Source organism: Perca fluviatilis, chromosome 10 (genome assembly GCF_010015445.1).
Source record: "Perca fluviatilis chromosome 10, GENO_Pfluv_1.0, whole genome shotgun sequence".
NCBI lineage: Eukaryota > Metazoa > Chordata > Actinopteri > Perciformes > Percidae > Perca > Perca fluviatilis.
The window spans coordinates 11,638,389-11,710,477 of record NC_053121.1 but is presented as its reverse complement, the minus strand read 5'-3'; the positions used below and the strand labels follow the sequence as shown (position 1 = coordinate 11,710,477).

The 72,089-nt window shown below is 41.3% G+C and overlaps 1 protein-coding gene and 1 long non-coding RNA gene across 3 annotated transcripts in view; both read right to left on the bottom strand.

Moving 5' to 3' along the window:
* Positions 1 to 12,601, bottom strand: part of LOC120567332 — a 13,043-nt gene extending 442 nt beyond the window's left edge. The window contains exons 1-3 of the long non-coding RNA XR_005640544.1: positions 12,154 to 12,601; positions 10,173 to 10,249; positions 1 to 3,204 (exon numbers count right to left, since the gene is read on the bottom strand). The exon at positions 1 to 3,204 is cut by the window's left edge and continues 442 nt beyond it. This is a non-coding gene — a long non-coding RNA (uncharacterized LOC120567332). The remainder of the gene's footprint in view (positions 3,205 to 10,172; positions 10,250 to 12,153) is intronic.
* An 11,499-nt stretch (positions 12,602 to 24,100) lies between these two features.
* fbxo38 (F-box protein 38) lies at positions 24,101 to 59,961 on the bottom strand. 2 transcript variants are annotated; one of them, XM_039813557.1, is made up of 21 exons: positions 59,830 to 59,961; positions 57,606 to 57,832; positions 56,277 to 56,410; positions 54,357 to 54,520; positions 50,578 to 50,743; positions 50,064 to 50,339; positions 47,643 to 47,736; positions 46,808 to 46,938; positions 45,353 to 45,523; positions 45,001 to 45,143; positions 42,805 to 43,021; positions 42,116 to 42,316; positions 41,869 to 42,024; positions 40,844 to 41,557; positions 37,973 to 38,073; positions 36,330 to 36,432; positions 34,732 to 34,898; positions 33,211 to 33,356; positions 32,934 to 33,037; positions 27,977 to 28,090; positions 24,101 to 26,821 (listed from the first exon to the last, which is right to left on the bottom strand). In XM_039813557.1, the coding sequence occupies exons 2-21, from the start codon at positions 57,740 to 57,742 to the stop codon at positions 26,643 to 26,645; spliced, it is 3,618 nt and encodes a 1,205-aa protein (XP_039669491.1). In that variant the 5' UTR covers positions 57,743 to 57,832; positions 59,830 to 59,961; the 3' UTR covers positions 24,101 to 26,642. The 2 variants fall into 2 exon arrangements, with proteins under 2 accessions (XP_039669491.1, XP_039669492.1); XM_039813558.1 differs by lacking the exon at positions 57,606 to 57,832 and having other exon boundaries at positions 59,830 to 59,950.
* Between the last annotated feature and the right edge of the window lie 12,128 nt (positions 59,962 to 72,089).

Here is a 72,089-nt window from a genome sequence, read left to right as displayed (position 1 = left end):
TTATTTTTTTTCTGCCGATGGTGCCATCATGGAATTTGGTGGACACACGTCAAATAATTTACAACATGTGGTCAACTTCATTAATCTCACATTTTTAATGTTACATTTGATACTAGATCTTAATAGAAATGAGTGAGACCTTCTTACATTAAGTCATTTATAAAATTAGTTAGAAATACAATAACAAAATATTTTATTATCAAGCAAAGGTGTGACATTTTCAAACTTTTTTTTTTTTTATGTCCCCTAGATAAAATTGATGTTAACAGAAACAACTTCCCTATAAACTTCAAAAATGAGCAAACTTTGGGGGATGGTCCAGTCTCCTCTAAACTCCTGACCGTGAACCACAAGGTGTTTGTGATTGCAGTGATGCATCCTGGGTCATATCATCCTCCCTGTCTGAAGCAAACCAGAGCCGCGGAGACCTGCTGCTGCTGGGTGCTGTTACCTGGCTGTGGACATATGCTCCCACTGGTATTTCTGTCCTCCGTCCCGAGCTACAGTGCTTCATCTCAGACTACCAACTGACCAGAGATGCAGCACTGCACCATGGGCCACAGGGATGAATAACTCAACTGGAGAAAAACACAGGGATGAGGCAAACAGAGCACAGTCAGTCAGTTTAGAAACCATCTTATAGGTTGTGGTTTTTCTTTACTAACGTTAACACATTTCTCTCTGTAATGAGTTCACACAGTTCTCTTTACCAACATGCAGTTAATCTAACATCCAAAATGCACTAATGCAACCATAACACTTTGTACACATCTCAGGATCAACTCTTGTCCCAGAACGCTGACAACATTTGACTCGTAACAGTAACAGAGTGTCGAACGATGATCTGAAACAACACTAACAGCTGGTAGCATTAAAATACGAATCGCTATTGTCTTTGAAGTATCTCTTGTTTATGCATCTATTTGGCACAAACGGTGTTTCCATGTAAACAAAAAGAAGGGCACTTCTTTATTGAATGGATTGTACATTTAACAGTTTTTACAACAGAATGTAAACATGTGCAAAATGTGCAGTAAATAAAGGTTTGGAGGTGTTTGACTTTGAGTGAGAAAACCTCATGAATATTAAAAGACGTGGTCAGAGGCTGCATTTTGCAAGTTCTTTTGTGCTGTCTGTGTGAAGAGTTGTAAAAAATAAATAAATAAAATGAACTCAGTATTGAGAAATTAGTTTTTACCAAACCTGTTATTGCATCTTCTGCATAGATTTCTATTCTGATTAAACGTTACATCATACAAACTTTACAATCTTTACAGTTGACAAAGAAATATTATACAAAAGGAAACCACACACACTGAGCCAACACTAGCTGATAGGAATCAGAATGAGCTCCATTCCCTGTTAAAGCTAGCATCAGAGTGATGCAAGTGATATTTGCCGCATGATGATGAGACATGATGACATCAGAATAAACACATTTCTCTCAGCATCATGGCGGACAGGGGTCTATTCTAAAGACAGAGGAGGAAACGTGGAAAGAATTCATGAAAGCTGAATAAAACATGCACAATGCTGTTCAAAGTATGGGGAGAATGACTTGTTCGCTAAATCTACGGATTAATAGATACTGGCAATACTGGTGAAAATGGATTGGGTTTATGAACCCATGACATAATTAGTAATCGCTTACTGTATGAACTGGCATGTGTCTCCATCAGTATAATGTTTGTATGAGCGCATAGGTAAAATCAGGTTTGTTGTATTTCTGTTTCTTTAAAAAAAAAAAAAAAAAGCATGCACAATGACCAAATGAAGAAAGACTTCAGTCTTCAATTACAGCTAAGACACAGTTTAACAACGTCTTTCTACTCACATGTCTGAAACATCAGTGAAAGCAGCGCGAGAGAAAAATAGCATGTGAATAAGTGTGTGTGCGTGTGTGTGTGTGAGAGAGAGAGAGAGAGAGAGAGAGAGAGGGATGGAGTGCACAGCACAAACATTTTTGTTGGGGAGGGGTAAACAGGAAATGGTTTTAACCCCCAGTAGACCTACATAATACCAACTTCCTGTCATACTGCTGCTCCCTCTCACATTCCGAACGTGTGTGTGTGTGCGTGTGTGTGTGTGTGTGTGTGTGTGCGTGTGCGCGTGTGCGTGTATGTGTTACTCACCTCTGTACTTGCTCATCTCTGACATCTGAAATACAACACACATACTTGGTTGAAAGAAAGACATTGCAACATCAGACATCTGATTACCTGCATGTGCACGCACACACACACACACACACACACACACACACACACACACACACACACACACACACACACACACACACACACACACACACACACACACACGCACACACACGTTTTTACCTTAACAGACAGAGCACTTTACAATTGACCTCATTCACACACTCTTCATACTGATGGTGGCGTGGAGGGATTTGTTTCACTGCTTTCACTGATTCATTTAAATACTAACCCACAGATATACCAAATATTAGCAAATATTTCATTTCATTGTAATTGCAGACGTGAAGACAAGAGACATTTAAAGGAAACCCTGAACAAAATTGTGACGAAACCTAATGAATCCAGTTGCTTCCATTCAGTTTCTCAAGGGCTCAATGAATGGTTTGATTATGAAAATAATATGTTAGACAGCACTCTCCACCACCATAAAACCACTAAATGATGGCATTTCTTTTTCTTCCCTGCAGTAGAGTTCCAGAGACCCGGAAAGTCTCTGACAAGGAGCACTGAATCTGTAATGGAGGTAATGTGTTTTTTGCACTTAACACAGTTAGGACTCATACATTGCATCAATACAGCGAGGTAAACGTAATGCACTTGACTGCATCGAAAAACAACCTATTTTATGTAGTTATCAATTTGATGTTAGTTTGTCAGTTCATGTGGAGCCCCTGTATTTCCTTATTGTGTTATCTGTAACTATATTGCCCAGAGTTATGGTCAACGTCTAAAGCTAAAGCTCTGGACTTCAAAGAGGGAGGCAGTGGTGGAAATAGTTTCCTGTAATCTCAGCAGAAACCATGTTGTTCTGAAAGATACCAAGCCTGTCTGGGAACTTTTCTAGATTCATATCAAATGTGTTTTTCTGAAACCCGAATAAAAAGGGTTGTAAAACGCTCTGCAGAGTCTTGAAGTTGTTGTCTCTTACCCCAAGTGCAATCTGTTGGAGCTCCATCTTTGATCTCCATTATCTCAACCGCAACACCTGATAGAAGATACACATGTTTAAATAAACTGTATGGTTACAATGTTTGCAGTGACTTTTAATGTTATTTGAGCACCATCACTGACACTATATCACTGAGTAGATCAAGGAGAGAGAGGAGACAGACAGAGAGAGAGAGAGAGAGACAGAGGGAGAGAAAGAGAAGCCGGGTGTTTTCCAAGAATGCTCTGACTCTGCTCGGCTAGAAACTCCCAGTCTGCCCATATAAGGCCTGAGCCAGCCTTTTATTTTGGGGATCATGGAAAATGGGATAGCTGCTTTGGATAAACATTCCCTCTTCCAGTCTGTGATCGCTCCCACTGATAGCCGCCCCCTGCCCCCCCCCCCCCCCCCCCCCCTCCTTCTTCCAGCTGGCTACATTCATTCCCTTTTCTAGTCACAGTGGGGAGAGACTCACTTAAAAGGCAGCAGATGGAGAGGAGGCCTTTATCTCGCTCTGTCCTTCTCACCGTGCTCTGGGCCCAACAAGTCCATATTAAGAAGAAAGGCCAGTGTGCTCTCTCTCTCTCTCTCTCTCTCTCTCTCTGTCTCTTACACAGGCACAAAGAGAGAAAGCCACAGTCCCACAGTAGGTCATGTCTCGAGGTCTGTCTTGAGGGAGTGTTGCCCTCACTAAACCAAACCAACAAACAAATCTGCCCTCTCCCAGCCGGACTGTGTGTGTGTGTGTGTGTGTGTGTGTGTGTGTGTGTGTGTGTGTGTGTGTGTGTGTGTGTGTGTGTGTGTGTGTGTGTGTGTGTGTAGTGTGTGTGTGTGTGTGTGTGTGTGTGTGTGTGCGTGCGTGCGTTCATCATGTGATGGTACATCACTTCAAGCTTTAAGCCTGAACCCTGTTCTAGAGTTTCAGACCACAGGCAGCACCCTCATTTCTTCTTCATTACAATCATCATCATCATCATCATCACCATCATCATCATCACTACCGGCCTTGATTCAAATACACTTTGTTGAGTGAAAAGTTTTATGATGCATTCTTGTCCGCTGTGTTAGCTTAAACTTTTTTTTTTAAAGGATTTGCAATGTACTCTGGGTAAATGTTTTAAATGCAAAGATGTTGGTTGGCATGGCTTTGGTTTGATGAAAAAATACGTTATGTGTGGAATGGGTATAAAATATGATTGTGAAGAAGTTCAGCCCATACCTCCATCAGTGAATTACAGTCCAACACAAAGTGCCACTGTGTTCAAGACTGAATAAAAAGTGCGTTGAGACCAAGGCAGAATAAAGTTCAGTCTAAAGTCTTAAAGTAATAGTTCAACATTTTGGAAAAATACGCTAAGTCTCTTTCTTTCTGGGAGTGAGATAGAATAGAACAATTTTGTATTGTCCACCAGGGTGGAAATGGGTCTTCAGCTCACCAAACACAGGAATCAACAGTATAAAAGGCAGACAAGCAGTTATTAAAACAAATAGACAAGGTCATATTACACATTAAAGCTATAGTGTGTCCTTTCTGTATTCCTGATGAGGAATTCTAAGTAATGACAACAAAACTGTCGGCGCGTCTACATGATACAAGCCTTCCGTGATCGATTTAATGTAACAGACGTTCATTATTATAAGAAAGTTACGCACTAAAGCTTTAAGAACAGTTCATGTCAACGTCTGTGGCTTAAAGTCCTCAGAGATAAGAAGATTGATATCATTTTCATGTCTCTGTGTTAAGTATGTGGAGTCAGTGTGCAGTTGGGGTTGCTACATCTGTTTAGCCTTTCTGGCTAAAGCTAATGTTGTCAGACAGATCCTCTCATCTCACTCTCGGAAAGTAAGCAAAAAAACTGTATCTCCCAAAATGTTCAATTAGTCTTTTAAATCATTATTTGAGAGGGCGCTCCGCTATTTGTTCCTATTCACTCAAAACAATCCATTGGATTTAAACATGTTCCAATAATGAGCTACGGTAGGCTATATGCTTTTCTGAAGTGGTGGACAATGAAAATCTACTGACAAATTCTGGGGATTTTTGTTTAAATCCAGGTGAGCTTTGAGATTGGACATTACATCATGTCAAAACTAGAAATCACTTCCTGCTTTCATTGCGTCACCTTGCACAGACTGAGGCTCCACAATAATCTACAACTGGGCCAAAAAACCAAACCGCAGACTGACCTGGAATTCTACAGCCAGACTATATCAGAGATAAAGAGAGTTGAAATCAGTCCAGACACACTGCACTTGGTCAGGACGAGCCAGTACAGCCATAGTACAACAATCATTTATAAATCTGTTTAGATTTCCGGATTTCTCAATCGGGGAAACTTTCACATAAAATCCCTTTTTGCTGGTAACCAGTGACAAAAGCCTGGTTCATTGAGGGGCTCCAGAGCTGAGAGGGGCCCTGGAATCTCTCTTCCAGGAAGTTACCATGTCAGAGGAGCTGGTGTTCTGCTGTAAGGGGTCCGAAAGATCAAGCAGCTGTATGACCTATTTTAAATTGCCATCAGGTTCTGATACAATCAAAGATCCTCTATACTGTACTAAAGATAACGCATTTCAAGCATCGCCAATGGTATGAAACTGTACATACTTCCTGTCTCCTAAAGGGGCGTGGCCTTGTTTGAAAGTGTGGTGAACATCGTGTGGATGGATGAAAAGTTATATTTGTATAATTTATTAATAATTAGTTTTTTTTGCTAACGTTAGATATTTACACAGCTAAAAGACATATTTAGCATCACCGAGATTAGTTTTGTTAGGGCGTTCACGAACGTTAGCTGACGTTAGCGTCTCCGTGGCCAGATCTCGCGAGAGTTCGGTCCTGAGACAGAAAGAGGTCTCAAGCAAAGTTAATTTTCTCCTGATGTTTCCGTCTGAATAATGCCATTTTAGTGTCAGAATGTTCTGGAGTTATGTGGCTTGTGAGGAACGGGTCCAATATTAACTTTGGTGACTATGGGGCGAAAGGATCGCTCATAATCTGTGATCACGTTCACTTCTCCCGTTGGAATCAACACACTCAGGACCTGCCGCTGGTCTCCTAAAGAGACGTGGCCGTGGAGAAACCAACATGACAAGGATACAGGAAACTACTCTGAGTTGAGGAGTTGGGGCGTCTCGGTTCTAAACCGTCTCTGATACAATTTAAGTTTAGGTTAAAAAAAGACGTAGAAACTGGATTTTGTAACGAGAAAAAAGCATATGGAATGACACTAATATCTATAATAATCGGATAAAGCTGACACTAACGAATGATATCATGTCAGTTGAATGTTATCACCAAAAACTGCAGAATACTGTTATTAAAGTTGAATATGGGGAACATAACACATACATTACCTCCAATCTCAAATCATCGGACCCTCATTATATAGGCTTACCGATTTCTCAGGTTCCATCCTAGTGTTGAGATCCTTAATTTAAATGTATGAATTTATCTGTGTATCTACCAAAGCTATGCAGAGTTCCCTGACAGGGTCTGCTGTGCAGTGTGTGTGCAGAGTGCAGGCAGGCCCTGCAGCAGACTAGCTGTGTGTACATGCTGTGGACAGGAAGCCACAATGGTTCCCCCCTATGTGGTACTGACTTTGGCAATTCCTAGCGGTAGGCCTAGTATCAAAAAGCTATTTGGGCAAACAGCTGTTTTGCTGTGGACTAAAAGGTGTTGACAATATTTTAATCGCGATGCCCACAATACATAATCTGGATTGGACAAAATGTTAGATAGCGAAAAGTAATACAATTCAGTACAGCAACAAACTAAATCAACAAGTGTTCTAAGTTTTTGATTCATGAAGTACCACAAATGAAATCCCCTCCATCCCCATTGCACATTGTTCTATAGGGGCAATCAAAACCTAGAATTCAAGTGAGTATGGATACTTTGAAAAGGGGGACAACTAAACGGAATTCTGCTTCTCCTTTCTGTTGTTACAGTAAACAAAAAAAAGTCCTGCAACATGTGGTTTTCCTTCAGTCCAGTTCTGGCTCAGCCTCAGTCGTACTTTAGTTTCCTTTCACAGCTAAATAATGACTTCACTACCAACTGTATACAGATAGCACAGGAGGCACATAATGCAGGGTGATGGGAGTCAGCACAGCCACTGTATAAATACTATAAATACTGCCTGATTGATTTAATACAAACTCCCTTTAAAAATTTACATAAACTTAAAACCCAAACATTTCAACACTTTTCAATTGCATGCCAATAAAGCAGATTTGTATCATTTTAATCAGAATATAAACCCTCTGCAATGGAAGGCAGTGTCACAGTGCAGACTACCAGCCCTGAGTGGGAACGTGTTAGTGTGTGTGTGTGTGTGTGTGTGTTTGTGTGTGTGTGTGCGTGTGTGTGTGCGTGCGTGCGTGTGTGTGTGTGTGTGTGTGCGTGCATGCGTGTGCGTGTGTGAGTGTTTAGGCCGGCTGTGATAACAGTCAAAACCAATCTGTCCTGTTAAGCCAAACATTGCCTAATATGGTCTTCTTTCTCTTTCCTCTAGGCTCTGTAAATCACACACAGGAAACCCGCTCTCCATTTTACTCTGTCTGTCTGTCACACTAAATGTATTGCGCGCGCACACACACACACACACACACACATGCACATGCACACACACGTACACACACACACACACACACACACACACACACACACACACACACACGCACAGCTAAACGACGCCTGTGTAATGTGAAATTAATTAAAAAAAAAGAATTAAAAGCTTAAAGAGTCACCAAAAAAGTTAAATAAGAGTCAGATGTACTACTCCCCAGACTGAAGTGCTAAACACTGTGTTAGAGTGTATCTCAACAGAAACAGACCACCTACAACACAACCTAAACGTGACTGTAAAAGTGGATCCTAAAATCAATTACCAAATATGGCAATGCTGAACTGTGCACTAAGTCTAACACTGGAGCCTGATCAGGGACACGTTGGTGGTGCAGTGAAGGGCTGTAATACGGGTTTAAGGGGGAGCCCGGGTGCAAAAAGGTACCTTAGAGTGTTGTAAACAGCTTAGGGCCCCTTTAAGGGGTCTTACAGTAAGACAAATCAGAGGAGTCACAGGAAGATTAAGGAAAAATCTATGGTAGAAATTGAAAAAAACATTCATTGGTTTACAATAACTGCTCCCTACTCATACCTACAGGGTGATGGACCTGCTGTCTATGGCTGATGTTGACAATAGAAAACCTCAAACGTATAAGCTACTGAAGTGCAAGACAATACATACGGTTTAAATGTCTTAAAAAACATTTGCTAGAGAAATCGTTGTTGGTTATCTAAAGCAGGAGACATGCCAACACAGCTACCTTCTACACTGTTCTCATCAAGTCACTTTGGTCTTTTGAGATTTTTAGAGTGTAGAAATCCAGTCCAAAAGCAAATGAAAGGCTAGGTAGGCCTTTCAACATAATCAATGTCAGCTGTATGTCAGCGGGAAAAAAGGGCACAGATCTTTTTCTTATCTTCAAGAAATGCATGAGGCCTAACATTAGCTGACAGATCACAAAGGTCGGTAAGGTAGTTTACTTTCACGTTGTGTGACCAGTCCAGACGTGATGTTCACTGTGATGGCTTACCTAACTCCAAAAGAAAACTCAAACTTGTTTTTATAGAATTTAAATTATAAAAACGTAGGGAGGAGGTCGGGCTGGATAGAAGGGTCAAACTAACACAGGACCTTCACCCAGGAGACTGCTGGTCACTTTATTTTAACTTATTTTAACTCAGGTAAGTTACGTAACTAACAAACATAATTATTTTAACCCAAACCATGATCTTTTCCTAAACCTAACCGAGAAGTTTTGTTGCTGGCTGTGCAGGCGCACTGACCGCTCGTGTTGCTGGACATTTCGTAGTATAACACACAAAGAATTGTGCATTACTTCACGTAAGATGCCATACGAACCGTTGTGTGACACTAAAGGCATTTCAACTTAAAGTAAGCCCTGTGTGCAGTTCATTTTTCAAAAAAAAAGAGCAGAAAGCAGGTGAAATGTCAGTTGAACCGCAAATGGTGAAGCAGTTGAAATTTCAGATGAAATTAAATCATTGGAGATAGCTGAAGTGTGTGCACTGTAAATCCAAAAATGTCAGTTAAACCAGACAGCTTATAGTGTCACTGGATCAAAAAAGCTTTGAATGAAGAAAAAAAAAAAAAAAGACTCAAAGCCTAAAAAAGTGAAAAACTCATGCATGTCTTAGAGTAGGTGTGGATTGACTCATATGATAAAATAGAAGTGTAGCTGCTCCGCGAGGTGGGCGAGTGATCAATGCTCATATAACACTTCTCCCTCTTTTCCTGCATTCTTCTCCTTCCACCCATTCCTTTCACCTTCCATATGCCTCTCCCCCTCTTCCTACCCCCTTTCCCTCTCCCTCTCCCCCTCCTTCTCCTTCTCCGATGGGAAATTGACCCTGGGAATCACGGTCTCTTGGTCCCAGAGGGGGGGGGGGGCTGGTGTGAGTGTGTGTGCGTGCAAGGGGTTATGTGAAAGTCCTCCTAACCCAGTGCCCCCAAGACTTCTGACCGCTCAGTAAATAAATACAGCATTTCCTCCTCTCCTCCCTCCATACACTTTCTCATGTCCATCCCAGTCCTCAGCAGGACAGCAGTTCCTGTCTGCCAGGGCTTTAACACGTATTTCATTAGCTGGATCTGGGAACAGGGACCTCGATATGACGCTCTGTTACATTTTAACCTGCTCAACTCTGTCCGACTCACCAGCCACCTTCTCAATGCAAGCAGCCAAGAAGAAACGTTAATGCTACTTAAGGGAACATTGACTGAGGGGGAAATTAGGATTCAAGAGCATAACAAGTGACAGCCACATTGTGCCATCAGCTACTAACAGAAACATGTTGCTATTGAAAGTATGTAACAGTGGTTGATCTCAGCTGGTTTACAGAACACTTAAGTCAGAGGAAAAACTACAAAAATTAGATATGTGTGTGTGTGTGTGTGTGTGTGTGTGTGTGTGTGTGTGTGTTTTGGTGCTCCTACCTGGTCTGTTTCTTGCACACCTCGAGATTGTCCTTCTCCTTCATCTGTCTCGGAGCGTGAATACACACAGCAGTGTTCTGGGGGAACAGACATGAGTTATGCGTACATGTATAACATATATGTTTATGTGTGTGTGTGTGTGTGTGTGTGTGTGTGTGTGTGTGTGTGTGTGTGTGTGTGTGTGTGTTCATGACTAGCAGTAGTTTCCTCAGTACATGTTATTCATGGTGTAAATTTGGTCCCAGTCATTGATGCTGGCCTCCTGTGTGACATGAGACGCTGCGTGAGATTGATGTCAGCCATACTGTGGGAGGGTTTCAACATCAGATCCTTGATCTGTTTTTCCCATTTAAGGACAGCACCGCAGACTGCCCAACACTCCCCCAGGATTGGATTTCTTTCTTTTTTTTTTTTTTTTACACATGACCCTCGTCCCTCCAAGTGAGCTGAATTTAAAAAAATCTTAAACAGTGGCCAACCTTTTTGACCTGTGACACCTTAAAACAAAGCATGACTTGCATGTATCTAGTCTTTGTGGTCAGTTCAACCGCAGAATGATTTTTGCTTCTCGGATAATAATTTCAGTTGTGAAATTTAGATTATTCACACAAAAATGAAAAATAAACATTTTGTATAGCAGACATCTGTTTTTTTCCCCCACTTCCCCTTCCTGTTAATCATCTAATGACCCCTAAGATTTATCTTGCAACCTTTTATTGAGTCCCAATCCCCAGGCTGGAAACTACTACGCTGATATCATGCATGCAGGTCTATGTGTGTCAGCCCTGCAAATGGATGGGTGAAGACAATGAATTCATGTTATTACCATGTAGACAAAAATGAATCCTAAGTCCATTCCAGGCCGGTTCAAGAGGAACAAGTGAAAATGGCATTTTAATATAATCCAGAGTCCTGTTGCTCTCTCAGTACTGTCATTTGACTCAGTAACACAGTTTCAACCAAACAGGAGGAACAGAGCAGTGAGTGGGTCTCTGCAAACCTTTAAAAACCATCCCGGACTACTCTTTGTCACATATACTTTGCATGATGACTGAGCATTTATTAAAGTATACCATAGTGTTTTTAGACTTTTAAATGTATTTTTCTTTCCCTCCACATTTCTTTTGTTCTGCACTCAATCCACTATGGTGGAACTTAACTTGCACCGACTCAAAACTGGCTTGAGTTAAGTCATTCATCTCAAGGCCTCTTCACACTGTTTGCTGCATGACACTCTGTGTGGAATGGGGTCTATGTCAGACTGTAAGATATCACTTTTGAGGCATGTCAGATTGTGCGCTGAATGTCTACTGAATCCTGTTACTTACGAGAAAAGAATCAATCAACGACAGGTCATTAACTCCATCTATCTGAGAATACAGAAAAAAAATGGCTTGTACATCTACATACAGATGTGGTATTAACATATGTCTTTGAGCGCTTAATGTTGACATTGGCCAGCACATCTTGGCATCATTTCATGCTGTATTGCCATTGGCTGTGTTATACACCTGGGTTAGAGCAGAGGTCACATTTTGAGAGTTTGTTCAAATTTTCTGACACTGTCCAAATCTCTAATTTAGCCATCAGCAGATGTGTCTCACAGTGAGCTCGGGGACCACTGTTTTGGATTGAAAAACTAAAATATTCACTGATTGTTAACTTTAGTTTGGGACTGGCTAAAATCACGCAGTGTGGAGCGCCTTCAGTGGACATCAAGTCTTTGTTTTTATGATTTATTGCCGTTGTAATGCTGTGTAGACATTTGGAATACATTTTCAAAAACCTTACTTTGACAACATCAATCATGTTGACAATATGTTCATTGACCTAAGGCAAGCACGTTTCAAGTTGCTGCCTGGATAATGGAAAAGCACTTCAAAAAAAAAACATGGTATTTCTTTTTGTAATGAATACATGATTTATAGTAGAGCAACAAAACATTCACAAACACTGGTAAGAGTAATCTGTGCGATCATACCTTATTGAGTCCTCTGCTGCAGGGCAGCTGAGGTGCTGCTGGGAACATCTGCAGCAGCTGGCAGGCTGCTTGACTGCTTCGCTGCTGGACTGATGAGCTTTCTCAAGGCTTGTCATCTCCCCTGGCAGGTTACTTGGTTTTCCTGGGTGAAATGAATTGGCTGTCTGCTAAAAGGCTGATCTTGCAATAATGATGAGTTGAGGAGCAGGTTTGCCCACCGGCACCCTTCTGAAGCTTCAGTGTTTTCACAATAAGCTGAAGTTCAAATCAGACGGTAATAGGACTGCTCATCAGTGTGGGACACCCTCTGCTCTCTGTGTCTCTCTTATGAAGCAGACGGACTGCCAAGCCATGCATTCCACTGTTACCTTGTATGGTCAGTGGGGGGCGGACCTTACACCAGGGAATGCCCACTCTAAACATGACTGATTGGCTGATGTCAGAGGAACCAAGAAGCCTCAACTAGTGACCTGTAGAGCCTGTCTGGGAAAGATGGAGAGACAGAGGGACAAACAGAGAGGAGAAGGGAATGAGAAAGAAGAGGGAGGAAAAAGAGGGAAAGAAGGGGGGAGATTAGGAGTGGAGGAGGAGAAGTAAAAAGGAGACAGAAGCTGAGAAACAAAAGGGAGGGAGCCGTTAAAGAGAGGAGGGAAGAAATGGGAAGGGAAGAGGGGAAAAAGAAAAGAAGGGAAGAAAGAATTAACAGAGAATTGGAAAAAGGAGGTGTGTGTGTGTGTGTGTGTGTATGTGTGTGTGTGGGAAGGGGGGGGGGGTTTGGGGGTTATTTTCCTGAAAAAAAGCATTTGACAATTTTCATATTTCTTCTAAATTTGGGCTTTTTCTGCATCAGGCAGCTGACTGGACTGGGCGACAAACTGAAAATACCACGTGGAACTTATTACATTGGACATACAGAAAGACAGACGGAGAGAGGGAGGGAGAGACAGGCAGACAGAGAGAGAGAGGGAGAGACACAAAGAGGGAGAGAAAGAGGGAGAGAGAGTGGCCGAGAGACAGACAGACAGACAGAGGGAGAGACAGAAAGAGAGAGAAACAAACCGACAGACAGACAGACAGAGAGATAGAGACAGAGGAAGAGAGTCAGACAAAGTGAGGGAGGGAGGGAAGAGGGAGGGAGGGAGGCGGCTGGGGCCTTTCTGTGTGGAGTGCGCCTGCGCAGGTTTCCTCTGGGTGCTCCGACTTCTTCCCACAGTTCGAAGCCATGCAGGTTAAGTTCATCTGCTTAAGTGACGACTCTAAATTGCCCGTAGGTGTGAATGTAATCGAAGAAGCAGCTCTACTCCAAGCTCCCTCCAGATATCAGAGCTCCCCACCCTATCTCTAAGAGTTAGCCCAGCCTCATTTCGGCCGCTGGTAGCCGCAATCTCTTTCTTTCGGTGACTACCCAAAGCTCATGACCATAGGTAAGGGTCAGAACATACAGTAGATGTTCTGGTAAAGAGGTCACGGTCTGATGATGGCAACAGAGCCACATCATCTGCAAAGAGCAGACACACCAATTCTGAGGTCTCTACAGCGGACGCTCTCCTCCCCTGGCTGGGCCTTGAGATCCTGTCGATGAATTTCATAAACAGAATAGGTGACAAGGGACAACCCTTGTGGAGGCCAACATCCACTGAAAACATGCTTGACTTTGTACTGAGTATACGGAGACAGCTCTAACTTTGGTTATACAAGGAGCGGATGGCTCGTCGCAACGACCCCGGGCCAGGTCCTCCAATTTCTCCAACATCATTGCAATAAACCGTCATAACCCCAGAGTTATTTACAAAACCATCAAATCTGTTATCAACCCTCCTCCTAGGCAACAAAGCCAAACCTCCCCCAATGATCACATGTACACCCAATAGGCGGCACCCTAGTTGCGCATTGCCAAACCTATCTCCACAGCCCTGTGGAGGAAGGTCTGGCCCCTCCACACATACACTCCTGGATAGAAAAAATAACGGTCAGGGGTTATTTGCATTTCTTTAAACCAATCACAATTGTCTTGGGCGGCGCTAAGCCCCGGACGCAGCGACGGTGGTTCTGCAAAATAGTCTCCGGAAGGAACTTGTTTTGGTGGAACATTTGCACCCCGCAAAAAAAAAAAAAAACACCACATACACCACATACAATATTAAATGAAGTTAACTGTTCACAATACAGTAACGTGAGCTATATAAATTAGCTGGACACATGGTTAAACCACATTTGCTCTTACCAGTGTATCACGGTGTGTATTTCGTCCACAGCAATCCTACCAATCAGTCCCAAAATGTCCCAGATAGAGAGGAAATGCTGTAAACATATTACTTGTAAATCTTTACAAACACTCCCCGAAAAAAATAAGCAGGCCTGCCTTGTTGCAGATCCAAAGTTTCTTCAAAACTTGCCATTTTCAGAGTGTAACATTAGCTTGCTAGCTTAGAGGTTCCGGTTGCTGTTCCTCAATGCGACCGGAGTTTAACGTAAACACAAAGAAAGCGGAAGGTGAGGGACATCCGGCAGAACTTCAGGCGGCGCCGGAACTATTCGGTAAGTGAACCATCGTCGATCCAGACTAGCGGTGCCCTAACCTGCCTAAAGGATATTTACACCGCATAACACTACATAAAATGTGTTTAGCTCCCTTGCTAGACACATCAGCACTTGACAGGGTGGCATTGTAACGTGTCATTGTTCTTAAACCTTGCCACATGCTTCTGGAGTAGCCCTCCTGGAATTGTAGTTCCATTTTCTTCCCATAGTCCCCTTTTTGCCTCCTTTCCTGCTCTTCTCACATTGTAGGCTGCTGCTTTAGAATTTCCATGTTTCCAGACTGCAGTCCTAATCTGAAGGCAGCAGTCTGCGTCTCAGTTTTTTCCTTCTCTAACATTAGCTCTCTCACTTTCTCATTCTCGCTCTTACTAACGAACAAGAAAAATAGTTTTGTTGTTAAGACGAAGTCAGTAACAGATTAAATACATGATTAAATAATGTTCAACTCCCACTAGTGAATGTGAATGTTGGCTGATAAATAGGAGCAGTTTGATTTGGTGTATTATTGGGCTCTTTGATCAGCATTGAGCTGAAACAAGTGAAGCTTGTATGACAGGCATTCTATGTAAGTCATTCCGAATTAGGCTGAATTTACACCCCATTCATTTATATCTAATCTCTGTTCCTAAGGTGCATACACCGGAGCATGCTTCTGATAGAAACCTTCAGCAACATACAGTGTCTCCGTGCCCACTATTAAAACCGTTGTCTCTTATCCAGAGGTGAGATGATCTAGCTGTCGGTTTTAAACTATTTTATGGGAATATTTGGAAATATTTTATCTAATTCACTGAGTCTGTCCTTCATGTTTTTCCAGGTTAGAATAGAATAGTACTCACCAGTCAAACAGAACATTGCTAAAAGCAAGTTTAAAGTAGATGTATGTGTGAGAGACAGAAGGGGGGCAGGTAGATTCAAACTCTCCTCTCTGTCTGGTCTCTTGTGTCTTAATAAGGTAATGTTTGGAGATGGTTCACTGTTTACAGCAGCTGACAAGACTGGGCTATTAGTGATAGCAACCAAGCATGGAGGGACACACACACACACACACACACACACACACACACACACACACACACACACACACACACACACACACACACACACACACACACACACACACACACACACACACACACACACACACACACACACACACACACACACACACACACACACTTACATTACCCTTTACTAGATGTACAATGAGTCCACATCAGAAGTAAATCTCCCAGTGAGTGTTTGCAGTCTTTTCCCTCATATGGAGAGGAGTCCTTCCCACTAAACTGTATAAACTAAGTAAACATCTACTGATCTTCTACATTCAAAGTAAAAAAAACCTTTGAAATGTATGAGAGATGGGGAAAGTAACATTTGCGATAGTATTATTTTTAGGACAATAAAAAAAACAACTGTCTTTTTGGCCCTGAACTGGGTCTTCCAGGCCAAGCTTCTTATCTAGCTCTGTGCTGCTCCCAGCAACCTTCAGCAATGACATGCGTTCAGTTATGGATAGGTACATTCAGAATTTGGGGCCATGATTGGTTCTTCTTAGATCTGCCAGTCCTTGCAAAAGATGTTGGAACATGGATGCAGCTCTGGATGGAGGACTGGACACTGACGGTGCTTTGTCTCAAACACTTACAGCACAATGCTCTGCCCCAACTCACATGCCGTTTTAAAACCATGAAGCTCTAAGAGAGCAAATATCTCGACCACCACCAAAGCTGCACAGTAGGGTTGTCAGTCAACTAAAACTAAAACCCTCAAGAAAAAATAAAACAAACCTTAAACTATATTGCCAGGTTAAAAAACTACTTAAAATGCAAATCATTTCAGTTTTAGTTTTTTACAGAACTTGAACAGAGTTGATATTGACATTCCAGGAGATGGCGCTGTGCCGTAATTGCTTCACATCGGACACTAAAGTAGCGCGAAGATTAAACGGTAAACAACATGGCCATTCCTATACAGGGCTCCAGTTATGTATTTAGTATGTTTATATGGCTACATAGTTCTGAGACATTATATCTGCTCCACTACCTATACATCACATTTTGCAGCATCACTTGGAGTTGATGCACACAGTGCCAACGTTTTGTCAAATAAGCCAAGTCGCAACCTTACTAGTATCGGGCACCAAGAAATGAACTTAGGGACCGTTTGGTATTTATGGAATGGACCACCAAAATAGGGGAGGGTCATGTCTTTTTATTCTTTGTTGATGGGAGGGTCATCCATATTTTTTTGGTCTAGGGGGGAGGGTCACCCAACTTTTGTATTCATGAGAACAGCAAAATTTCAAAGTGGCTTGTTTGGCGCATATTTATCCATGTAGCTCCATTTAGCTCTCTCAGTCTCGGCACCTATCGCTAGCAAAAGGGTCCCTCCTTGTTTAGTCAGCCAGACAATTTGAGACCATAGGATTTCCCAAACTGAACAAACCCTGCTCACACATATAAACACAAAACTACTTTGCTAGCTCCATCGTGTTGTAACTAAGACATCTGCTGAAAAAATAATTTTATTCATTAGCATGATTGCGGTATTGTTTAGTTCAAAAACATCCAAAACACCGTTCGAAAACATAGCGGACCAGACGCAAGCTTTTATTTTGAAAAATCAAAGCTCGCGGACAGCACCAGCCGGGAGGCAAAATTATGAATCCCACTATGGCCACACCAAGACCCACTTGGCATGGCCATAGTGGTCGATTGTTTGGGGTTAGGCATTTGACCTCGACTGGTTAAGGTTAGGATAGCCGATTGGTCAGGGGATAGGACCTGAACAAATCAGGTTATGTTACATTGCGTAAGCATGGACGCCTAGCCAATAGTAGAGGGTAGGTCTTGGCGTGGCCATAGTGGGAAAAAAAATATTGCAGCCGGGATGGCATGAGACGGGAGGTCTCCAGGCTGCAGCCATATCCGACTCAAATATCCTTTCCAACATGGCATCATGACTTTGCATAAACATACACGTCACTAAAGCCAAATGGCGTGTTATCTGTACGCATTTTTAGCTATCCACATGTATGTCTACGCTGTATACAGCGGATGTAAACATACATGTGGCGTGTTATCGCGAGAACGTGCCGTGCTATTGCGAGAACAATGTCAAACGCGTGTACAAAAAAAGACAAAAACATGACGGTGACCAACGTCACACGCTTAGGAAAACAATAAATGGTTGGGTTTAGGAAAAGAACATTGGGGAAGGCTTAAAAAAAAAAAACCGCCACACGTGGGACGCAATCCCAATTCTCCTGGATGAAAGTACTTCCATCCTTGTATACTACTCGCTACGGCGATAATTCACACGTAATGCAGGTCATTGGAGGCCAAACGGCGTTGATAAACACGCTGAAAAGAGATTATGCGTCTTGATAACACGCCAAAATGGCATACGGATTGGCGTGTCATACATACGCCACTTAATGAGATCAGTCTGTCCTTTCGGTCCCGGTGATTATTTGTGAAATTGTGCAAACGACAGCCTTTTCAAGGCATTTGAGAAGGAAGGAGGTTTAGCATGCAAGCTCCCAAATTGACGCTCGTCTGAGAAATGGAGTTTTGGATAATGTTCAGCTTCGGCAGCTTTACCTATGCTAAAATATGCAATGACTGAGGAAGCCTAGTGACGAGTCCATAGCAACCTGTGTGCTTTGCTGAATGGTCTCAATGTTTTATTGTAATTTATTGTAAGTAATGCAGTAATGCAGGAAGTGTGCATTTAGTTTCCATGCTTATTGTGTTTCCACAACAACGTTAGTTGAGTAAATCTACTGAAATGGCCATCACACCATAACAGAGGAGTGGGATGTGTAAGATGAGAATGCAGAGGTTTAGTCACGTATATCATGGCTGTAAAAAACAAAGGGCATCTGTATATCTTTGCCAAGCACAAACCAGAACAGAAGGGTGAAAACTACATTTTGTTTTAGATTTATTGCAAATTTAAGATGTACAGAACATGGATTTAAGAACAAAAAGAAGGCCTCTGTGGATCCTCTGTCATCAATATACATCCGTCAAGTAATCACACTGACAGCAAATTCTGATTGCTAACATGCATTGGTCAAAACTGAAGTGCCATTGTCAAAACTCTTCATACAGTCAGCGAAACACAAGTCTATGTGGACCTAAGCCCTATTCACACGTCATGTCTGTAATTTGTCAAGTAAAAACTCCCCCGCAAATGTTTCGCCGAACACCGAGGTCCTGTGATAATATTAGTCCCGTGTGAATTGGTCTGTGATTTGGCGGGGTCATATATCATTTTTTCAAGGTTTTTGTTTCCTGTGCGCCTTTTCATCCCTCTTGGGAAGACAAATATGGGATTGAGGGGGTGGGGGGCAACTTAGTCTGGACCACTGCCCGACCGGAGACCTCCGTCCCCGAGTTGAAGCGCTCCCCGCGGCTTCGTCCGAGGGCTGACGGTGATGCTGTGTGGGAGCCGCCGCGGCAGGGATAGGGTATGCGCCTCTGGTAACCTCTACTGGGCCTGGCCCAAAAAGATACGGAACCCCGGCCACAAGTGCAGGGCCGCAGCTTCACCTCCAGGTACCCATCTCTTGGGGTACAAATATGTCAGTAAACTCGAGTAAAAGCAGGCTTCGCTTATCCCGTGCGAATGCAGATGTGTGTGTGTGTGTGTGTGTGTGTGTGTGTGTGTGTGGGGGTTATTTCTAAATCACACAAGGTCCCCAGATGATACTAATCCCGTAGTGCTCTAGTCTGTCCTTGACGTTCCACTTCTGGGATTGCTCCAGCGTCGCGGGAAATTCCACCGGATGCATGTCTTTTTCGCCGATATCCGTCTCCTTCCTCTTTCTTTGTGTTGGCGTTCTAAACTCCGGTGGATTTCTGAGGACTATGGTTAACTGCTCCTCAGATCTCTGCAGGGTAAATCCAGACAGCTAGCTAGACTATCTGTCCAATCTGAGTTTTCTGTTGCACAACTAGAACAACTTTTGAACGTACACGTTTCACCAAAACAAGTTCCTTCCCGAGGCTATTTTGCAGCTATTTTGCAATGTGGAGTTTAGCGCCGCCCATGACGATTGTGATTGGTTCAAAGAAATGCCAACAAACCAGATCACGTTTTTTTTCCTCTGCAGCTCCGCAGCGTGTGGAGGAGGGTCTGGCAAAGCAAGACCAAACTGTGAATCCTTTTGTTATTGCTTTCACACAAAATGCATTCTACGCACATTCACAAAACCCCTGCAGAACTAGCCTGGGAAAACCCTGACGAACTTCTGGCATATTTGAGATTTGCTCTGCAAGTCAGTCTGGCCAAGAGCCCATTCAAGCCCATTTCCAATATTTCCAAATCGAGGCACCAATCCCAACCGTTGAGGCGGGCTTTACACGGTGACGATAGCGCAGCGACGGCAAGCAGCTTTTTGTTTACATTCAGCATGACGGCCACCAAAGCGCAGCAACCCGTTGATGCCGCTGTTGCTGCTACATCACCGTTGGTCTGATTGGAAGGACTATCCAATTGCGCCCAGAGGCATTGGAGCGGCATCCGTTGGTGGTTGGTGGTTTGTTCCCTTTGGAAATGGGCTGTGAATGAAGCTTGCCCAGACCCACTCTCAGTTACACCTGAGAAGGGTCTGGTGTCAACCAGGCTACTGCAGCACATTGTTCAAATGTCTACATGCTGTTATTACACGTCAACTCACATTCGAATCCCATTCAAAACAGAATGATGGCAAGTGCTGATTTCTGCAGTAACAATATTGAAATATACAGAAACTCTTAGCAGAATACTAAGACTGTTAATATTAATATTTACAGTCTATGTTTTGGAACCCTACTCTGATGATGCTTGAGCGGAGTTTTATTTCAAAATGTCACATTTATTTATTTCCCTCTCCCTGCCTCCCTCCGACTCTCCGTCTCTTAGTACCGGCATTATGCAACATGACCCCACAAAAATTGCAACAGAAACTCTTTCAACTGATCTAGTCTCATAAAAGTCTCCTCTATAAAGTCCAAAAAAATCCAAGTGGTGGAAAGTATTGAAAAATACTGAAATCAGTAATGCCAGTTTCCCATTGCAGTCTACTGTATGTTAAAGAGAAACTACAGGTGAATAGGGGAAATATTTTAACTAACAGATATCTCCAATAAACTTCCCCTGTTGATTATTTATATTTAAATAAAGTCAAACAAAGTAACGTGATTTTCCTGACCGTCAGTACTGGCGTTCAAAAACATATATTAGTAAAATATACACAAACAACACCATTAGAAAACATATAATAATCGAATATATAAATATAATAATCTTAATCATCTATATATGGGATTATATGATGTTAATGTGTGTTGGCTTTTGATATGTTCCTCACATTTAAAACTCGTGTTTCTGTGCGTTGGACAAACAATTGATGGAACGTGAAAGATGTTTAATAAAAAAAAAAATCTTGATCACAAAAATATAAGAAAACGTTGAATTTCACAAATCAATCAAATCAACACAAGACCACATTGTGAATATGAACAAAAATGAGAGGAAATGTGTTCGTATATCACTTCCTGCTAAATGATCCTATGACTAATACATTCTTAACATCAGATGAGAGCCCATGTTGTGTAGAAACAGTGTGAGGGCCTAACAGAAGCTGTTTAGTGTCACAGGAAGTCCACTGGAACAGCAGGAGGCTGTGGGCAGTTTCACTCTGTTTACATTGGCTGACAGCAGTAGAGGAGTCAGAGTCACTAAAACATTTTGTGTGTGTGTGTGTGTGTGTGTGTGTGTGTGTCACACACAGAGACTGAGAGTGTGACTCCATCTTGCTGTACTCCACTACAACTTGTCAAAGCAGGAAGAGCAGAGATTAGTAGAGCCAGAATTAGAACAGTGTGTCCAGGTAGATCTGCTCTGTTTCTACAGCTGCTTGCGTCTGCTTTCTGTCAGCTCCCCGCTGCGCTGTAATTCTATCATTAACAGTTGGCTCAAAGCAAGTTAAAACACGGATGTTTTAAGCAGTTTGAAATTCAGACCCTCGATGATAACATTTGAATCAGGCAAAGGCATCACAAGTGAACGAGGATGCAAACGTTTTCATTGAAATGATGACTTCATCAGTTAGGTGCAATGGCAGCAGAGACCAAAGCAGGTAGTGTAGTTTACATTTCCTTGAGCTTTTCTCGTGTGGTGCCACTGAGCGACGTTTGAGCAGGGCTACTCCCATTAGAGCCGTTATGAGGGAGTTGCTGATGATTTTGTTTAATCCAAATAATACTTTTGAGCTCCTCTGTTGTCAGCGAATAACCAGCAGATATTAAGGCTAACCTGAGCCTACAGGCTTTATGCTAAATTGGAAATTCAAAAAAGTCATCAACAGATTTGTGCATGGAAAAACTATTTTATTGTATATTGTCAGGAAGCAAGAAGGTGTGCTCAAGCTGTGGCACAGGCAAAGCAAGGGCAGTGGATGGCATGGAAAGGAGTGGAGAAGAGGAAGATCTCCTGGAGTGAGCTGTGGGAGATGGAGGCATTCAGGGCAAGCTTTACCATCAGGGCTGTCTACGATGTCCTGCCTTCCCCTGCAAACCTAAGCCAGTGGTATGCCGAAGACCCCACATGCCCTCTATGTCCAAGTCCAGCAACACTGAAGCACATCTTAGTGGGATGTAAGACCAGTCTCACCCAAGGCAGTTACACCTGGCGGCACAACCAGGTGCTAAAGTGTCTTGCAGCAGTGCTGGAAAGCCGACGGACAAGTGTGAATGCCCTTCCTCCCCCATCATCTCGGTGGCGGCCAACACCATTTATCCAGGAGGGTGAGGGTCAAGGCAGCCTTACTACCGTAAGACCAGACACTGGGCGGCTGAGCAGAGCACGGGACTGGAAGCTGCTGGCAGACCTGGATAAGAAACTCTGCTTCCCAGCTGAGATTGCAGCTAAAAACCTGCGACCAGACCTTGTTCTGTGGTCAGCCTCGCTGAAGCTTGTCTACATCATCGAGCTCACCGTGCCCTGGGAGGGTGCAGTGGAGGAGGCCTATGAACGGAAAAGGCTGAGGTACGCAGAACTTGCAGGCTACTCAGGGAGATGGGAGTGCGAGGGAGGGCCCATCGGCAGGCAATCAAAGACCTCTCCAAGGCTGCTGAAAAGGGGAGCCGGTGGCTGTGGATGAAAAGAAAGGACTCCGCCTGGGCCTTCAAGTGAGTTGATGGCATCTAGCGAGTGAACCTGGGACGCTGGGATTCACTGCTGAACCCTCTGGAGGTGTCGTGGGCCTATCAGCGAAACACCTAAGAAGGAGGGCGCACACTTGACAACCCAAAAGGGTGCCATCACTCAATTGACCATCCCACGGAGTCTCATCGGTGCCTCAAGTATGAATAATTGAGGGATATTAACATCTAGTCCTACACTTTTATTTATTAGGCCTTTATTTGTATAAAGGCCTAATATTTGTATAAGACAGCTGAAGACATGAACAGGGAGAGAGGGGGGAATGACATGCAGCAAAGGGCCGCAGGTCAGAGAGGAACCCCAGCCTGCTGCACCAAGGAGTAAACCTCTATATAGTATGGGCTCTACCAGGTGAGCTACCCAGGCGCCCGTGACAACACATTTTATTGTAAACATCCTCCTCTTTATCGATATAAAGGCTCATTAATATTGCGCCCACCTAAATACAATGTAATGGAATTTCTGTTACTATCTCTGAGATTAGATTTAAAATGAAAACAACTAATCAGAAGGAGTTTCCAATAATCCTCCAGCTTCTCTTCTCTATGTCCAAGCCACAGAACTGGAGTAACATGTTTTTTAAAATTTTTTTTCTTCTTTCTCATATACTGTACATGTTTGCAGTTATGTACCTGCATGCGATCGTGAAGTGCATAAACATATTTATACCTTGATTCTGTATTTGCATTTTCGCAGATGGCTCACTGATTGACTTTGATTATGGTATGGGTTTAAGGGAAGGGATTAGGTTTGTGGGAGCATTGTTAGTGAGTGCGTGTATATGAATGTGAATGTTGTTGTATTTAAAGTTTGTTATTGTCTTGTGCTGTATTTACTTTAATTATGATTCTCCATCTTGATGTTGGTTTCTTTTGTATCTTAAAGGACCCCCTCGAAAATGAGATCTCAAGGGGTTATCCTTGAAAATAAATAAATGTGCCTCTGTATGTGCCTGTTTACCACAGTCTTTTTAATACTACCACTTGGGGGTGCCAAAGTTGTAAATACTCAAATCCTGCTCATTAGTTTTTTAAGTTTTAATTAGTTTTAATCAGCTATCTCGAAGTGTAACATTTTTCATTCGTTACCAACAACTCAAAACTAAGGGAAAAGTATAGCTTTATATAACTCATCGGTTATCAATCCCACAGTCAAGTTGAGAATCTGAAATGAGGACATGTAACAACAAAAGTTATTTTTAGTAATTTTATTTTTCAATATGTGAAATAATCTTTTGTTATAAACATATAAACACCATGGAAGCATATCATCATCCATGACATCTGTACAGTTGTCAATACACAAACAGAAGGCTGGACTCGCATCATGTTCAGTCCATTCAACCTGCCAAAAAGAATTTTCAGATCCTTTGATAGTGAACATTCACAGTTAATCCATAAAGAAGTTGCTCATCTTTCTGAACCCAAAGCCTTTTCCATATGCGAGTAATACCCACATCCTGAACCTAGACAAATCAGTTCTATCCACTGCATACAGTCATACAGGGCAGAGCTGTCCATATACATGACCAACAAAATCCTGTCTAAGCCAACCAATCGGATTCCTCAAGAAGAGGAAAAAAGTAATCCAGCACCTTTTGGGGTGTTAATCCCTTTGCAATGAAAATAAATTCTCAACACGAAAACAAAAACAGTAAGATGGTTCAGTTCATGATACAACTCTTTTCGGACGAGAGGTTAAGGGCAGATCCAAAAATACTAGAACATGGCATCTCTATCTGTCTCGAAGGGCATCACACAGATTCGGATAAAGGGAAGACTTTAAGAAAACAGTGAAGTACTACAGGAGACAGGCTGAGGCTGAGCAGTCAGTTCTTCAAGTCAGACTACAACTACATTTTTTTTCCTCCCAAACTTTGCGTGCTACAGAAGAGATTAAGTGTATTTGTTACGTCTTGGTTTGCTGTATTGTTCCGATTTCTCCCCTTGGAGAAATTTCTGTCAGACAGTCATCAGCTGTATCCTAGTGATACATACTGTATCAATGTGTATGACACGGACCCATCCTTTCATAATCCCCGTAGGGAGATGGGAATAAGAATGAGAAAAATGAGAAAACATTCAGAACTCGTGAGAACAAAAGTTAGGAAAAAAAAATTAAATAAAAAATAGTCTAAAAATCACAAAGTCCAAGAATTCGGCGTATATTCTTATAATTCAAACTCCCCCTGCCCTTCAAAATTCAGACTTATTTCAGAACTCAAATCTAATGTTCGACTTTTTTTAAACTTGCCATGGATCAAAAATCAACATAACACAAGCGTGTGTCAGGAACAAAATAAAGCCACATTATCTGCTCCAACAGCCAACTAGGAAGATATGTTCAGTGGCATCGTTATGTGAAACATCCTGACTGTGACTGGACATTGCAGAAGTCCAAAATCACAGCTTTGAGTTGCATTTTAACAACACTGTGGTATCCTTCGGTCACCCTGGTTATGCAATATGGCACATTCATCGGTTTGTGCAAATTAACTCAGTTGTACATTTCTCTAACACATAGGGACCTCCCAGCTTACGATAATGATGATGATAGACAGCAGAGCAGCTAAACGTAGCTTTAGATGGTTTTATTCTTATATTTTTGGGCATGTCTGACCAGGGCTGAACTATCCAATCCAAAGCATTTTGTTTGGTCATTGCCAAAGCTGAGAACTGATCAACTGCAACAAAGCCAATGTAGTATTTTGCAGCAGTTACAATAGCTCCATTTATGCTGCTTAGTCAAATGCTACAGTATCTCAACATGACAAAGCCATGTAGGACATGTTATATTTGTGTTGTAATTGGCTTCCAGGTCAGGCTGGTTGAGTGAGAATGTGAGTTACACAACGTAGTTCATCGGAATCATCAGTTTCAATAAACAGGAGTTAGTTCTTTGGCGGTGGGGCGTTTAGCTTTATCCAAATGGGCCTAACAAGCAAAGAGGACTTTTTTGCAAAAATCTATTTTAGGGAAGTTTTTTTTCAGCTCATGTGGACTGAACATCTTTGTCTCCCCCCCCCCCCCATTTAGTGCTTGCTGAAGTAAAATGCAAACCCATGACAAATACCGGCCACCTTTCAAAACCACCCACTGTTCGGCATGTTGAAGGTAAAAAAATAAATAAAAAAAAAAAACCTTAAAAAAATTAATTAAAAAAAAAGCATATTTTCTTTGACATTTCTGTCTAAGGCAATTTCTGTCTGTCTGATTGGTCATGTGTGGTACAGAGGTAGGCAGACTGTAGCAGTGGACAGGTGAAAGATCAGACCAACAGCATAATCCTTTTCTGCATGATAGACAAGACAAGCAGCTGAAAACACCAGAGGATGCCAAAAATGGACCTTATTTGGAACAGGACTATATTAGAGACGGGCCTTTGTTTCTAACTACCTCATGTTGAAAGCAAATGTTTTCAGTCGTTAAATGAAAATCTAAGTCATGCTGAATTTACCATTTGAGCAGAGATTGAGTTATGTCCACCGTCGCAAGATTTGTTTTCTTTTACTCTGCTTTTATTTGAGAATTTACAGTTCTAGGGTGCTCGTAAATGTTTTAGGTTATATTGGTAACCTCATCCAAACAGACTATACATCTCTACGTCACTTTTCCAAATAAAACCATAAAAAAAAAAAAAGGAGTGTTTTCAGTAAGGAACTCAGGCAGTGCTGCAGGACTGTCAGGTGTTGAGATTGCTCTTGATGTGATGGGCAGAGGAGTGTTTTGGGGTGTCTAGATGTAGTCATCATCCACAGGTTCTCCTGGTGTATCACAGTGATGGAGGAAAAGGACCACCACTCTCTGAAACACTCCTCTTTTGCTCTGTCGGCGCTCGGAGATCTCTTCCCCGATGGTCTCCATGCAGATGTCAGCTGACAGCTGGCCTTTACGCCTGGGTGCGTAGATGGTGGCTGACACACGACACAACAGAGAGGAAAACATTTAAAGTGCTTAAATGATCAGGTTTTGTATTTTTTTCTGTTAGAGGGACAAATTATAATCACTGGTAAATAGGGTTAGGTATCGTTTGAGTTTTTTCCGATACCGGACCTAAAGAGATACTTTTTAAAAGTAAAAAAAAAAAAAAAAAAAAAGAAGGGTACTAAACAGTCGGCGACATTAAAGAACGGCTTGTTTATTGCTAAGGCCATATGGTCAAAACAAAAGATTTAATAATAATGCAATAACTATAACAATAACTTATTTCACCAGTAAATTGCTGATGAATGACAAAAACAACCACCAGATGGGAAAAAGGTATTTTACAATAACTTTGAATGCACCACGAGGCTACCCGTTTTAACGCACCGTCTGTGTTGTTTTGCGGCAGCTGCCGCGCTGCAGAGCAGACGGTTACGTCCCGGTGTTGGAATCCTCTACACTGAAATACAGTCACACTTTACACTGTTTAACGTTAGCTGTCAGCATTTTAACCATGTTTAATCCAGCTGCTAGCTAAAGGTAAGCTAACGTTACATGCTGTCGAGTGTAGTGTAAAGTCAGGCACCTATATGGCACTGCGTTTCGGTACCCAACCATACTGGTAAATACCAAGGGTAGACTCATCGCCCCTGGTGGCTGGCTGCAGTATACATCATAAACCCTGCCCCCTCCACTTTAGCGGATGGGATACGGGCCAAACAAAAAGGTACAATTCAAATAAATTTTCCCATTTTAGGTAGTTCTGATCACACCGATGTTTGTTCAAGTGTTCATTTTCCTGATAAGTTTGGATTTTATTAGTTCTGTGATGCTATAACAACGGGGTGAAACGTCATGATTGACAGCTGTGATTGAATTGTGATTGGTCGGGCCGGTGTATACACGGGACTTTGATACTGCGGCTCCATCACCCGATCACTACTGCGCAGACTCTGGCTCCAAAATTACAAGATGGCGGCGCCTGTATCAGGGATATTTTGGCTTCACTTCTGTGCAGTGGGAGGAAGCGGAGAAACGTGTTTTTTTTTTTTTAACAGTCTATGGTAAATAAGAATTGTGTACATTTAGAGAACAACCACAGAGTGTCTGCTGATGGGACAAGTGGATGTATTGACTGCACTCACTGCTTTCATCGTCCTCAAAGTCATAGCGGGCGTAGCTGTTGGGATCAGCTGCTCTCAGAGTCCTCAGCCAGGGGAAGTCTGTTACCATGCTGTAGGGAGCGCCATCCACCACTCCTGAACAATAACATCATACAAGACGGTTAGCTTTAAAAGGTTTAATGACTCTGAAAAACACATCATGTGCCTGCAGTCTGCCAGCTGGTTGGTTGGCTTGTTTCAGGTATAATCTTGTCACTTTAGTCATCCCATTCAATTCGTACTATACTATAACTATAAATTCTTCTCTTCTCTTTTTTCTTCCATGTGATGCATTTAGAGCATTTTTAATTTTTAACATTTACAATAGTTTCCCTATATTATTTATTAATGCACAGTACTCTTCTAGCAATTCAGAACAGAATACATCTTCCACAAGGTGTACTGCTTGGTCGTTTTTTTTACCTGGATCCTATTTTCCATGCATTGGTGTCTAAAGGCTGATTTATACTTCTGTGTCAAATTGACGGCGTACCCCCGCAGACCCCTCCGCGTCGCCGAGAACCCCCCTCCGAGCCCTCCGCTGTAGATCGACGCGCACCTCCAAAAATGTGTAACTTCGCGTTGAGGCGAAGTAGACCGGACTGTGATTGGTCAACTCGTCCTGTGTGTTGACAGTGGGTGGGGAGTAGCAACATGCTAGTTCATTGACATAAGCTCTGCAAATAAACTCAGACATATTTTGGTTACAATGACGGGGTTGTCTCTTTGTAAAGTGTCTATATGTCAGTAACTTTTTGAAATTAGCACTTCACTGGCAAGCAGTACTTTGTGGGCAGTTGTGCTAAAGTTTGCTTGCTAACATAAACTGGCTGGCAGACACCTCGCAAATTACCTCAGACTTATTTTCTGGTTACAGTAACTAGGTCAATGGATTTTACTGTGTCTATTTCTCGATACCTTTTACAAAATCTAAGAAAGAAAAGGCCAAACAAATAAGATTCATATTTTAGCACAACAGTCTATGGGGTTTGCCATTCTGAGTACCGTTTCGATGGCGAGTGACACAGGCAACACCGAATTTCCAAGCCACACACCCCTAGCGTTATGGCGGTGAAATGCACCGCGATGCAAAGCAACCCCGACGCAGAACTCCGAAAGGGTCACGACGACGTAACTACAGTGTGGAGTTGACGCAGAAGCATTAAACAGCCTTTAGCGACTAATGTGAACAAAAATCTTGGAAAATTGGTCCACTATTGCATGCTACTAACATGCTCAGATTGTTATTCTAAGTGTCTGACAACATTATCGAAAAGGATACCTAAAGAGGTAGACCTTTTTGTTGAAGAGTGAAATCCTTTTTGTTTAACCAGATACAGCTCCAAAATCGCCTTTGCCAAACTCACCAGACTCTATGTTAATAAACTTTTAGCATGTCTAGAGCCACATCATTTTCACATGTAACTGGGTGAATTAAGGGTTTATTTTAGCCAAATTAGAGTGGTGATTGTTGGAACAGTGTAAAGACGAATCAAGACAACTTTTATTTAGTTTCGGTCGACTTTGAATGAATATTACGATGATATTTAAATGGGAGTCTGGTCGGTTTGGCGATTTCGGGGCCGTTTCATGTTAAACAAAAAGGATCTTACTCTTTAACAAAAAGGTCGACCTCTGTAGGGACTCATTCCATAATATTGTCAGACACTTACAATAATATGTGCACGTCAGTGTCAAAACAAGCACTTATTAAAAACGGTGCGCAACTGCCCGTTAACGTTACATTGCAGCTTGTTTCGCCGCGAGTGACTGCAGCGATCTTGCTTAATACTGGACCAATTTCAAACAGGGATTTTTCCTGCATAGAGAAAGTTGTGGCACCCCACAAAGAGGTTTTAGCCAACGCCAAAGGAAAATCACAAGCGCCAAAACATCCGATTTTCTGCAGCCAGCCTCCCTCTCATCCACAGCTGTTATACCTGTATACACATGCGGCTGGCGCTGATTTGACTGGATCTGAACGCTCCACTGTATAGTGCTAATGGTATCTCCGTTAGCAGGGTCAGGCTGTACCGGACTCTCCCAGTGACCATGCTGCACCGGCGGTGGCATGGCGAGAAGCTCACCACTGCTGACGAGCGCGGACCATGATGGTTAAACTTGTAATTGATCCGCGGTTCACATGGGTGCCGAACCGTAGGGGCGGTCCGTTAGACTACTGTAACTACAGTACGACAATTTATTTACACTTCAAACGTTTTGTATTCATAACACTATTGTATTATTGTACAAATGAGCTACAACAGTTATAGCAGTTACCTTGTGTAAGTCACTCCTACATTTTTCAAATTAGGAATGACTTTGGGTCACATTGACCAGTTTTACATTTTTGTTTTATATCAGAAAATATGGGACATAGAACTAAGCGCTGAAAATGTGTAGAAGAAAAATTTTACAATTTAAAATGATGGAAAAAAGGCGTCAAAAAAGAGAGAAAAAAAAAAAAAGGTTGACGGGAAGACAACACAAGGGTTAAAATGTGCTCCTTGGGAAAAAGCTACAGAATCTTGGGTTTTTCTTGACATAATTAAAGACCAATTTTCACCATAAATGTGTGCCAAAAATGTATCAGAATGCAGGAAATTAAGTCTTTGACTGTCAACATTTTCTGTGGGAGGGGACTCCCTAACCCTTAATAGGTGTACATTCTGAGCCAAGAAAAACCCCGTCAAAGATTGTTGTTCCTGATAGTCACTTCGACACAAAAACATAGGAAAATAGGATCCAGGTTAAAAAAAAAAGTTACTCTTTAATATCAATAGCTGAAGCTACTGTATGGTGTAGCACAGAGGAACTTATTTTGATCAATATACTATAACTGGAAAAGGCTACTTTTATTTTAAAATTATATGAACATTTACATGACACTGACTCTGCTATAGAACTTGCTCTGACAATAGAACAGTGGCACATGTTTTTGTATGGTCTCAGAGCTCCAGCATAGTGTGTTCATATTGTGTGAACACAGGAGGTCTGGTAGCCATTTTTATAGTGCAGTGCAGCAGGATAAAGAACCTAAACATTCAAACAAACAGGAAATGAAGCGGACCGCATTACAGGCCCGGAAGAGCATCAACCAAGAGCCGCTTGATGTCTTTGGGCTCGAGGCTTCAGCGAGTCATCAAAGGATTTGCAACCACATAATAAATATGGCCATGTCTTTCAAGCTCATTCTAAAAGGAACCGATTTCCACAGCTGCTGCAATAAATATGCAGAGGAGGAGAAATCACTCTGCACAAATCATCTGAGAAGTTTTTTTATTTGTGCATTTTTAAATTTTTTATTGATATTTAGATTTGTAATTGAAATTACAATTTACACTCTGTTAGAAATCCACACACACACACACACACACACACACACACACACACACACACACACACACACACACACACACACACACACACACACACACACACACACACACACACACACACACACACACACACACACACACACACACACACACACACACACACACACACACACACACACACACACACACACACACACACACACACACACACACCAGAGTGAGTGGGCTGCCAGTGCTGGACCAGCGCCCTGAGCGGTTGGGTGGGGTACGGTGCCTTGCTCAAGAGCACCTTGAGCTGAACTGGCATCTCTCCAGCTACCAATCCACACTCCGTACTGTGGTCCATATGGGGACTTGAATCAGCGACCCTCCGGTTCCCAACCCAACTCCCTACGGACTGAGCTACTGCCACCCCCCCTTTAGAACGTAATCACTGCAAAACAATCATAAAGTAAGCTTTATTTATCTCTCTGTACTATGACTGATTCAAGTAGCTACAAAACATTAGTTCTGCTGGTCTAGAGTATGTGAGGTTAGCCTTTCACTGAATAGGACGTGTAAAGCCCCGCCCATTTCTAGCACTTCACAGGGTTTGTACACCTTTCCACCAGAGAATTTCCATGACCTTATATTCCCCAAAACATCACATCACCTAGCGTACACAAATCCATTCTTTCGAAACAGTCCTTGGGAAATTTGAATTAAAATTAAGGTTTATCTACATATTTATAGTACATAAAAAATGTAGGCCAACACTGACACACCAGCAGGCACATTAGGCTATAGGTAGTTCAGCCCTACATTAAATTAAGCAAAGTTGTGCATTTAACTTTATGTGATTGCCTACTGTAGACAAATACCCTCCACACATTGAAATCCTGATTAATGTAATAGCCTGATCCATTACTAATAAGCTCTTCTTCAACTCTGTTCATCATGACCAGTATCTTTATTGCGTGTTTTATTCCTGCAGCTTTGTGAGATGCAATGGTGAAGTAACGGGGCTGTAGCCTAAAGAACCCCAGTAGGCTACTGCCAACGCAAAATGCCATCTGGGATCCGCGCGACAGACACAAGGAAGTGTGCGACATGATCTGCCCAAACGCGATACATTTCTCAGTTGAATTGCAATGGGTGAAACAAATTTCCATGACTTTTACAAAACTTTTGGGGTGTTTTTTCATTTTCCAAAACTTTTCCAGGCCTGGAAATTGCCATTTTCAAATTCCATAACTTTTCCAGTTTTTTTTCAAAATGTACCAACCCTGACTTAAGGTAATTGTTATGCATTGATCCAGGTGATCTGTGATGTCCTGAACAGGGATATACCCATGTAGACTGGCTTGGTTTGAATTTCCAAAAGGAGGGTTGAACCCTGATCAGACAACCCTAGCCCAACCCAGGTAGGTGGTGTGAAAGTGGTATAAGAGTCCTTGTTTCAGTTCAAATCCAACAACACTGTCCAGCTCCTTAAAAAGTGCACTGTACACGATATGACATTCAAAGCAGGAAAATGTTTGGTTGATGAGTATCCGCATATCTACTACCTTCAGCGGTAAACTAGAAATCTGTGAGGGTAAATGTAGGCGTGACCGTCTTACCCTCCAGTGTATAGATGTCCCGGCCCCAGGGGTATTTGGGATACTTCTTCACATCCTCTTCTGTCCGGGTGGCCTCAGGGAAGAACTCATACTTGATCAACTCTCTGAGAAAGACAAAGACATACAGAGATCAGTTTATGATCATGTTCAAACTAAGACTAACACGCTCTTATGTAGGTCAACATGTAGGATAAAAATCTGTTCACATCCAAAGGTGAGAGCTTAGAAAGTGATTGATTTCTGGCAAAATGCCCCCGTTATCAGAGATCTTACTCACTGGCTGATGTTGGCTATGGTGTCCATCCAGCTGCGAATGCGAACCTTGTTGCGTATATTTGGGGGGTTGCTGAACTCATGCACTATAGCAATGTGATAGGGATAGGGCCCCTGGAAGAGCTGACGCTCCAATGCTACGGAGTCAATCTGAAGAGAGAGAAAGAGAGAGAGAGAGAGAGCGTGAGAGCGAGAGAAAATAAGTGTTCCAGTAAGTGCAAAGAGACCTTTGCTATGCATGTATGACAGGTGTTCTCAGATTTATCACTTAAAAGGTTTGCTTCTGATTTCTAATCAAGGTCAGAGGTGTGGAACACTTGGCAATAACAAAATAACTTTCAAGCAACATACATTTGTATACACGGTTTTCCTGGTCAACTTTTGTACTGGTACCTGGAATTCAGTACTGGTACTTTTTTTTCCCCCCCGGTAGCCTACTCTCTCGCTAATAACAAAAAATGAATTTCAGTTGTAAAAATAATTCCAAACCTATCCTTTCCCATTTACATTTTATTTAGTTCGACCATTTCACTCACCAAACAAAATAAAAACCCTCCCTACCTCCCTCTCCCCTCCCAAACCTGTCAGTCACCAGAGGAAGTGCACGTCTCAGAGGGAGTGTGACTGCTTTTGGCCTAAATTACTGTGACTTGAACAAGCCGTAGAGACGACGCAGTGTCGCACCGTTTCCACCGTTTCCACCGATTTCTAACCGTTTGCCCACACAATCATGGTAAAACTTTGCAATTAATCTGCAGTGCGTGCCGAACCGTGTTGGGGGAGCCGCAAGGATCACAAATCAACTACGGCCAGTTACACCACTACTGTATATTCACCGTCACTAACAATTTATTTTTGAATAGAAAATGTATTTGAAAATAGAAAACATTACACTCCATAACGTATTGTATTCATAACACGAGGTATGGGCTGGGTCTGGATTGACATCCCATGCCTCAACAGCATACAAATGTAAATCTATAAATTACACCTAGTACACAACTCCTTATTAAAATTGCAGTTATTGACTATTAACATTCTTCAAACCTGTACAGTTGTGTTTAAAACAGAAAATCAGATTTACCTTAGTTTTAGACATTGTTTTGTGAACTATGGTATTCCGATTTCCATAATTACTAAACTAGACAGGCTAAAAATCTTCTTTGCATAAAACATCCTCACATCAGTTTTCTATCAAATTTCCAATTCGTCATGTGGAATACAAATTTACATTTAATGGATTACTCTGTGTTATTGTCTATGTATAAAAATAGAAACGTTAGAAACTGTTTTTTATACTGTAAATACAGTAATTACTTCTGTTGTTCTGCATTTATTTCTCTCTTTTTTATTCCTAAATATAATTCTACACTTAAATAGAAAGAGTATAAATGAGCTTGTTTGCAGTTTAAGGTTTCCTGTCAACAGTTTCACAGACAGGACAGTCTCTTTAAGATGGAGGTCACTGAGACAAATTGTCAGCAACACTGAGGGGCTGTGCGGTATGACATCACCGATTACCAACCTGGTGCATAGGGCGCATATAGATGATGCGGTTCCTCTCAGGAGGCATTCTCAGTATCTGATCCAGGACCTGTTCCATGTCCAGCTTCTTACACTGAGCGTAATCAAACCGGTTCACTATGGGGGCACTTTCTACTCGCAGCTGCTTCAACACTCGACATCTGGTAGCTACAGAGAGAGGGGCAGAGAGAGAGAGAGAGAGAGAGAGAGAGAGAGAGAGAGAGAGAGAGAGAGAGAGAGAGAGAGAGAGAGAGAGAGAGAGAGAGAGAGAGAGAGAGAGAGAGAGAACACAAAAGAAACACAGACTGAATGCTTATATATGGATATAGATAGATAGATATATATCCCAAAACCAGTATTAAAAGGAGAGTAATGAATACGTATTCTCCCAATGTTTGACTCATTTATATCAACACTGGTTACTACACTACAAATATGTCTAAATCTGCTAAACTGAGCGGGCAATATTGAGTTTATTAAACCAGGCAGCAGGCGGTGCAGTGTGGGTGATGTGGTGTCATTGCCATTGTGTCATTTTCATATTTGCAACTTTATTAGGTCTCCTTATAAAAAGGTTAATTCAATAATTTATACTGTACAACACTCTAACAAAGAGGTTGTTTTATTGTTGTTCGAATGACAATGGCACTCATGGTCAGTCGGTCATCAGTCAGTGTATCCATTACATCAAAATTGTTGTGAATATTCATGGTCCCTGGAAGATTACAGTTTTTGGAAATCCCCCTGACGATTCATCAGACCAATACCGTTACTAGAATTACAAGTAAGTGTACCAAGACCAAAGCACCCCATGCAACTGAAACTGAAGGCACTGGAGCTAAGATTTTATCATTACATTTTCCAAAATGCAATAGTAGAGGACAATCAGGACATGCATACTAATGTTGTGATATTTGGAGATTCTAATGTTTTTCCAAAAGATTACACTGTATAATCATGGCTTAAGGCAAATCAGAACTGTGATCACTTAACTTGACATGTTGCATAATGTTTTGTCCTCTACTACTTGTGTATTATATACTTTTACTTTAACTTTCCTTATAGTTTTCCATGTAATGTTCTTTACTGAGTTACCTGTCTAGGGACTAAGGATATAAATTAGCATTCTTGCTAACTCTGGCATGTTTACATCTTGTGTTTTATACGGACTGGAAATCAGTGTGGCTTTTACAATTAAATGATGCTCTATATAAGGACAGTGTGGATATAAAGCATCTGGATATGTGATGCACAGTTAGTGTTCCATGGACCACGACGAGTTGGTATACTTTTTTTTAAATGACTTTATTATATTGACCCTTTAAAGTCAACATGGGTCATTTTCTTGTGGTTGGCTAGACTTTCTCCTCTAGTACCTACCTACCTTACAAAGTCCACATTTGTACTTTGGGGCACTTAAAAAAATAATAGCAATTTGTAGAAAAATAAATCGCTGCAAAAAAAGTACCAGCACTCACATTTCCTGCAAGAGGTTTTAGTTGAAGATTATTAGTACATCTTTAGTGAAAGTAATGAAACAACAAAAATGAGAAAATCATCTACAGGAGTCATCAAATGTCTGTCTTGTCTGTCTGTTACCATGAATGAACATCATCTTGGGGCAGTCTTTGAGGACCAGGTCAGTGATTCCACAGTTGGTCAGAGTGATGCCCACCAGGTTCTTACTCTTCAGAGACAAAATCTGCACAAACAAAAGCAACTCAGTATGTCAATCACACTAACAAAAGGACATACAGTATACAACTTTTAAAGCCAATGTTGACTTTCCCTCGCGTGTGCATCCTGGCTCAATGGAGCCCACATCACATAGTTTTGGTCCACTAAAAGCATTTACAACAGAAACGCAATAGATTAACCATTGCATTCCAATGTTTAAACAACAAATGTAGGGGGGAAAGTCCCTCTGACCTCAGGTCTCTCCCTCTGAGCTCCACCAGCAACACTTTGGCTCCCCCAAGGGGAGAAAAGCCTTAACAATATTGCACTTTGAAAATCACTTTGTAACAAGTTTAATATGGGAATTTAAAATGTTCAAAACCGTATACTTTATTTAGTGCACATACTTGGTCTTTGAATGACCGTGAATAAATTACACCTTTTTAACACTGATAATCACTATAAGACAATAAAGTCAAAGTGAAGACAATTGTCTACAAATTGGATTGTGTGTGTGTACCAACAACATAGACCTGTAGCACCGTCACATGCAAAATCAGTCAAAACCCCAGCTCATTTGGAACTTCATTTGAAAGCCACAAAACGTTGGGGACATAAGGAGATATTGGAGCTAAGGATGAGGAGAGCTGTCTGTAGCTGTTTGGATTTCTGCTACGCTTAAGGACATTTGCAGTCAGCGGTTTGTGTAAAGACGCTATGTGCTAATGCTAACGTTACAGGCTGTCCAGCATCGGATCACTGGATTATCTCACGAGTCCAACATAGGAGGTATGACTCGAGCTACACTTAATGGCCATTTAAATTGCGTGCACCCATATCTAAGCATAAACCCAATGCATTTTTTGCCAACGAGGACAGATGAAAGACTTTGCACTGAGTGTTTGTTTACGGCAAACTTTTTATTGACGGACTATCGCGGAGATGCTTGACGAAGCGGCAGACATAATAGACCTTTTTCACGGCAGACATGTTGACATGTCATAGTAGGAAAAGCACAGGTGTATTCCAAACTATTAATGCTGGCTGCATTAAACTTAGGAGAGATCCTGGTACTGGGCATGCTGACTCACTGAAATAGCTTACTGGGACACTTGATGGAATGGAGCCATCGTTAAGTTATCAATTTCAGCTGTGCTTTTCCTACTATGACAAGTCAAAATGTCTGCTGTGAAAAAGATCCATTACCGGGACTTGGTGTGCATAAAGTTATCGCTGGTAAACGCAGTAGTACGAGTAGCGTGTTAAAATACAAACACAAACTGAAAATGGGTAACGTCAGTTAAGCTCCCTGCAAAAGCACTTGCTGATAAATTGGACAGGTTGTAAAATGCTAGAAAGGCTAAGTTACACAAAGCAAGCCTCTTAAGAAAATCAATCCATGGGTAAAAGGTATAGAATGCAAAGCATTCCCTCCTCCTGTGATTTTATTAGGCTAATGACTGAAATAAATGTCAATGACGTCATCATCGACTAGTCGACGTCGACTTTCACCACATCAGAGTTGACTTTAAAAATTCTGAAGCCATGCAACCGCTAGTGTGTACCTGTACGTGGTCGTCCTCCGTGACCGGGTCAGAGGTGCTGGTTGATTTGTCAGCCATTCGTTTCCTCCTCACTGCTACTCGAGGCCTGGCACTTGAAAGATCTTAACATAAACAGCAAAGGTATCACCTTGAACAATACAAAAGTAAGCAACACTCAGAGTGTGAATATTACTGTATTTAACTGCAAAAATAGAAGCCAACTATTTTAGAACAGCTGTAGGCAACACAGTTTGAAGTGTACTGCATGGATTTAGCTTTGCCCTCCTATAACATTGTCAGTTGACATGGACCACTTTAGAAAAAGTAATGATCAAAATTGACGCAGTAGAACCAGGTGTGGTCTTTATCGTACACATTCTTCTTCTTTGTCAAAACCTGGAGCCTACATTACCCACAATGCAATTTCACAGAGTTTAGTCGTACATTTAGGTACGTCATGCTAGTAGTAGCAAATGTAGCCTCGAACAGCTAGCCTTAAGCAGAGATAAGGAGCAGACTACAGTACAGAGGTTGGGTAAATTCAATTAAAATCCTTTTTTCTTTTTTTTTTTTTAATAAATGTTTAGTCTTCAGACCTAGTCTGGCTTACCATGTAAATTGTTACACAAGCCATGTGTTGTTGTGTGTGTGTTGTGTTGTTGAGCTTCATGCAAATTGTTGCTGTATTGTCTGTATCACATATCTCGTTTAAAAATATATTAATATACCATAAAAAGGTTGATATACTGCCCAGCCCGAGAATCCACTACGGAGCGGTCGATGCGCCATTGCAGCCAGGTATCCTGCTGTAATAGTTTTTTTTCAGGCTTCTGATTGGCCAACACGGATTTAGGGTTAGGGTTATTTCGCCACCTGTTGGTTAGGCAAGTTCTCGACAGTGCTTGAATTGTGTAAAACCGGGCTTATGTGGATGGCAGTGTTGTAGTACTACTAGTCTGGTCTTGTCTGGGTCTCAACCCCTCAAAGTCTTGTTCTTGTCTCAGTCTCAATACACTCTGGTCTTGGTGCGGACTTAGTCTCTGTTTAGGTGGTCTTGACTGCAACACTGGTGGACAGAATTGTTTTTGAGAACGGAGGTGGTAAAAACTAGGGGTGGGAATCACCAGAGGCCTCACGATACGATATCATCACGATACTTATGTCACGATACAATATTATTGCGATTTTAAAGATATTGCAATATTCTGCGATATATTGCAATTTATTACTTCAAATTTTTTTCTCTTTTTTTTCCTTTTTCAAATTATGTCCCCAAAAGGAAACGTTGTCAACATCTGTTTTATCTAAAAAGATACATTTCTCCATTTGTTCATCTCACTTCACTTTTATTGCTGCCAAATGGGATCGTCAAGCAGACAAACTGACCAACACATATATATAATGATAGATCGATACTTGGCGTCTGTGTATCGATACAGTATTGCCACGGAAAATATTGCGATACTATGCTGTATCGATTTTTTCCCCCCACCCCTAGTAAAAACCCAGCTCTCAAAAACTCCTGTGTACTTCTGCTACATCCACACTACTTGAATTTCATCTTAAAAACAATCTCCGTCCTCATGAGCGTTTTATAACCGTTTCTTAACAGTTTCCGAACTGATCTCCGTCCATACTAACTAGTGCTGTTGGAACGAATTCCGGAAGTCGAATATAATTTGAATAGTAAAAAAAATAAAATAAATCAAAACTAATCGGCTAAGTGGAATTACTATTCGAATGTATATTATTTAAAATCTGTTTGCTAACGTTAGCAAATCTGGCCCTTCTCGCCTTGGCCTTGGTGAATACAAAATGCTTTTGTAACATCACGTCTGATGAACAATAAAGTTAGCGAAAGTGAGCAACACAAGGCATTGTGAGATCTTCGGTCACGAGGCTACGGTAGAGAGACCGTTCGTAACGTTAGTAGAAAGGGAGTGACAGGCTGCGGTTGGGAATTGAATAAATGATGGGAAATACTGCTTTAACATGAATTTAAAATTGACATCCACTGAGCCAAAATCCTTATGTTATCATTAGTTAGCTCGTTCTTGTTTCCTAACTGCGTCAAGAGTTATAGGAGCATAGCTGGGAGTTTCATGGGGACAGCTAATGTTAAAAGGTCCTATGACATGCTGCTCTTTGGATGCTTTTATATAGACCTTAGTGGTCCCCTAATACTATATCTGAGGTCTCTTTTATATAGACCTTAGTGGTCCCCTAATACTGTATCTGAAGTCTCTTTCCCGAAATTCAGCCTTGGTGCAGAATTACAGCCACTAGAGCCAGTCCCACAATGAGTTTTCCTTGGGATGTGCCAATTCTGTGTCTGTATCTTTAAATGCTATTGAGGAGGAAAAAGGGGGGGGGGCAAGATGGAGAGTGGGGGTGTAGCCTTGACCAACTGCCATGCTTCCGCTTGTTTTCAAGCCATGATGTCTCTCTTTTTCTCATGGGGGGCCAAATTCTCTGGGCGGGCAAAGCAGAGAAAGGGGGAGGTAACCTTGCCCCTTATGACAACATAAGGGGGAGATTCCAGATTTACCCATCTGAGCTTTCATTTTCTCAAAAGGCAGAGCAGGACACCCAGGGCTCGGTTTACACCTATCCCCATTTCTAGCCACTTGGGGACCATAGGCAGGCTGGGGGAACTCATATTAATGTTGAAAAACCTCATTAAGTGAATTTTTCATGCCATGGGACCTTTAATGTTAGCTGTCCTTCAGCTGTCAAAGTTTGCTTTGGCTTCGTAACTTTTGACTGCACAACTGCCACTTCACTGAGCTTGAAACTACAGGCCCAAACGTTTGAAACTAAACATAAACACAACTTTAGTTGCACTCCCCTGTTAGTGGATATATATCAAATGTGTTCTGTGTTCTGTCTTACCTGTCTCCGATACCAAGGAATCAGATGACATACGAGTACACGATCGGGTCAAAGGACGTCTAGGGATAAAGTCCTCATCGCTGGCCTGGGCCTGCTGGGAGCCTGAACCGGCAGGTTGTCTCTCTCCCTGTCCAGTCAGCAGTGTTGGCCTCCTGGAAGCATGGTTTACAGCAGCACCTCTGGGCTCCAGACTGTCCACACAGGCAGGACCAGAGCTGTGCCTCAGCCCAGTCTCCCTTGTGCAACTGTCCCCTGTCTGTGCTCCAGAGGGGACCTCTGTGCTGTCATTAGTCCTACCAGTTCCTGTCGCTCTGTCAGTGGTTGCGGTTGCTCTGTGGCTGGTCCCCACCACTGTCCTCCCACATCCACCCACCTGCCTGGGTGTGGCTGCTCCAGGTCCTACCCTGCCCACAGATCCAGTCACCGGCCTAACTCCAGTCCTTGCTGTTGCCCCAGCACTCCCAGTGCCCCGTACTGTCCCACTGTCAGCCCTAGGTCTTGCAGTAGTCTCCACAGCTTCAGTAGCAATTCCTTTACCGCTAGTCCTCCTGCTGTTGTCAGCAGCAGCCTTCATGTCTGCCTTGATCTGTTCGCTGGTCACCTGACAGCTCTTCTCACAGCTGCTTTCTAACACCTGAGGCTTTGTCTGATCTCCCGAGACTGCCACTGACACAGCCACATTGTTGCTCCGCCTCAGAGGAGTCTTACCTTTACCTGAAACACACACAGACATAGACACACACACGTTAAAAAAACAAGCTCTTGTGCTTTTCATTTCTTTAAATTTAGGTGTGTTTCTTTTGTTTTTTCAGCCACATATTTGTATGTTTGGCCATATGCTGGATGGTTTTACACTTTTTTTAATTGAACAAGAAAGGTCAGACTTTTTACTCTCACATATGCTCCTCATACTGTAGCTGTGTTACTGATCCCAGGCTACACCAACAATCTAATGTGACATTTTATGGTAAGCCCAGCAAACACACTGTTGTGGTTGCTGGGTGTGTTCTGTGTTGTGCTGACACCTTCTGTACAGGAAGCTGGTGGCTGCAAACAGGAAGCTGGCATCAGCCTTGAAACAAGGCCTTCCTCTTCCTCACTGTCCGAGTCGGAGATGACCAGTGGGGGCTTTGGAACCGTGGCACCAGCTGGTCTGCACTGCTGGACTAAACCACTGGGACCTGGAAGTGTGAATGAGCACAGAAACAGTTTTTTTTGTCTACAACACTTTTCATAACCTCTGTCAATTATGAAAACAGAGCAGCTCCAAACCTGCTTGCTCCTCATCAGGAGGTTGTGGTGTTCCAGCTGGACGACTGGGCCCTGGAGCCACGTCAGCTTGTTCAGCGCTCACCTCCCCTTCTGCTCCTTTCAGATCCATTTGAGGCTCAGCCTCCACGTTCTCCTCCTCCAGCATTACCTCCTCCTCGTCTTCCTCCTCTTCATCCTCAATCCCATTTACCTCCACTGGTGCTGTGCAAACAAACAAAACGCCTTACTCACCTTCACCGAGTAGATCCCTGGTCCCATTTGTTTATTTGTCCGTTAACATGATCTCTTAAAAAACTGTTGACAGAACTGAAGGAAATCTTCTAAACACACTGCTTTCAGATTTTTGGTTTCTGGCTTTTAGGTGGCACAAAAGTAACATGTCAAATTGAAATTGTCATGACTCTGACTCACTTCTTATTTGTACAGAGCACTAATAATCCCAGACAGGATTCAGGTGTGCTTCTTTTTGCAACATGTGCAATATTTGCCCTTGCTATGTTTCTGTGGAATGTTTTGAAAAGATTGTTGGTTATAACTTTTATTTAAAAATTCAACTTAAGTCAATAACAAAAGAAAACATGAAAAGGGGAAGCTTTCCAAATAATTCAGATGCTAAAATCCAGGATAGTATGAGCTGCTGTGTTGCGATTGCTGCTGCACCACTGAATAAGAATGCAGGTGGGACTTGCCATTGTGCTGCTGTTGCGGCGGCGGCTGTCTTTGGTTGTTGATGTTGTTGTTGTTGATGTTGTTGACAGGTGGAGGAGCAGGAGGCAGGTTGGCCTCATTATTGTGGTGGTGGTGGTTGTTGTTGTTGTCGTTGTCATTGTTGGAGTTCTGGTTGCTGACCAGTGCTGAGGACACACCAATACCAGTCCCTGCACTCAGGCCCACCCTGGCACAGCCCTGTCACACACACAGATAATGCATAACATGAATTCATGATAAACATGTAAATAGGCTATACAATCTATTTCTTAACTGCTAATTAAGTCCTAACTTTGAACCAGCAAGTTGCATTTTAAGAACCTCTTTTTTTCCTGCTTGTGGAGAGCTACGTGACACATGAAACTATATAGACGAGGACCGGTGAGTTAAATCGGCCGTCTGAGAGTATACCAGGCAGACACACAGCTGACAACCTGCAGGTGGAGGCGCTGGGGACAAGCCCGCTGCGGGCCGCTGTGGGCTTCTGACAACGCACAAAACATCAACACCGGTACAAGCCTACAGCTGTCCGCGGACACGGTGAACGGAGACTCCGTTTCCTGCTTGTCGGTCAAAGGTTAATGATCGGTTAACATTTCATTTCATTGTGCTTTCTTTTGGAAGGCCGGCTGCCAAAAATCGCACCTTACTAGCTAATTAATTAGCCTGAGTAGCTATCAGTAAACAGTAGTGGTGTGCACTACTGCAAACATTGGTATCGATATTATCGATATTTGGATCAATCCGCCCACCACTAGTAAACAGAAGGTAGAGGCTGGTGTGCATGCCAGTTTGTGTGTGTGTGTGTGTGTGTGTGCATGTCGGCCATCCCCCGCATTTGGCAACTGTCGTGTGTTAATTTCGGACCCTGCACACATGGTAGAATGTTTTTAAGGAGAAAGTAGGTTTATCAACAGAAATCAATTATCGAAATTATCATCTGTTTGAAATACGTCGATAACAGCTTCAGAATTTCGAATCGTCCAGCCCTACATCCGCACATACACCACATTTTAAATAAGATAAGCTATCAGGCACATATCCACAATTCACAAAGACAATTTCTTTGTATATTGTTAAAAGAATTCAGTGTTTCTGCTATAATAATTACATTCACTTAGTCATAGTGGGCTGGTGACTCAGTAAAGTAGTACTGCGTATTCTAAAAGGGGAATACAACTGCTGATAACAACTCATCAAGCATCATGCATTTGCGCCACCATTAATGCATCTTGATGTAAAGGCAGTGGTAGGCCTGTACTGTCATTGTCAAAAGTTTTGATTTTCAGTTTTTTGCATTGTTGACAGTCGTTTGAGAACATCGCATGGGCAAAATAACTTAATTAATAATGCTTAACAGACCTCAACACATGGGAACGGCTTGGAAAACGAGTACGGACCTAAAGAGCATGAAGTTTAGGAGGTTGGTTTAGGCTTAATGACAAAGAAAGAAGAAAAAAGGTGAAGTGGTTTGATGACGAGCAGAAGCATGTAATGAATGTGAGCTATGGTATGTGACCAGGACCAGCACAAATAGTTTTATTTACTAGCGGTTATCAAATAATAAAAAGGTAATTGTCATGGTGAATTTTAATTCAAGTAAATGAGCACAAATTTAGGAGAATAGCAGTTTCCACAGCATTTCAACTGAAAGGTGGCTCCGGCAATCCGTTTTGATCTGATGGGTTTCAATCTTTTTTAGCAAGTGGTAAAAAAGATTAACGTTTAATTAACATTTTCAGGATAATTGTCCCTTGCCTTCCGCTGTCTGTGTGGGCAATAATTGTAGAGATTTACAAATAATATGTTTACGGCATTTACTATCTAACTGGGACATTTTGGGACCTGTGTGTGTGTGTGTGTGTGTGTGTGTGTGTGTGTGTGTGTGTGTGTGTGTTGTGTGTGTGGACAAGACACACAGGCTTAGCGCCGCCCAAGACGATTGTGATTAGTTTAAAGATATGCAAATGACCGAGGTGTAGAGGAGCCAGACCTGACTCCACAGGGATGTGGAGCTCTGAAAATGCGAGACTACCTTTTCAGTGACGGTAGAACGTTACCTGCGGAAACATTGGATGTTTTTGCAACTTCAGGGTAGAGGATTGTGATGTTTATTACAACTTCAGTAATATCTACAGCCTTGCGTTTGGCATATAGCCATATATCATACTATTTACCTTGGGTGGTTCTCTAAACATCTGGTCCAGACAGATAAACTCCAGACTGGGGAGTAACTCTATGAACTGGGAGAAGGATTCCAGTTTGATAGCATGACAGCGAACCAGAGTGAGATCAACAAGGCGACTCCATCTGGACTGATCTGGGGACGGAGTTAAGCAGACAGATAACCGCTACACAGAGCACAACACAACACAGCACTTCTCAAAAGAGTGAGAGATGAAAGCAAAATGAAGGTTCTACTCTGTATCCAGTACTCTTTATTATATAGAGAAACTGAGTTCACCACAAACGTATGGGCATTCATAATCAGGCCATTTGTGAAATAAGGCAAGTAGTGGAGTTATTTACCTGTGATCCAGTGGTGAGGGTTATGCAGGTGAGGACAGTTGTAGATGAGCAGGTATTTAATATTAGTGAACACCTCGTTCACCACCTTTATGCCAATGTCAGTGATGATGCCTGGGTTTTCAATGACATCAGCCAGACCGTATTTCACCAGTTCTGGATGACTCATCTTACCTGCATTTATGAACACACAAGACATTGCATTTGTATTAACACACCTGTAAACAAACTTAATTCAACTCAACTTATTCAATTCAAGATACCAGAAATTTGACTTCAGTTTCAGAAAAGTTGCAATTTTTTACTACAGATTTTTTTTAAAGTTTAATTGATGGCAATTTATTGCAAATTATCGTACCATGTATTTTAATTGTAAAATGTTTAATAAAAGCTTGGGTGAGTAGTACATTCATTTGGGTCTGTCTTTCCGTTTCTCCTTTGAATATCTCGAGAACTGTTCATGTGATCTACTTCACACTTGGCAGATGTATTGCTTGGGACCCAAGGATGTGCATCGTTCAAGTCGGTGCAATTTGACACGTTCAACAACCTGAATGCCTAATTACACAGAGTGTGTTTCTGACCACGTGTAGCCCTGACTTGGGTGTGCTTTTCAGGGCCAGATTTAGTGATTTGGGGCCCCAGGCAAACAGCGTCTTGTTTTACTTTCCATCCTTCCTGTAACTGGGAATGTTGGTATTGGCAATGGTAGAACATTGATAGCTAAATTGATAGAACAACTTTTTTTTCTGTCCTGCATTCAAATGTTTACTTATATTTACTTAACGTCTGTTCACGGTGGAGCTTTCAATTATAATATAATGCTGAATAGTTTGATGAATAATAAATGTATCGTATTTTAATGATTATATTTTTGGAGTAAAATCTGAATCTGCAACGTAACCAGCAATTTTTCAATGTAAAATGTAGTCTTACAATATTTTCCTCTAAAGTAGAAGTACACAATAAGTCAAAAGTATACAGTTGAGTTGCATACTTTTTTAAGTGCTTTGGGAGCCTTTTGTAGGTTGTTTCATGGTACAGTGAGTTAAACTAATAACATATTCAATATTTTTCATATCTAAACATAATAAATCTATAAGTGTTTGAGTTAGGGGGCCCCAGGCAGGTGCCTACATTGCCTAACGGTAAAGTCTGCTCCTGGTGTTTTTTCCCCCGTGAGTTCCACCAGTGTTTCTGACCGTGAGTAGCCGAGACTTGGGTGTGTGAAGCAACTATGTCATGGCAGGTGTATTGCTCAGGACCCAAGGAAGCATGATGTTGAGTGAGACAAAAAGCTGCAAGCAGGCACTATTTCAACAGGCACTGCACTAGTACATCAACATAAAAGTGGATGAAGTACAGGAGACGCCAGGAGAATTGCTCATTTCTGTCAGGGAGGGAAACATTCCCAGTGTTCTCTGAGCCAGGGGATTATAGTTGAGGGAAGGAACTAACATTGCAGCAGAAACTCATCCACGTATCCTAGATGAAGGGTCTCAAACTGAGGAAACTCTAGTTCAGCCATTTTGAGAGCTGAGAAGACTCCATCTTTGGTCAATGAAGGCTGGATACGCAGCTCGTGAAGCCTGTGAACACACAGAAATTATGTAATTAAATTAAGCCATTAAAACAATATTCTGACACTGACAACCTTTTCTGCTGTTAGGTGATGTTAAAAACGTGAATGTTGAGTTTTCTATCACTTGAATGTTTGTAGAAAACACCACAATGTACCTTTAAGTAAATGTTGTAAATATATGGATAGCAAGATAATGCTGTGATAATTATTTTGTATACAGAATATACTGCCCACATGTATTGTGCCACTGCCCATGAGGAGCTTCCATGTAAATCTAGGTATTAGACAATCGCACATACTGTAATTATCTCTGTACTTCTTACTTACTACATGATCTTCGTTTACTCTTTACTAGCGATGGCCAAATGAAGCCTCATGAACCATTTTATTTATTTCCTGAGCCCACTAGACGGTGCTCTTGGTTTAAAGAAAAAGGTTAAAGGAATAGCAAGTTAGCGTGCTTTTAATCCTTTGTTTAACAAACAGCGCCATCTAGTGGGTTTAGAAAATAAATAAAATGTTTCACGAAGCTTCATGAGGCTTTATTTGGCAATTACTATACTTTACCCTGTTCAGTGACTGAACAGTCACTCCAACATTTGCCCACAAGATGATACTCTTTGCATTTTGCTTTAAAAACATAAGCTGTATATAGACACATGTTTTTTTTTTCTCTCAGTTAGTTTAAGAAATGGATGACTTGCTGATCACCTGCGAGCCGCAGTGATGATGAGGTAGCCCAAGTCCACTTCCAGAGCGTTCTTACAGGCTCCAAACACAATGGTGTGGAGGTTCCGAAATCCTCCTGGATATACACATACACAGTATCACAGAGAACAAACCAAAGGTGTTAACATTTAATTAAAGGGGAGGCCCTTGGGTGGATTTTCCAGCATATATGTTAGATATCTGACATCCCAAATGGTATTTAGAGGATCCAAATCCTGTCCCAAATTGAAATGACAGTGGAAAATTATTGTCATTGGGAATAATTGAGGAAAATGAAAGCACTGGAAGCCTAACGCCGGCTACACACTGGATGCGTGGCGTGAACGTGGCGTTTCTTCTTTCTGACGCGGTGCTGCTGCTAGCCTTGTCTGTAAACCTGTGTGAAACATACATGTTTAAAACTGCATTGATACACTGCACTCAAGCAGTATACTTCATGTTAAACATAAATATATACTGATTTGATTACAGCAAAGACAACATCGTCAGTATTGACGGCAAAATAGGCTACAGGATATTTCGTTCTGTATTGACAGGTGCAATATTTGAAAATCCATAATTATAAAAAGATTTTTTTAAATTACATTTATGTCTGCATTTGTCAAAACCTAGAGACTTTCAAACATAAAAATGTCATTAAATGTATCAAAATGACATATAAACATGTTTTCCTATTCTATTTTGAATTGAAACGCTTCCAACACGCTTGCGTGGCGCGTGAAAAATAGGCGTCAGTCCTATTTCTAGCAGCCATGCGTTTCACGAAGGCAGTACGCAAGCTCTAACATGTTAACATGGGAGCCGAATAAAAAATGGACACGCCACGCACCACACAGCTGACACACTCAGTCACGCCACACAGCCAGTGTGTAGCCGGCCTACGGAGAAATAGGAATAAAAATGGTGCACACAATATGTAACACAGCCTGACGTATAAAATCCTAACCCACATAAATAAGTCACAATTTCTTAAGCAGGACCTGGACTATTTTAATACTGTGGCATATTGCTGGGCGATATGACGACATATATAGTCAAAACCATATAAAAATGTCCATTGTCACATATTTTTCTATCGCAATGTCAAAAAAAACAGCAGCCAACCTGCATTATGGCAATATTTATGTCATTTGGACAACACTTTACATTTTAATACTTGCACATTTTAGGTTCATTTTGCACTAAAGTTCTTAAAAGGTCCCATGACATGGTGCTCTTTGGGGGCTTTTATATAGACATGAGTGGTCCCCTAATACTGTATCTGAAGTCTCTTTCCCGAAATTCTGCCTTGTTGTAGAATTACAGCCACTAGAGCCAGTCCCACAATGAGCTTTCCTTAGTATGTGCCATTTCTGTGTCTGTAGCTATTGAGGAGGAGGGGGGGGGGGAGCTAACCTTGCTCCTTATGACCTCATAACGAGCAAGATTCCATATCATTTCATTTTCTCAAAGGCGGAGCAGGATACCCAGGTCTCGGTTTACACTTATTGGCATTTCTAGCCACTGGGGGACCATAGGCAGGCTGGGGGAACGCATATTAATATTAAAAAACCTCATAAAGTGAAATTTTCATGCCATGGGACCTTTAATACATGAGAAAGTACTCAGTACCTGTACTTTTCATTTGTCAAGTATTTAATTCACATAGGAGTATACAAGAAAACACGCTATATTGGGATGGTACCATTATCGAAATTACCTATATCGGAAAAGAAGACACATGCAGTGTGTTAACATACACTCCTACAGCAGTAATCTGATTAAACTTTAATGGGAACAGGACACACAACTGATAAAGATGTAACTAGTTAAACACTTTTGTAAAATACTGTAGATATTACTCTAGTAAAACCCACACTAAAGGCCCTGATACAGCAGGCAGACGGCAAACAACTAGTGACGCCGAAGTACGACTGTGGCGTCAACTCATGTCGCCTGTGTCCAAAAAGTTGCAATTGAACACACTGCAAAGACTACGAGTCGCACCATGCCAGCAGGTGCTGGTAATCTATTTGTCATTCAAAAAGGGAAACCGGATATACAAAACTTTACCATTATACATAAAATAAAGCAGTGTTTGCTTGAAAAAGCCGGTGTCAGCCAGAGCCTACTGTCCCTCGGCTTCACTCGCCGCTGGGCAACAGCGGACATTGATAACAGATGGTTACAGAAAATGAGCCGGACAAAGTTGTCACTCATCTGGCGATAGCACTGTGTTTTTCTACGCTGTGACAAGACTGTGTAAATGAAAGATTAAGTTGTTGAATTTTATTAATTCAGGGGTCGGCTAGTTAGCTAGCTTGGGCAACGGGCAATCATCGTTGGCCCTACTTTGACCAACGGCCAACCGTCTCCCAGGTGTGTCAGCACCTTTAGGGCCATTTATAGACATGTTTTCCTAACCTGATCTCCAGCTGTCCTCCACCACATGTTGGATCAGCCCTCCCAGGAAGGGAACTCTCACCAACTCCAGCTGCTCCAGGTTCCGGGCTGATGCTAAACCAGTAACCAGGGGAACATATTTGAGGGAGTTGGTTGGCCCTGCACAGTTCCGCATGACAAAGGTTCTCAGGCTTACACACAGAAAGTCCTTAAACGGCTGGGGTTTGGTGAGACGGACCCACTTCAGGTAAAGGTGGCGCAGCATGGACACACACGGGATCTCTGGGACATTGACACCTACAACAAACAAACACTATGTGAAGTACATCAACACAGCTATAGTATTTGTCAAACTAGAGGTGACAGAGCATGGTCACCAAGGGACTTTTGAGCCAACAGGATTGTTTAATCATCACAAACTAACAGGATGAAGAGGATTCATATCCAGTATTTCTGATTAGTTTACTACATTGTATTCCAGCTGGCATGTGGAGGCAGTACCAGGAACTGTCAAGTTAGTTGTGATCCTACTCACCCACTAGATGTAGAGTCTGGATCTTTGCAGTAATGGGGATGGTCAGTTTGTTTTCAGCAGGAATGGGAAAAGCCCCATTACGGTTGCGGAACTTTCCCAGTATATGAACCTGGGGCATGTAGTTCCATATGGCTTCCACCAGCTCCAGATGGGAAGTCTCCACACCCTGAAATTAGGTCAAATAAGGTTATTTCACACAAAAAGTAATCATAATTCAAGGCCCACTTAATAATAGTTTTTTTTTTCCCATTTAACCCTATCTTGCAGTTTTCCTAAGTAGATAAAGTATGCTTAGCTGTAATGGTGATTGTTTACTTCTCATCTCAATTCACTGAGGAAGACCCCGACATGCAGTTGAAAGCTTTGAATATATCTAGTAAGTGCAAGTGTGAACATACATTCTTAACCGTGGAAACAGTAGTTTGACAAAAGAAAATCTTAACTCAAGGTCCAAAGGTTATTGTCATGGTTTTGGTAGTCGCACAATGCCAGACCTATCTCCACAGCGCTGCGGAGTAAGGTCTGGCTCCTCCACACATACATTCTGGGTTAGAAGAAAAAAAATGCTCTGGGTTGTTTGCATTTCTTTAAACCAATCACAATCGTCTTGGGCGGCGCTAAGCTCTGGTCGCAGAGACTGTGGCTCTGCTAAATGGTCTCGGGAAGGAACTTGTTTTGGTGGAAGATTTACTTCATGCAAAAGAAAAAAGCAAAGAAAGTAAATGCCGTACACATATTCTTTGTAAAGCTTTACAATTATTCCTCGAAAGAACCAAGCAGACCTGCCTTGTAGGGTTGGGTACAATTCACATTTTTTCATGGTACCTGTAATTCGGTTCCTTTTTTGTCTGTACCTTCCCTGAAAACTTAATTTCAGTTGTAAAAATAATTCCAAACCTATTTATCCTATTTACTTAGAACATTGTTGTTAATTTAGAACATTTTACACACCACACAAAATACAACACCTCCCTTTCCCCTCCCAAACCCGTCCCTCCAACCTATTAAATCAAGTAATTATTAATTTCTTACACTGCATTCACTGTAACTTTTATTCTTGTATTTGTATCTTATTCTTTTTTAGCCTGCTATTATTTTCCATCATTAATTGCTCTTTAATGTTTTATGTAAAGCACTTTGAATTCCCTTGTTGCTGAAATATGCTATAAAAATAAAGTTGCCTTGCCTTACAACCTCCAGCCAGTCAGTCAGTCACCAGGGCATAGAGAACACTGCTGTGCCTGTCTGTCTAAGTGTTAACAGCTCCGCGGCCGCTTTCGGTTCACAAATTATATTATAATGTAGCGAACACTGTCTGCGTGGAGTTTTTGAAAAGTGTAAACACACATGCAATCTCTTTAACAGCATTGCCGTGACTCACTTTGACTTAAACAAACTGCCGAGGCGACCTGATTTCACTCCGTCCGCATCTCTGTCAACATGCAGAGAGGACAGATAAGCTTGCACTTACAGGTTAGGGCTGCACAATTAATTGAATTTTAATCACGATCACGATTTTGGCTTCCCACGATCAAATTTGCGTGATCGAGCGATATTTAAAATGCGTCATTCCCTTTATGGAACAGTTTTTTCAAAGCCAATCTAGCGCTCCATAAACCACTGTCTGATCACATGTCTCCATGAGCCAATCAGAGCTGTTCCCTGCCTGCACCGCGCAGCTTAGTTTCTAGATGTAGACAGTCACAGAGGACGGAGTAACGTGAGGAAAATTCCACAACAGGTAGCAGTCGTTCATCATAAGACGGTCACAATGTTTACCAGTTTACCAGTAAACGCAACGTTTTGTCCCGGCTGTGTTGTTTTTCAGACAACAGCAGTGACCAGTGCTAGTTTGTGTCTTTTAGCTCATAGCTTTAGCAGCAGACTGTTGGACGTCCCGCTGTTGGAATCCTACAGTGAAATACAGACGCACTACACTGTTTAGCAGTCAGCATTTTAGCTGCGTTTAATCCAGTTACTACTGTGGCTAACGGTAGGCTAACGTTAGCTGCTGTGTAACGTGTTACTAGTGTTTACTAGCGTGACATTCAGCGATGTTTATGTTGCCTCTAACGTGGGTTTCGGAGCATCAGAGCGTAACGCAGACATGTAAGTGGCAGTGTAATGAGCCACAGAAATCTGCGTAGCTATTTTGTCTGGTAGATACCAGGCACCACATGCGCCGTTAACGTGAACAGAAAATTGCGTTGCCTGTATCTTTCACGGCAAACATGCATGTGTGGAAAGCGGTCGCACAACACCTGAAATGGCATACTCCTTCACAGTATCCTTCAATAAAGGAGGAATGTAGCACAATATGGATGTAAAAGCAGTTATAATTATATAATTATGTGACAATAAAATTTGTTTTGGCTAAAATCAACAAATAATCGTGATAATTAATCGTGATGTCAATATTGATCAAAATAATCGTGATTATCATTTTGGCCATAATCGTGCAGCCCTATTACAGGTACCGAGATTTGGCACCGTTTGATTTAACGTGAATCGGTCCTTCGTAGTAACGATATAATTTGGTCGGTACTCAAAAAGTACTGTATTCAGTTTCCAACCCTACTGCCTTGTTGAGCGATCCAAATTTTCTTCAAAACTTGCCATTTTCAGCATGTAGCTTGCTAGCTCGAAGTTTGTTAATGTTTCCCGAAGACAACGGAGTTACTGGAGTACTGGAAATGAACTGTCGTTGATCCAGACTATGGTTTTGGTAACAAGACGTACTGTGTTATCCTGTGCAGAGTGTGACGGATGGTCCAAGCCAAAGAGCATATTCTTCATCAGCACAATAATCTGTTTAATACGCAAGTTAAAAAGGGCTTTTAAACTTTTCTCAGGAGTCCGATCTTAATCAAGTTTAGGCTTAACCTCCACCTGCAGGTAGATCACCAACTTCCTGTCTGACAGGAAGCAGCACATGAAACACCGGTTCCCCTCAAGGCTGCATTCTTTCCCCTTTGCTCTTCTCCCTGTTCACCAACGGCTGCACCTCCAGTCATCAGTCAGTCAAGCTCCTGAAGTTTGCAGACGACACCACCCTCATTGAACTGTGGTGGGCCTACAGGTGACCTGGTGCAGACCAAACAATTTGGAGCTCAATGCTCTGAAGACAGTGGTCTTTAGAAAGAACTCAGCCTCCCAGCAAAAGACAATGATGGTCCACTTCTGTACTTGCCATCTTTGAGTCCATCATCATCATCTGGTACGCTGTTGCCACTGCTAAGGACAAACTACAGCGTACCAGCCGCTCCACTGAGAAGGTAAATGGCTGCAAGCTGCCGTCCCTCCAGGACCTGTACGCCTTCAGGACCCTGAGGCTGGCAGGGAAGATTATAGCTGATCCTTCCCATCCTTGACACAAACATTTTAAATCATTCCCCCCTGGCAGAAGGGTGCGGTCCATCAGACCACAATATCAACTTCTTCCCTACTGAAGCTGGACTCATCAACAAGGCCCGGGACAGCCACTGACACAGACCAAGAACAAATCCCCAAGACAAATTCCTTGCATGTACTGAACCTAGTTATGTAAAGGATAACGTACTGAACCCCTTTAGGCTGATTCAAGCTTCGCGTAGGGGTCCAAAGACCCCTAGAAGTAATTTTACTGGTTACAACACCAACCAACAGAACAGGAACAATTTAGTGGAATTACTTGGTACGGCTGTTGGTTTGATTGAAAGCATGCATGCTCTTGGCTCTCTGGGATGTATAAGTGCACCTTGATGCAGTAGTATAATATCATTCTCACACAACATACTGACCAGCAGATTGGGACAGACTTGTAGTGCCTCCAGGACTCCAGGTATACTGAAAGCCTCATAGCCTCGGACTCGTCTCCTCTCCAGGTATCGAGGGTGGAGGCCATATAGCTGCTCCAGATCTGGCATCTTCTTCAGAAGGAGCAGAAAGCTGCTGTCTGTAAAGCCTAAAGCAGAAAACACAATAAATACGATCAGCGCCTTTTCTCAATGTGTGTAAAAACAGCATCATCAACTACAGAACCAGCCGGAGGGCACTCATGCATTAACACGTTTCCATTTATCTGCACATTTATTCAGGTCTATACAGGATACGATACAACGTGATTTAGCCCTGGAAAAATATACTTGGCATATATGGCATTCATTCTAATGTCCATGTATTTGGTTTACAAAGAGTTTAACCTGAGCCAGGCTATACAACTATGATAGCAATCATATCACATCCACATAGAGTTAGAAGTATACAGCTGTATTTTAAATGCACTGGCATTGGATCAGTACTCGGTATTAGCCTATACACAAATTCGGAATCTGTAAAGAAAAAAAATGGTATTGGAACATCTCTATGAAAAGTTAGGCACCCACAGTGAAAAAGTTAGTTTGAAATAAGCTGCTATACATAAAGTAGTAAACCGGTCTAAATACACTCAGAAGTACAACCTGGTCAACACCCTGCTGTAATACGGTAACTCCCTCCTATATCTGCCACCAGACCTCTGCAACTAGTGCAGAAAGCTGCTCCACACCTATGGTGCGTTCTTTTTGTCTTGTAATCGCGACTAGTAGCTCGAGTGTGACGTCACATTCGTGTCGAAAAACGAATAACCGCGGGTAGGCTACTGCTCTGCTTTCTGCTCAAGACTCGGCCATTGTTGTCATATAGCAACCGAGCGTCTCTAGCCAATTTCAGCTGCACAAGCTACAAAATAACTAATTAGGCAGTATTTAACTCATAATAAGACTGTAGCGACATGCCTATAGGTAGCAGTATACAGTGCTATGTGTACGACTTCTTCATTTGGTTACAACAAAGACTTCGGGGGGCGTTCTTTTTGCAACTTCCGGTTCGTAACTCCGGAAAACGACTCGTAGATAGACTTCGGTGGACAAAAAGAACACACCACTAGTCTTCAACCTCCACAATTTTTCCCAAACCACTTTGCTTTCCTGTTACTACAGTGGCTTCCTGCTGCAGCTCACATACAGTTCAGGACTCTAATCTACCAGCTGCAAAGATTAATCAATTAGTTGTCAACTATTTAATTAATAGCCAAGTATTTTGATATTCGAATAATCTTTTGAGTAATTTTTCTTACGAAAAAGTAAAAGTTCCAATTCTTAAATGTGAATATTTTCTAGTTTCTTCTCTCCTCTGACAATAAACGGAATATCTTTGAGTTGTGGACAAAAGGCATTTGAGGAAGTCATCTTGGGCTTTGGAAAACACTGATCGAAATTTTTCACAATTTTTTTAGACCAAACAACTAATCAGTTAATTGAGAAAATAAATAACAGAAAAATCAACAAAGAAAATAATCGTTAGATGCTGCCCTACATCAAGCAATCGTCAAAACCCAAAACTCTGGCACGAGTCACGACCATTACTTTCTTCTGCCTCTGGAGGACTGGTCACCTGCTACCCAGAGGCCCCTCTGATCTCATGAAAGCTCTTCTCTATTCTGGTCCCAGAGTGGTACAATTAAGTCAGGACAGCAGGGTCACTGCCCATCTTTCATCACTGGCTGAAAAACACCTTTTCAGACTGCACCTCCACAACACATGACATGACGTGTTGCTAATGTGTAATTTCTTTATAAAAAAAAAAAAAACTGTAAGCAGTTGTACTGTAGCACCGAACACTAAATACGCTCTTAGTTATTTGTCTGTTAGGGATGCAGTGGTTGTGCTGCAAGCTCTTACCTGAAGGCATGTACTCCCACCAGCGACCAGCACATAGGTCCACTACTTTGACCACCCGCAGGTACAGAGTTACAGCTTCTCGAAGCTTTCTGGACAGACACTCCATACACATGATGTCCTTCATGGGAAGGTACCTAAAAAACAAAACAAATGTCCAAACTTTCAAAACCTTATGCACCTTAGGCCTAGGTCAAGGTGTAACTCTTATTTCTGTAAAGTCACCTATGGTAGGGTCACATGGGAATACATATATACCATGAGATGATATACATTTATCACCTGTCAGAGATTTTATAATACTGTTTATGATTTAGTAGCTGTCCCTCTAAAATCTCTGGGTGTATTAGACCACTGTCTAGACACAGACAGTATATGACAGGCAATATGACGAGATAGATAGATAGATAGATAGATAGATAGATAGATATAAAAATGTCTGTCATATATTTTTCTATATCGTTTAAAACCAGCAGCTGAACTGCGTTAGGGCAATATATGTCAGTTGGATGACGCTTTACGTTCAGATTTTTGCACGTTAGGTTCATTTTGCACTAAAGTTCTTAATAAGATGAGAAAATACTCAGTACTTTTCATTTGTCAAGTATGTAATTCACACAGTAGTATACAAAAATAGGCTTTACCATGTGGTTATCTCATATTGACTAATCTGCGGACACAGAATTCTGCAGATTTTAAAGAAATTAAAGTAAGACTCAGAATGTTAACACATCTCCACCCCAAGCAGATAAACAGTCCACTGAATTCCAGAGATTTTCATTCTGGATCACAGCTGATCGGACAGATATTTAGAAATGATGTTCGGGTTCTGGCTCAGTCACATCAGCTTGATAAGGCATTGAACATTTTAAATAAAAAAAAAAAAAAAGCTCATTATGTAGGTGCGCGTCTGTGTTAACGTGGGCTTGTTGCCCCGTGTGTACTGTTGACATTTCCGAATGCCTTCCTACAGTTGCTTAATAAAAGCGGGCTTTCCACACAAACAACGTATGTGTCATTAGTATGAGGAGAAAAAAAAAAAGAGATTTTAAGTGTGTCGGGCGCAGACATAAATATCTTAATGCCTGTCGGACGCGGGTTCGGACAGAAAAATGCAGCCCGATCCGCACTCTAATCGGGATATATCGCCCAGCCCTATATCATACAGTTATATTTCTATAAAAGGGAAAATTACAACTGTGATATCGCCTGTATTTCTACTTGTACACAGTCTCACCCATGGTGCTGACATCCTCTTAAACAATAAAAACACATTGTAGAACCCACCCAGTCCTAGAATGAAATGCAAAGTGTAGATTGAGGGCAGTGTACCTGAATATATGACAGAGGACTTCATGGGACAACTCATTGATGTAGTCTTTGGGCTCACTAGGTCTCAGGACCAGCTCCACTCCACCGCTGCCCACTACAGCAGGCTGGAGTTTAGTGGCCTTCCTCCTCGGACCCATCACTTGTGCGTCGCTGCCCAGGATTATACACACACACACACACTTCCTCCCTCCTCCAGGAGGCTTATTTCCCAAGCATGAACGTTAGTTCTGGACAAAAGATCACAGAGGAAGACAAGTTAATGGGTACGAGGGAAGAGGATACAGAGACGGGGCGCTTTTCATTTGCCTTTTTTCACGTCGCATCGCTCCCCGGGTGACCTGATCTAATCGCTAACTGCTGCTAACATCAGATAGCTGCTGTCAGTTAGTTAGCTCAGTTAACTGGGCTGTCAGGACTGGGAGCTCGGAACACTTGGGTACTGGAGCGTTGGTGTTTTCGACGCTAGCAGAGGAGATTAGTTTATTGTCCTCCAGCTTTGAAAAAAAATACACCTTGCTGTCACTAGAAATGTCAAGTGTGTTCACTCAGTGCCTGATGTGAGGATGCTTGTCCAAAAGTTAATTATAGGTGGAAAGATGCAGAAGATGTGGGTGGACATCAAATAATAAAAAAAAAAAACTTTAGCCCTAGCAGCGATAACTGTGCACCCTTATAAGTATTTGGACATTGGTCTCGTTTACCGGATGTACAGTACGGGTATAAAGCAGGATTTTGACTGGCTTAAAGAAATACAAACAACCCAGTGATTTCCCCCCTATCCCAGAATGTAAACTTGTGCAGCTAGACCCACACTCCAGTGCTGACAGAGCCAGAGTTAGGTCTTGTGATGCAAGACTATTTGGACAGTACATCACACGTGCAAATACAAAATCCAACGATTTAAAAAGATGCTACGGAGCTGCTAATACCTGCAGACTGACAGCTGATCAAGCTGTGCCGTTGCCATCAGAAACTGACTCAGTTGACCCCTGACAGGAAAGGATGTATTGTTTCACTAAAAACGTGTTCCAATTCCTCTATCTTCCTTTTACTTGCCTGTCTCCCTGACATCTTTACGTGGGAGGGAGACAGATGCAAGTAAAAGATGCAAGTAAAAGAAAACGAGGACAAATGAGAAATACACAGAGAGAGAGAGAGTTACATGCATACTGTATCCCGGTTACAAAGATGCTTCAGTTTGTCAACATACCGTAATCAGGATAGGATGTTCATGCAATATAGGGTCTTACTGGATATTTATATCCCTTTTTAAATTATTATAATTACACTATCCAGGTTTCTGATTACTGTCCGAGTCTTTAACAGCATGACAACTCTGCCAGTCTAGTCATCAGTTGCTTGACACTCAACTGTGTTTACCAGCTACTCAGTGACTTTATATGTAGGCATATTTCTTGTATAACAGTAAACACAGAGGGATTTGAAAAGCTTATTTTTTTTGTGAAATGTGTTCATGTTAAGCAAAGCAAGATTTCAAGAGGTAACGTTAACGTTAGCACCAGTGCTGAAGGTCTACCTTACATCACCAGTGTCAGCACATTTCTTAAGATACCTACGCAGTTAGTAAAGATACATTGCAGGCACATTGGGCTGCGCAGGCTTCATAAATGCACTTGCCAGGCGTAACATCTGTCTAACATTACAGCAGCTGCACATGTTAACGAGAGTTTTGTAAACACAACAGCACGAACTACTTGGTGGTAGTTTTGAGCCTTTAGCTAATGTCAGTCACGTTACTTTCCAGATAGTTTTCGTTTTGTGTGTAACGTTAGGCGAACTCTAAAAGTAAAACAACTTACTAATGGCAAGGTATATAACGTAGTAACGTTAAAGGCATGCCACTTCCGCTGGTAAGCATTGAGCTAAACCACAGAAAACATAAACAGCATCATTCAGGTTTGTTAGCCAGCTGACAAACGACAGTACATCTGTTTACAAACAAGTGACCGTTTAACGTTTACTTACAACGTCAGAAATAGCATTACAACTTAAGACGCCCCATTAAGCCACACCTGTCACACACGTCTAACATTATCATGCTGTAAAGTTCAACCAGGTCTTTGTCAAAGCTAGCTTACTAGTTAGCATAGCCGCAGCTAACATTGTGCCCAGACAAAACCACAAAAGTAAACAATACAGCAAGCACGCTGACTATAACTGCATTGCCTTTAACAAGGCCTTTAGCAATGGTGCTATAACCTACCGGCATTTTTCTATAAAAGCCGCTGTGATGTTCCTCTTCAGCCATCCTGTGAGTACTACCAGAGACGGTTTGGATCTTTGGTACTACCATTTGTTAATAGTTCTTCTTCTTCCTCTTTGATGTTTGTTGGCGGTTGACAAACAACGATTTGGTGAATTATCGCCACCAACTGGTATGGAGTGTGGATCTAATATAGCCTACTGTATGTACAATACCGGTACTCAAAAAATAAAATAAAATAATGACAATTAAACACACAACTAAACTCGACTTGAATAATCTTCAGTTTTTTGGAAAAAATATCTATTAAATTACACTGTACTTTTATTTTTGTGAAGTTTTGAATGATTTGCCTTCTCTCTTCCTCATATTCCTGACAAGAAAGTATGTCCACAGTGATCACATCTTACTGTATTATGTTTACCTATTTTAAACAGTGTTCTGTTTAATCCAGTGTGTCCAAACCTTAGTCTTGATATTATTGTCTATTCTCTCCTGCTCCTTCCAGCACACCTCATTTTCCCCACTTTCCTTTGAATGCTGTAAAGCCATCGTCCTTTCCTCTCCACCTCCTTTTGCCACCTTTCCTTCAATCTCCGTTTAATAATGGTCTTAACTTGTTTTGCTATTTTTGGTAGCCTCCTTTGCAACCTTATCTGCACTTTCATTTCCTTTGATACTGGTCAATATGTGCCAGTATCCATAAAAATATTACTGTAATACCAGTCATTTGAATTCAGAATAATGGTTGTTGTACTTCTATCAAAATGTCTGGTGTGCAGTCTGAATCACTGTGCTGTAAACTAGCTAGTTATGAGCTTGAAACTGAACAAATGACTGCTCTCAATGGCTATGTATCCTTCCATGTTAAACGTGGCCAAATAATGAGGTAAACGTATTTAATAGAATTCCCCATGAGCTAAAACGTTCAGATTTTTTTTTTAAAATCAGTTTGTTTTAACTTTTGGTTAAGTGTTGCGCAACTCTAAGCCGGCCTTCTCCGATTTGTCATCTTTTCCAGGCAGAACTGCTTTAAGCTAAACATTAAGTAAACATAAGTGTTAAGTAAACATTGTGGCATGAAGCTACATGCTAACGGCAGTAAAATATGTAATCTTGGCTGCCAGTGTTGTTAAATTCTCCCCAATTCCGTCACATTACTCCTGAAACATTTCCGGTTATGTAGTATTTGGTTTAAAAGCCTTTATCTGTGTTTTTTGACTGCAGAAAGTGCTGCTATATTCTATTACTGTCCACTGATAACTATAGTAATGTTAGCTACATGCTAAAGGCAGTAAAAGTTCTCATCTTGGCTGCCAATTTGTTAAATTCTAAGAAGCTCCAGCTTCAACTAGTGAAACAGATTTGATTGTAGTTTTTGCAAATTCAACATGGATTATAGGTCGAAAGTTGAATGAACGAGTACTTCTGTCCTTTCGATTTCTTACAGGTTGAGTCGTTGTTGCCCATAACACACTAGCATTCTGCTAATGAACACTAATTGGTCAGTGAAGGACTGATTACGACCAGAGATCCCACTTGATGGCAGCCAAAGCGGAACCAGAATGTCAGAGTGAATATTTCGGTGTGGTCTTTAAAACATTAGCAAACCTCTTTCTAGCACATGTATTGACAGGGAGAGCCTAACCTGTCAGATGTGTTGTCGATGCCTTGAGAGAAAAAAGAAAGTGACTCAGAGCTTGCTGTAAAGCATCTCTGGCCGTACGGATGTGTATGACATCATTGACATTTTAAAAGGCTTTTTAGAACAAAAATAATGAGAAAAATTATGTTTTTTTTAAACATTAAAGCATGTAAACATGTTTTTAGTACAAACACAAAATACAAGTATTATCCTGAAAATGCTACATAATAGTTGCCCTTTAAATCTACTGTGGCATCAGAAAGTATCCAAGGCTGTAATACTGGCTATGGTACTGTTGGAATAAAGTTAAATTTATTATTTCAGTTCTGTTATTCTTTTTTGTCACTGACCATCCAAAGCTTTTTGTTTCTCTCCTTTTGTTTTCCCAACAAGGTTTTAAAGTGTCTTGTGTTGGGTGATCTTGATTGTGGCCCTATAAATTAACCCAATAGTCCAGTAAAGGTTGTATCTCAATTCTAATGGCATTTCTCAAATTTCTACCTGTAATGCTGCTGTTGTTTTAAAAGCATCTGTACATAACAAAGAAATTATTATTATCGACAACTTATGTGATTGGTTGGAAATGATTGTGTTTTACGATGGGTTTTCACAGGCAGCTGTAACAACAGCAGAACGGAGCAGTTCAATTAATTCCCTATGACAGGGGTGTCGAACTCAACTTCACTAAGGGCCACACTGGAAAATGAGAATCGCACGAAGGGCCAGACATGTTTGACATGATTTCTTTCAACTGAAAAGTTGAATAATACCTTTGACTGTATTATTTGTGTCACATATAGCTTTCTCACTAACAGTTTGGGTGACATAAAGCCCTAAAAAGCCAGCAAAAAAATCCTTAGCCAGCATCATAGAGTTTAGTAAATCAAAGATTATTATTATTGTTTTTTTTTACAACAACCTGTTTCACAGCCTGAATATGTAAACTCTCTGGTTCTGTGGCAATTCTGTGAATATAAATTGATATGTGGGCCGGATTAAAATTTGCGAGGGGCCGGATTTGGCCCGCCCGAGTTTGACACATGTGGCCTATGAGAACCACCAAGGGGAGTGTTTCAATATGTTTGTGTCCGGGGTGGGAGGGATCGGCTACAATCTTTCTGCTCGCCTCAGAGTCCTGGAGACTAACAAGTTCCGGCAGGATGGCAGATTCCAGCCAATCACATTCTCAGCGGAGCGGATGATACGTCTGCCCTTGTCCTTGGCGGTGTCAGCAGCGTTCCAGATGGTGATGGAGGAGAGGAAGATGGACGTGATGATGGCAGTGTAGAAGTGCACCATCAATTCTTTGACAGGTTGACATTCTTCAGCTGCCACAGGAATTACATCCTCTGCTAAGCATTTTTGATGAGTGAGTTCATGTTCAGCTCCCACTTGAGGTCATGAGAGATAATGAAGCCCACAGTGCTTACCCAGAGTTATGGGGGCGGCTGGGGCTGAGTTCTTCTGGAAATCCACAACTCCCTGCACTCTTCAGAGTGTTTAGTTCCAAGTTGTTCTGACTGCACCAGGTTGCCAGATGGCCAATCTCCCACCTATATGGCAGACTCATACTCCAAAGAAATGAGTCCAATAAGAGTGGTGTCGTACGTAAACTTCAGGAGCTTGGCGGACTGGTAACTGAAGGTGCAGCTGTTGGTGTACAGGGAGAAAAGCAGAGGGGAAAGAAAGAAGCCTTGAGGGGAACAGGTGCTGATGGTCTGAGATTCAGAAACTGCGTGATATGCACTGCTCACTGTCCTGCAACAGTGATCCAACAATATTTTTCTCTTTGGTTGGGCATTTGATAAACTGTCTGTATTTGGGAAGTTCATGACTAAGGTTATCTTTGTTTAAATTGCTGAGGACAATAAGGAGTCGGGTGTGTCCATTCCACACATACTGTATCTGGTCGGTGAGCGTGCCACCTTCACATTGGCCTAAGGTGGAATGTAAACACCGACCAGGATGAATAAAGCAAGGTCACGGGGTTGAGTAGAAGGGTTTGCAGTTACAGCAATAATTTTAATACAATCTCACTTTACCGTAGCTCCCTCAAGGGGATAAAAACTAAACTTCAAGCAGCTTAGGCCCTTCCCTAATACATTCAAATGGTTGATGGTGGATAATAGGTAGGGATGGCCAAATGAAACCTCATGAAGCTTTGTGAACCATTTTATTTATTTTCTGAGCTTACTAGATGGTGCGCTGTTCAACAAAGTGTTAAAAGCACACTAAATGGCTATTCCTTGAGCCTTTTTCTTAAAACTAAAAGCACCACCTAGTGGGCTAAAAAAAAAAAAAATTATTCACAAAGCTTCATGAAGCTTTATTTGGCCATCACTAATAATAGGGTAAGGCAGGTAAAATTGAGACTAATGCATGGAATCTTGCACACACAAAAATACGCCACAGTATTTTAAGAATTACTTTTTACTTGTTAGGGACACACATGGGTATTTAACTAGAGGTAAGGCCACAGACATTGTGCTATGTAGATTAAACACATGTTCAGTGCAAAATACCATACTGTACATGGCAGCAGTAGAATGGAATAGACGGTCAACAGAGATTATATCAGACCAGTCTACTACTAGGTTAAACTACTACTACTACTTGAACTACTAGGTTTATGTTGTTATTTATTTGTTTGCAACGATTTGTATATTTCCATGTTTGTTTGTTTGTTTATGAAGGAAATTAGGGAAGTGACTGACATTTAAGAACTGTTCCTCTTCCGGTTCATCATTTTAAAACCACGTTAATACCCTAGTTGTAATGTTACTTGCCCAAACCAAAATCAGAACAATAAATGAAATATAGGTTTACCAATAATTTACTATCAGTGGAACCACCTGCGTTATATTTAGAGGGCCTTTTTGTGTTCCTCTTTCTTTCCACCTCTGTATCAATGTTTGACGATTCTGCCACCAGTCGGGATTTTTCAAACGCGAAATTTTTTTTGCAGGGTGGTAGGGGAAGACTCATGAATATGCCTGCTCTGGTTGGGTTGGTTGGGTTTAGGCAAGAGGAGTGGGATTGGTTATGGTTAGGGTAAGAATGTCAGGGCGATAATATTCCAAAAAGGTGTAATACATGAGTAGTATGGATAACTGTGTGTAAATATATGCCAAGGTACTGTAAATGTACAGGGGTGCAAATAGCATACATTGATATTTGTACCAGACGGGTATTAATAGAACACATTGCTGTGTGCACCGGCGTGGTACGAATAGCATTAATTTCTAATTTCACCAGGGTACGAATAGCACTTCTAATTGCACCAGGATACGAATAGCATACACTGCTAATTGTACCAGGGGTGCAAATAGCCTCACCCAAAGTATTATCACTATATTTGAACCCTTCTCTATTAAGTTAAGTGGACTGCAGATGTAAATTAGCCAAAGGCTAACTCTGGTGCAATGCATCAAATGGTCACATTTATGTTTTAATTGCACATTGTCCCTTATAAATAAATAAATGCCGGTTTAACGTCAATGACTGTGGCTAGCATACGCTCCCTTTACCTAGGCGTCTTGCTCCAAGGCTAATTGCTTCTGTCTATGGGTAATCAGCTTTTTAAGTATAACGTTAAATAAAAGCGCAGACTTCTTGACGGGTCTGTTAGTACAATTAAACGCACAGCAAGCCATATTATGCGTCAGATATTTGCTTGAAAAATCTCCGAAAAAGACACAAACACTTGATGAACTGCAGTTTTTGGCACTTCTGCATTGGCCTCATTGTTTACCTCGGCAGGCTGCTGCTTGGTTAGATGCTACAAAAATACTCTTTCATTCTCATTGCCCTTTGATAATCTACACGCAACTTTTCTTTTTATCTGCTAGCTGAAACGGCAGAGACAGAGACTTTTAAAAACGTCCTTCTCTCCTGCACAGGTACCAGTGCCCGTCAACAGACATATTTATGTCGGCACAAAGACAGACTGGTGGCAGCTCTTTTTCATTAGTCACGTTTATAATGTATGCTCTATGTTAGAGTAACAAATGACATTTATACACACAGTCACACACGGCCAGCCTATATGCAAACATAAATTATTTAAGTGTTCATTTGCATAGAGCGGGTAGGTGAGATCCAATCACAAGTGATCACTCAGGACGCATTTGGATACACATTCTACTGCCAGTTGGGAACACGCGTATCTAGAGCTATCCACTTGTGATCAGCTCACTCAGGACAGATGTTAAAACCAGGTCAAACAGGCTCTATAATGTTGTAGTGGCCAGGTTTTCAACACGCTGAAACCTGTTCTTATTCTTCTCTCTGTGAGATTTAGGTTCCATCACAGAATTGCAACTGTATGTTTTCTTTTTTTTCATTCATCTGTCAACCCTTAGACTGTTTCATGAAGACACTCAGAGCTGATCAGAGTCACGTCTGCTTTAATCCATTTTGAATTAAAGTGAAAGATTTAAGTTGGCTTTAATACTATTTAATACATTGTAAGGGATTGTTAGCCCTAAAACCCTTAAACCAGATAACCCTTTAATAGGAAAGAAGGGCTTATCTTAAACTTAAATCCAGAAAAACTCAAATCTATGATGGTTTTTAAAATCCCCTTAAACTGTAGATTATCAATTAAAATCCCACAAAATGGAGCTCTTTGGTAGCTGAGTAGTTATAGTGTTTGCCCCTCAAATGCAGTGTTGCAGGTTTGGTTCCAACCTGGGAGACTTCCAGCCAAAACACACCGGGGAGCATAGCGCAGCTATTTTCATTTCGGCGCCCATGTTAACCAATCTGTCTGTTCACACCGGGCAGGTAATCACATACAGGAAGACCACCACTTTACAAAAATAAAACACATAATAAATATGTAAACACTTAATGTTTATGCGCCCTAGGTTTTTTTGTTTTTATTTATTTATTTTTTATTTTCTCCTTTTCTTTTCATATTGGCATATTATTTTACTCCTAATCTTTGCCCTTTTGTATTATACTACTTTGAAAACACTTAATAAACATATTGAACAAAATAAATAAATAAATAAAACACTTCGGTTCATGGTGATTTTGGCTGTTTTGACTTCTCACAGCAAGACACGCAATCAGCCGGCACACGGAGAGAGAGACGGACAGACTGACAGAGAGTGACACACACACACACACACACACACACACACACACACACACACACACACACACACACACACACACACACCACAGAAGAAATGCGCTTCCGGTATTTATTTAATAATTCATGTTCTAAAGGTTCTAAAGAAGACATGTTATGGAAGATAAATAGCCCAAAATCTCTAAATTGAAAACTCAATCTTTTTTGCCTGTAGTGTCTTCCCTTAATAATGTAAATTAACTAAAGCTGTCAGGTAAATGTAATGCGGTGAAAAGAACAATATTTCCCTCTGAGGTGTAGTGGAGTAGGAGTATAAAGTAGCAGAAAATGTACAACTACCTCAAAATTATACTTAAGACAATACTTGAGTAAAATGTGCTCAGTTGATATCCACCAGTGTTAAAAGGGTTAAAATAAATTAGAGTGATTTTAAAGATTCTCAGACAGACTGTAACTCTGTGGAGGGCGGAACAGGTGAACAAACAGGTGGAGCAGGTGAGTCGAGCTGGAATCCACGTGAAGACAGCTTAGGTATTCATCACCTGGCCCGACAGGTAACAACAACACCCCACAGGAGCCGGGTGGACCGGTCGGAGTTTCAGGGTATAAATAGCTGAGGACACTTTTCAGAGCGCCACAGCTCGGCGGACTCTGCTGATCCTCTTCGGTCCAGTGGTTCTTGACAGTTCAACAGTACTGAACCAGATTTGTGAAATGTTTAGGACCACTGAATCAAAGTGAAGGAACTCTCATCGGAGGACGGACCCTGGGGACTCTTTGTTTTTACGTCAGGTGGGCTGAAATGATTTGGTGTTCAAGCTCTGAAGGGTGCTTAAACTTCTAGCCTGACTACAGTTAATCATTTTGCAAATTCATTTTTTATTGTGTGTGTGTGTGTGCTTTTTTGACCATATACATTTTTGTTTTAGAGACCACCCTTTCTGATGTAATATATTGTGGCAAAAAGTGTTTTTTTTAAAAGATTTTAATTCTAGCATTGTGTGTTCGACAGAGAGACTTCTTATCTTTTCCCTGTTTTTGGTTGCTTTTGTTTTAGTCTTTTTGGCAGTTTAGTTTAGCTTTTTCCATTTTGAAATGTAAATGTTTTTAACCTCTTTAAATCATGTGTAACATTTATCGTTTGTATTGATTAAAAACAAGTAGACTGTTGTGGTCTACTGAAAGACAGTTTCTTCTGTTTTTTTCCCCACCTTTTCATCTGTGCTTTCTCCACAAAGTCTTCGGTATGGCCTAAAAGAAATAAGTATCAACAAAGAAAATAAATACTTCTAACAATTTCTGCAGCCTAATGACCAAATTACAACCGTAATGATTTTTAGTACTACTGCACTCCCTCAAATGCAATATTGCTTAATGTTGTTGAACAATATTAAATTACAATATTACCTATGACTCTCTAAAAATACAGTCTTACAGTTTCAACCGAAAATAATGAATACTGAATACAATAAAGAAATGAGGTGTGATAGGCCTGAGGTGTGTGTTTAAGGGTCCTCACAGAAAAACACACTATCTAAACTACAACTGGGCCCTGACCTCTGATTAGTTTTTAGTCCTAGCAGGTGTTATTTTACTCGTATTGCCAGAAGTAGTATTTTGTGGTAGCAAGACTATTAGAACTGATAATAATAATAATAATAATGTACTTTATCTTTATATCACCTTAAATAACAAAGGGAGAGTCTTAACTGTGACAAAAATGTTTGAAAACAAGGTTTTAAAAGCTTTTTTTATTTTATTAGATGTTGAATGGTAAAACTTAATCACATGATGTGTGATTTCTCTGACAATGACTATGTTTCTGCCATTTGATAGTTTGTTTTTGACATCACTCTGATGTAGACTGGGACTCTGAAGTTATGAGGGTATCACGCGTCCTCAGATGAAATGCAAACAGACACCAGGACTGACAAGGAAGAAATGAGCAACTTCTTCTTCCAGTGTTTCATCGACAAACAAAGGTGTAAAAGTGTCTGTGTGTTAAACTGAAGTGAGTTCAGCAGGTGAGAATCCTACCAGAGGATTCTTTACATGTTTGATACTCAGGATCATTTTGATTTTGATTGCTGCTCAACTGGACAGTAGAAAGGCATCTTGACGCTGAATGGCTTATTCAAAATGTCTATTTAAAATATTCTGTAGAATTTCTCTTTGAGTTAAAGAACAATGATTTCAGAAAGATTTACATATAGTTATGGTGTTCGTGTTTCTCAAGTAGAACCAATAGCAGTTTGATTGTAATCTGAGTTCCCATCATCAATGAAAAATGCAGGGAGTGTCTAAACTGGTCGGACAGCTTGGATAGGTTAAGTGATGAATGAAGTTTTAAGTGCTGGAATACAGCCATCCTCCAACATTGAGACTGACCTGGTTTCACTGAAGAACCATGGTCCAGGTTTAAACTGTCCAATTGGCTTCAAAACCATTTCTAGATGGATCTCTAGATGGCGCTTTAGACTGGCACACAGTGCACCAACTATCCCTGAAACAAGCAAGCAGATGGCGGTTAACGTGAGCTCTGTCGAACAAACCTCTGGTCTTTATTTTGTAAAAAATAAAACAAATAAATAAGTAATATGAAGGTTTTTATGACCTCCAGTTTAATCTTAAAGCTTCAGTTTATATCACTAACAAAATACATCTCACTAATAAAAATGTAAAATAAACTCAACAGCTATAAACTCTGGATATTCCACAGATCTCACCACAGACCATCTCAACTGACTACATTTTTATTTGTGTTCTGTGTACTTTTCATTACAAATACTTTAAATAAATAAATAAAAGTCCTAATATTCTTTGACAATGAGATTCAATTGTACAAAATTAAATAACAAAAATGTCCATCCATCCATCTTCATCCACTTATCCGGTTTCGGTTCGCGGGGGGAGCAGCTCCAGCAGGGGACCCCAAACTTCCCTTTCCCGAGCCACATTAACCAGCTCCGACTGGGGGATCCCGAGGTCAGGTTGGAGATATAATCCCTCCACCTAGTCCTGGGTCTCCCCCGAGGCGAATAACTTTACATCTGAAGCATTTAAAGACTTTATTTGTTCATTGTTTATTTCTAAAGAAACACGACAATGTATAAAAGGCTCCATTACCTTGTACCTCACATTATGGCTCCATAGCAGACATTTTTGTAAAAATAGGCTAATGATTGTGTCATAACCACGCGACTTTCTGTCGCATAGTAGAGAAATTACTTTATAGTACAGGAGAAGCTTGCAGGCAGTTTCGATGTACATTGGCTGTTTAAGTTTAATTACTAATGTTAACTAGCATTTTAGTTTGCAATAACTAGCCATTTGCCTATGTTATCTCCTTACATATACCTACGCTCTCCGTCCGTTCGGAATGATTGAGATTTCTCTTGGCGCAGTTACCAGAAGACTTACAACTTTCAGACAGGATGCTCACGTCACATCTACCTCGGCAAGCTCAGTTTAAGGCTGCGCAGCACGCTCAGCCATCACCGGAAAAGTGACTTCACTGGTCCCTGTAGAAATATATGGCGTCGCTGTGTCCATTCTTTTACTGTCTATGTCCAGAACGTACTTAACTAACAACGCTAAGCAAGGTATGTTAAGTTTTGAACGATCATAAACTTGACAATACAAAATTACTTTACATTATACACTTCAATAAACAGTTATTTCAGGTCATTTGGTTACCGTTATCTCAGGGTCAGGGTCAAGGGTCAAGGTCTGCCATCTTGTCGAAATACTGGACAACTTCAAGTTAATTATTGTCATTGTCAGTTATTATCACAACTGACAATGGCTGGTCGTCAAGTGCAATGTCCAAAGTTGGTTGTTGCTGTGTCCCGCTGCTAGCATTAGCAAACTTTTTAAACTCGGTTTTGTGTTGGCTCTTAAGTTGCTAGTGTTGAAGGAGCTCGTTTTTGCCCCTAATTTTGACAATTAAGCAGAGCATAGTTTGTTAGTTACTTTTGTCAATAAATGTACTACTTTTGTCTATTAGCAGGTTTTTTTTCAGTTAGTTTACCTGTTGGAAATATATACATATATATATACATATATATATATATATATATATATATATATATATATATATATATATATATATATATATATACAGTTGAAGTTAGAAGCACTCTGTCATGCGCATTAAACATTTCACTCATCACGTACTGATGGCTTCTTCTAATCTACTGTAAAGTTACTCTGCTGGCGTTAGCAACTGATGCCCTAGTTAATTCCTAGAGCGAGTGTGCCCTCTGCTGAGAATGTTGTGCTTAAGGTGAGACACTACAGGTGAATAGGTCAACATTTTTAACTTACAGATATCTCCATGAAACTTGATTACTCACATGAATAGGAGAAACAAATGTATGGCAAGTTTTCTGTAATTTAAATATGCGCTAATTTGCATATATTTTGAAGCGAAGAATCTGACAATTGAAAAAAAACAGGTTCAAAATAATTTTTTCATTTTGTTGATATATTAAATTAAAAGACATTTACAGTGGGGATTATGAATATCTCCATTTGTTACCCAGTAAATCAGAAAAAAACTGCCAATAGCCTTAAAAAATTGATTTCCGCCCTATTTTTAGGCATAATATGTCATATAAATCAGGCCAAGAATGATATATCAACATATCCCTCTGTAAAAACCTTCAAAATATAGTTAGGAATATGACTGTAAAGTTTGGTGTATGTAGGTGCTACAGAAGTGGAGATTCTTCGCTCAGAGTGTGAGAAAAAACTCATTTTGAAATGAGAGAGAAAACGGCTTTTAAATGGCCAAATTCCACACATTTCTATTGAAAGCCATGAATTACTGACAAAATATGCCTTTAGGTCCAAGTAAGATCCATGTATCACACTGTTTAACATCCAAAACTCAGTATTGCTTCATCCATCACTGATCATAACATCCAAAACAACACATCAACATGGCCTTCAACTGAAGACCATCACAAACTTCGATCGGAACTGACAGAACACATTACACAGCCTAGTTCCCCCAAGTTAGTTTACAGTCTACATATCCATGCCAGCACCGTATGTAGGGCCCTCCTCCATCTCCTGCTGATGTCTTTTCAGTTTTTTGGCTGCGCTTACACTTTTACGGCTCCGCTTTGCACTGGCGGAATGGACACTATTGGCTTTTGAGATCCTAACCATGTCCTCATCCTTCATTGCACTGACAGTCACGACTGTGCTCTGAAGCCACAATTTCTCCATCACAGCCAGCCTGGCAGAGGCACCCTCATTAAATGTAGAAATAGCCATACTGGCTGCAGCCTCAACCCTGTTTTCAAGACACAGGGATGAGCTTCTGACCCACCTCCCGTGATAAAAGGTTTCCTGTGTGAAGCCTATGGATCTCTGGCTTTTCTCCATTTTCCTCTGCTCACCTGTACCAACACCAGGATGGATTATACCTAGTGTGCGCGGGATTTTCATCACTAGACATGGAGTGGAGGAGACCTGCCCATATTTCTGTTTTCATTTGATCCAGTGACC

Coding starts and splice junctions, on each gene's coding strand:
- fbxo38 (XM_039813557.1), bottom strand. CDS start 57,742: ATGGGTCCGAGGAGGAAGGCCACTAAACTCCAGCCTGCTGTAGTGGGC. Junction 41,558..41,868: donor ACCAGCTTCCTGTACAGAAG/GTGTCAGCACAA, acceptor TGTGTGTTTCAG/GTAAAGGTAAGACTCCTCTG. Junction 33,038..33,210: donor ACCATAGCCAACATCAGCCA/GTGAGTAAGATC, acceptor TGTCTTTCTCAG/AGAGTTGATCAAGTATGAGT.